The sequence below is a fragment of the Grampus griseus genome (genome assembly GCF_964374135.1).
Source record: "Grampus griseus genome assembly, chromosome: 5".
NCBI lineage: Eukaryota > Metazoa > Chordata > Mammalia > Artiodactyla > Delphinidae > Grampus > Grampus griseus.
This window is the reverse complement of record NC_138998.1, coordinates 97,943,731-98,015,819: the sequence shown is the minus strand read 5'-3', so window position 1 is coordinate 98,015,819 and position 72,089 is coordinate 97,943,731. Positions and strand designations below refer to the sequence as shown.

At 36.7% G+C, this 72,089-nt stretch overlaps 1 protein-coding gene and 1 pseudogene across 2 annotated transcripts; both read left to right on the top strand.

The window, feature by feature from the left end:
- Nucleotides 1-35,846: 35,846 nt before the first annotated feature.
- Nucleotides 35,847-50,361, top strand: LOC309823181 (olfactory receptor 5H19-like; the record flags this gene model as incomplete). The annotated part of the gene is given in 4 exon segments (XM_082655333.1): nt 35,847-36,234; nt 36,237-36,380; nt 49,908-49,997; nt 50,000-50,361. Coding segments are annotated over 4 exon segments (984 nt in total).
- Nucleotides 50,362-57,460: 7,099 nt separating this feature from the next.
- Nucleotides 57,461-58,523, top strand: LOC309823180 (olfactory receptor 5H2-like; annotated as a pseudogene). Its single transcript has one exon. The product of its transcript is annotated as an olfactory receptor 5H2-like (transcript).
- The last annotated feature ends 13,566 nt before the right edge of the window (nt 58,524-72,089 follow it).

Below are 72,089 nucleotides of genomic sequence, written 5' to 3'. Positions count from 1 at the left end.
AGACTTGCTAAATTTAAGATAATTGAAATCGTATCAAATATCTTTTCTGACCACAATGCTATGAGAGTAGATATCAATTACAGGAAAAAATCTGTAAGAAATACAAACACATGGAGGCTAAACAACACACTACTTAATAACCAAGAGATGACTGAAGAAATCAAAGAGGAAATCAAAAAATACCTAGAAACAAATGACAATGAAAACACAATGACCCAAAACCTATGGGATGCAGCAAAAGCAGTTCTAAGAGGGAAGTTTATAGCAATACAATGCTACCTTAAGAAACAAGAAACATCTCAAATAAACAACCTAAGCTTACACGTAAAGCAATTAGAGAAAGAAGAATAAAAAACCCCAGAGGTAGCCGAAGGAAAGAAATCATAAAGATCAGACCAGAAAGAAATGAAGGAAACTATAGCAAAGATCAATAAAACTAAAAACTCGTTCTTTGAGAAGATAAACAAAATTGATAAACCATTAGCCAGACCCATCAAGAAAAAAAAGGACAGGCTTCCCTGGTGATGCAGTGGTTGAGAGTCTGCCCGCCAATGCAGGGGACACGGGTTCGTGCCCCGGTCCGGGAAGATCCCACATGCTGCGGAGCGGCTGGACCTGTGAGCCATGGCCTCTGAGCCTGCGCGTCTGGAGCCTGTGCTCTGCAACGGGAGGGGCCACAACAGTGAGAGGCCCACGTACCACAAAAAGAAGAAAAAGGAGAAGATTCAAATCAATAGAATTAGAAATGAAAAAGGAGAAGTAACAACTGACACTGCAGAAGTACAAAGGATCATGAGAGATTACTACAAGCAACTCTATGCCAATAAAATGGACAACCTGGAAGAAATGGACAAATTCTTAGAAATGCACAAGCTGCCGAGACTGAAGCAGGAAGAAATAGAAAATATGAACAGACCAATCACAAGCACTGAAATTGAAACTGTGATGAAAAATCTTCCAACAAACAAAAGCCCAGGACCAGATGGCTTCACAGGCGAATTCTATGAAACATTTAGAGAAGAGCTAACACCTATCCTTCTCAACCTCTTCCAAAATATAGCAGAGGGAGGAACACTCCCAAATGCATTCTACGAGGCCACCATCACCCTGATACCAAAACCAGACAAGGATGTCACAAAGAAAGAAAACTACAGGCCAATATCACTGATGAACATAGATGCAAAAATCCTCAACAAAATACTGGCAAACAGAATCCAACAGCACATTAAAAGGATCATACACCACGATCAAGTGGGGTTTATCCCAAAATTCAAGGATTCTCTAATATATGTAAATCAATCAATGTGATACACCATATTAACAAGTTGAAGGAGAAAAAGCATCTGATCATCTCAATAGATGCAGAGAAAGCTTTCGACACAATTCAACACCCACTTATGATAAAAACCCTCCAGAAGGTAGTCATAGAGGGAACTTACCTCAACATAATACAGGCCATATATGACAAACACACAGCCAACATCATCCTCAATGGTGAAAAACTGAAACCATATCCACTAAGATGAGGAACAAGACAAGGTTGCCCACTCTCACCACTACTATTCAACATAGTTTTGGAAGTTTTAGCAACAACAATCAGAGAAGAAAAAGAAATAAAAGGAATCCAAATCAGAAAAGAAGAAGTAAAGCTGTCACTGTTTGCAGATGACATGATACTATACATAGAGGATCCTAAAGATGCTACTAGAAAACTACTAGAGCTAATCAATGCATTGGTAAAGTAGCAGGATACAAAATTAATGCACAGAAATCTCTTGCATTCCTATAAACTAGTGAAGAAAAATCTGAAAGTGAAATTAAGAGAACACTCCCATTTACCATTGAAACAAAAAGAATAAAATATCTAGGAATAAAACTACCTAAGGAGACAAAAGACCTGTATGCAGAAAATTATAAGACACTGAAAGAAATTAAAGATGATACAAATAGATGGAGAGATATACCATGTTCTTTTATTGGAAGAATCAAAATTGTGAAAATGACTACTACCCAAAGCAATCTACAGATTCAATGCAATTCCTATCAAACTACCAGTGGATTTTGCACAGAACTAGAAGAAAAAATCTCACAATTTGTATGGAAACACAAAAGATCCCGAGTAGCCAAAGCAATCTTGAGAAAGATAAATGGAGCTGGAGGAATCAGGCTCCCTGACTTCAGACTATACTACAAAGGTACAGTAATCAAGACAGTATGATACTGGCACAAAAACAGAAATATAGATCAATGGAACAAGATAGAAAGCCCAGAGATAAATCCATGCACATATGGTCACCTTATCTTTTATAAAGGAAGCAAGAATATACAGAGGAGAAAATACAGCCTCTTAAATAAGTGGTGCTAGGAAAACTGGACAGCTATATGTAAAAGAATGAAATTAGAACACTTCCTAACATGATACACAAAAATAAACTCAAAATGGATTAAAGACCTAAATGTAAGGATAGATATTATAAAACTCTTAGAGGAAAACATAGGCAGAACACCTCATGACATAAATCACAGCAAGATCCTTTTTGACCCACGTCCTAGAGAAATGGAAATAAAAACAAAAATAAACAAATGGGACCTAATTAAACTTAAATGCTTTTGCACAGCAAAGGAAGCCATAAGCAAGACGAAAAGACAACGCTCAGAATGGGAGAAAATATTTGCAAATGAAGCAACTGACAAAGATTAATCTCCAAAATTTACATGTAGCTCATGCAGCTCAATATGAAAAAAAAACCCAACCCAATCCAAAATTGGGCAGAAGGCCTAAATAGATATTTCTCCAAAGAAGATATACAGATTGCCAACAAACACATGAAAGAATGCTCAACATCATTAAAGAAATGCAAATCAAAACTACAATGAGACATCATCTCACGGTCCAAATGGCCATCATCAAAAATCTACAAACAATAAATGCTGGAGAGGGTGTGGAGAAAAGCAAACCCTCTTGCACTGTTGGTGGGAATGTAAATTGATACAGCCACTATGGAGAACAGTATGGAGGTTCCTTAAAAAACTACAAATAGAACTACCATATGATCCAGCAATCCCACTACTGGGCATATACCCTGAGAAAACCATAATTGAAAAAGCGTCATGTACCACAATGTTCATTGCAGCTCTATTTATAATAGCCTGGACATGGAAGCAACCTAAGTGTCCATCAACAGATGAATGGATAAAGAAGATGTGGTACATATATACAATGGAATATTACTCAGCCATAAAAAGAAACGAAATTAAGTTATTTGTAGTGAGGTGGATGGACCTAGAGTCTGTCATACAGAATGAAGTAAGTCAGAAAGAGGAAAACAAATACCGTATGCTAACACATATATATGGAATCTAATAAATAAAAAAATGGTCATGAAAAACCTAGGGGCAAGACAGGAATAAAGACAGAGACCTACTAGAGAATGGACTTGAAGTTATGGGGAGGGGGAAGGGTAAGCTGGGACAAAGTGAGAGAGTGGTATGGACATATATACACTACCAAATGTAAAATAGATAGCTAGTGGGAAGCAGCCACATAGCACAGGGAGATCAGTTTGGTGGTTTATGACCACCTAGAGGGGTGGGACAGGGAGGGTGGGAGGGAGGGAGTCGCAAGAAGGAAGAGATATGGGGATATATGTATATGTATAATGTATAACTGATTCACTTTGTTATAAAGCAGAAACTAACACACCATTGTAAAGCAGTTATACTCCAATAAAGATGTTAAAAAAAAGAAAGAAGAACATAGGAGAATATGAATGATATATTATTCAATTACAAATAATTTGTGAAAAATATGTGTAGCAGTAGCATAATCATATACATAAAACTTTCAATAAATTATATATAAAAATGTATGTAAAACAAATATATATGTAAATATACCAAGAGAGGTACATGCATTGGTTAAAGGTGAAAGAAAAAATACCCCAAAAGTTAACTGTATTTTCCAGTGATAAGTGAGATTACAGCAATTCGTTTTCTTTTTGCTTTTCTACATTTTCAATTTTTTTCTATATTTAAGCTGTAATTTTTCTACTATTAAACTGAAATTGCTTTTAGAAGAAGAAAGAAGCTATGAAAATAATAGTTGCAAATGAGTATGTTCAAAATGATATGTTGATTAACCTATAATACCCAGTAGATTGATTTATTCTCCAGGGAATCTTTTGGTAGCATTGAGGGAGATTCAATATTATCTCCACAAACAGATTTGAAGATGGGAGGATATAAATACCTTTCCTTCTAAACTGCATTTCTCAAAGAAGATTAATGAGATGAATAATTGTTTTTGACATTTTTCTTCTTGAACTTTAAGAGCTCTTCTTGAAAATTTATATTTTATGGCATCTCTGCATCTTCTTATTGGGATTGGGTGAGAATTCAATGCTTTATTTTATTGTCATTATCCTTTCTACGAAAAGTGATAGAACATATCATTTTAGTACCAAGAGTTTCTCTGGAGCTGTCAAAATATCTGAAAAAAAATTGAAATGACTTAACTACCAAATGGAATAGGCAGCAATCCTGAACTGAACAGTTAAATAAACATTATGTTCAATCCTCTGAACCCTTATGGATACAGGCTATATATTTGTAGAATGAAGATTTGAATTGGTGATATTACATATAGAGTCTGTGTGCTTAACTGTTATACTCTACTAGTTAAATAAATAGCAAAGAGGAGTCATAGACTCATAGACCGTGGGCAGATATGCCTTAGAAAATCCAGTGCACTACAGATGAGAATCTTAGAACAAGGTCATAAAGTGGTTTAGGCATTGTCATTTAGTAATTTAGAGGTGGAATTGAGACTCAAAGCTTCAGAAATTTTGTTACATTTTCTTTGCCAGGATAATGAGTTATGAAACCAATGTATTTAATAGTTTGTGTCTGTAAAGGTGGAATTTATTCTAGCCTTTACTGTACTGTCACGGAATCCAGAAAATTTTCCAACAGTGAAGAATCATAGGGTTATGGAGCTTTTAAAGGTAGTCTATGCCTTTGTCTTCAACCTGGTTCTTCTTTAGATTGTTACTTCTCTGGAGATAGGCAGAAAGAAGGAGTTCACCACATCTGCCCCTAGCCATACCTCATTATTGTATTCTAGGCAGAATGTAAAATGTAGATAATCTGCTACTTTCAGTGATATGACAGCAGTGTGCTTACTCAATGACTACTGCCAATGTTACCAGCCTCTCTTTTTGTACTTTTTAAGTCTAATATTAATCTCAAACAAATTTTCTCTTTTCCTATTCCTTATGAAGTGTGCAGAAGTGCTTTCCTCAACATAGCCTCCCTTTTTAAAGGAAAAAAAAACAAACAAAAGAGAAAAACAAACAACCCCCCCCCCACAAAACCTCTATGTGCATTTCTGTAGAAAATACCCCAATTCTTCTATATATTTACTGTTCAAATATTATTCTTGTCAGAACTGAATTCACAAACCCTATCTTCCTCAAATTTTCTACATTGTTTCCTTCTTTTGAATTACAATGCAGGCACTATGAGAAAATGTTTCAGGCTAGCACAGACTTGGCAGTGAAATCTTCATCTACGTTCTGCAGAGTTGGTGACTAGGATATAGAAATAAAAATTTGTGCTGGAATGACTCCCATGTGGTTGGACATGTCATAAAAGCCAGGGAACTGCGAATCCAAGTCTTATTCCCTTGCATGGTTATATACTTAGATTAGCTGTTTCTAAATGGCTAGATCCTTCTTTAGATAACCGAGGCAGGGATTTGGATGCACAGAACACATTTTATATTCAGAAGTGTATACAATTTGTCACTGATAAAATGCATTGTGATGATGTGGACTTAGGTTTATCCCTCTGGGTTTCCACAGGATCTAGCCTTCTCATTTGCTTCACAGGATTATAAAATTAACAGGTACATTTGTAATTTGGGGCTCTTTTCTGCCTTACCTATCTTCATGTTAGCCATTGCCTACCAACGTGTTTCATCTTTTCTCTTCATTTGATTTGGGTGTAAACAAAATTTTAATTTTTACTATTTAAATTGAATCCAGATATTCAAAACATTAAACACTGGCTATTCTTTCCACTTTGGTGTTTTTGGAATGTTAAATTGCACGCTGACTTTGATAGTCTCACTTGTAATCTCAAAAAGGGCAGCGAAGGGGAGACGAGGGGAAAATGGCGGAAGAGTAAGACGCAGAGATCACCTTCCTCCCCACAGATACACCAGAAATACATCGACACGTGGAACAACTCCTACAGAACACCTACTGAACGTTGGCAGAAGACCTCAGACCTCCCAAAAGGCAAGAAACTCCCCACGTACCTGGGTAGGGCAAAAGAAAAAAGAAAAAACAGAGACAAAAGGATAGGGACAGGACCTGCACCAGTGGGAGGGAGCTGTGAAGGAGGAAAGGTTTCCACACACTAGGAAGCCCCTTCGCGGGCAGAGACTGCGGGTGGCGGAGGGGTAAAGCTTCAGAGCCGCGGAGGAGAGTGCAGCCACAGGGGTGCGGAGGGCAAAGCGGAGAGATTCCCGCACAGAGGATCAGGGCCGACCGGCACTCACCAGCCAGAGAGGATTGTCTGCTCACCCGCCAGGGTGGGCGGGGGCTGGGAGCTAAGGCTTGGGCTTCAGTCGGAGCGCAGGGAGAGGACCGGGAGGGAGTCCGGGGAAAAGTCTGGACCTGCAGAAGAGGCAAGAGACTTTTTCTTCCCTCTTTGTTTCCTGGGGTGCGAGGAGAGGGGAATTAAGAGCGCTGTTTAAAGGCGCGAGGCGCCGCTAACAGCACGGACCCCAGAGACACGCATGAGATGCTAAGACTGCTGCTGCCACCACCAAGAAGCCTGTGTGCGAGCACAGGTCACTATCCACACCCCCCTTCTGGGGAGCCTGTGCAGCCCGCCGCAGCCAGGGTCCCGTGAGCCAAGGACAGCTTCCCCGGGAGAACGCACAGCGCACCTCAGGCTGGTGCAACGTCACTCCGGCCTCCGCCGCCGCAGGCTCGCCCCGCACTCCGTACCCCTTCCTCCCCCCAGCCTGAGTGAGCCAGAGCCCCCGAATCAGCTGCTCCTTTAACCCCGTCCTGTCTGAGTGAAGAACAGACGCCCTCCGGCGACCGGGCGACCTACACGCAGAGGCGGGGCCAAATCCAAAGCTGAGCCCATGGGAGATGTGAAAACAAAGAAGAGAAAGGGAAATCTCTCCCAGCAGCCTCAGAAGCAGCGGATTAAAACTCCACAATCAACTTGATGTACCCTGCATCTGTGGAATACATGAATAGACAATGAATCATCCCAAATTGAGGAGGTGGACTTTGAGAGCAAGATTTATGATTTTTTTCCCCTTTTCCTCTTTTTGTGAGTGTGTATGTGGATGCTTCTGTGTGAGATTTTGTCTGTATAGCTTTGCTTCCACCATTTGTCCTAGGGTTCTGTCCGTTTTTTTGTTTTAATTTATTTTTCTTAATAATTATTTTTTATTTTAATAACTTTATTATATTTTATCTTATTTTATTTTACTTTATCTTCTTTCTTTCTTTTTTTCCTTCCTCCCCACCTTCGTTCCTTCCTTCCTCCCTCCCTCCCTGGTTTCTTTATTTCTTTCTTTCCTTCTTTGTTTCTTTCTTTCTTTTTCTTTCTTTCTTTCTACTTCTACTAATTCTTTCTTTCTACTTTTTCTCCCTTTTATTTTGATCCGTGTGGAGGAAAGGCTCTTGGCGCTGCAGCCAGGAGTCAGTATTATGCCTCTGAGGACGGAGAGCCAACTTCAGGACACTGGTCCACAAGAGACCTCCCAGCTCCACATAATATCAAATGGCGCACATCTCCCAGAGATCTCTATCTCAACACCAGCACACAGCTTCACTCAACGACCAGCAAGCTACAGTGCTGGAAACCCTATGCAAAACAACTAGCAAAACAGGAACACATCCCCACCCATTAGCAGAGAGGCTGCCGAAAATCATAAGTCCACAGACACCCCAAAACACACCACCAGATGTGGACCTGCCCACCAGAAAGACAAGATCCAGCTTCATCCACCAGAACACAGGCACTAGTCCGCTCCACCAGGAAGCCTACCCAACCCACTGAACCAACCTTAGCCACTGGGGACAGACACCAAAAGCAACGGGAACTACGAACCTACAGCCTGTAAAAAGGAGCCCCCAAACACAGTAAGATAAGCAAAATGAGAAGACAGAAAAACACACAGCAGATGAAGGAGCAAGATAAAAACCCACCAGACCTAACAAATGAAGAGGAAATAGGCAGTCTTCCTTAAAAAGAATTCAGAATAATGATAGTAAAGATGATCCAAAATCTTGGAAATAGAATAGACAAAATGCAAGAAACATTTAACAAAGACCTAGAAGAACTAAAGATGAAACAAACAACGATGAACAACGCAATAAATGAAATTAAAAATACTCTAGATGGGATCAATAGCAGAATAACTGAGGCACAAGAACGGATAAGTGACCTGGAAGATAAAATAGTGGAAATAACTACTGCAGAGCAGAATAAAGAAAAAAGAATGAAAAGAACTGAGGACAGTCTCAGAGACTTCTGGGGCAACATTAAATGCACCAACATTCGAATTATAGGGGTTCCAGAAGAAGAAGAGAAAAAGAAAGGGACTGAGAAAATATTTGAAGAGATTATAGTTGAAAACTTCCCTAATATGGGAAAGGAAATAGTTAATCAAGTCCAGGAAGCACACAGAGTCCCATACAGGATAAATCCAAGGAGAAACACGCCAAGACACATATTAATCAAACTGTCAAAAATTAAATACAAAGAAAGCATATGAAAAGCAGCAAGGGAAAAATAACACACAAGGAAATCCCCATAAGGTTAACAGCTGATCTTTCAGCAGAAACTCTGCAAGCCAGAGGGAGTGGCATGACATACTTAAAGTGATGAAGGAGAAAAATCTGCAACCAAGATTACTCTACACAGCAAGGATCTCATTCGGATTTGATGGAGAAATTAAAAGCTTTACAGACAAGCAAAAGCTGAGAGAGTTCAGCACCACCAAACCAGCTTTACAACAAATGCTAAAGGATCTTCTCTAGGCAAGAAACACAAGAGAAGGAAAAGACCTACAATAACGAACCCAAAACAATTTAGAAAATGGGAATAGGAACATACATATCAATAATTACCTTAAATGTAAATGGACTAAATGCTCCCACCAAAAGACACAGATTGGCTGAATGGATACAAAAACAACACCCATATATATGCTGTCTACAAGATAACCACTTCAGACCTAAGGACACATACAGACTGAAAGTGAAGGGATGGAAAAAGATATTCCATGCAAATGGAAATCAAAAGAAAGCTGGAGTAGCAATTCTCATATCAGACAAAATAAACTTTAAAATAAAGACTATTAGAAGAGACAAAGAAGGACACTACATAATGATCAAGGGATCGATCCAAGAAGAAGATATAACAATTGTAAATATTTATGCATTCAACATAGGAGCACCTCAATACATAAGGCAAATACTAACAGCCATAAAAGGGGAAATTGACAGTAACACATTCATAGTAGGGGACTTTAACACCCCACTTACACCAATGGACAGATCATCCAAATGAAAATAAGTAAGGAAACACAAGCTTTAAATGACATATTAAACAAGATGGACTTAATTGATATTTGTAGGACATTCCATCCAAAAACAACAGAATACACATTTTTCTCAAGTGCTCATAGAACATTCTCCAGGATAGATCATATCTTGGGTCACAAATCAAGCCTTGGTAAATTTAAGAAAATTGAAATCATATCAAGTATCTTTTCTGACCATAACGCTATGAGACTAGATATCAATTATAGGAAAAGATGTGTAAAAAATACAAACACATAGAGGCTAAACAATACACTACTTAATAAAGAAGTGATCACTGAAGAAATCAAAGAGGAAATAAAAAAATACCTAGAAACAAATGACAATGGAGACACGACAACCCAAAACCTATGGGATGCAGCAAAAGCAGTTCTAAGAGGGAAGTGTAGAGCAATACAATCCTACCTTAAGAAACAGGAAACACCTTGAATAAACAACCTAAGCTTGCACCTAAAGCAATTAGAGAAAGAAGAACAAAAAAAACCCCAAAGGTAGCAGATGGAAAGAAATCATAAAGATCAGATCTGAAATAAATGAAAAAGAAATGAAGGAAACTATAGCAAAGATCAATAAAACTAAAAGCTGGTTCTTTGAGAGGATAAACAAAATTGATAAACCATTAGTCATACTCAACAAGAAAAAAAGGGAGAAGACTCAAATCAATAGAATTAGAAATTAAAAAGGAGAAGTAACAACTGACACTACAGAAATATAAAAGATCATGAGAGATTACTACAAGCAAGTCTATGCCAATAAAATGGACAACCTGGAAGAAATGGACAAATTCTTAGAAATGCACAAGCTGCCGAGACTGAATCAGGAAGAAATAGAAAATATGAACAGACCAATCACAAGCACTGAAATTGAAACTGTGATGAAAAATCTTCCAACAAACAAAAGCCCAGGACCAGATGGCTTCACAGGCGAATTCTATGAAACATTTAGAGAAGAGCTAACACCTATCCTTCTCAAACTCTTCCAAAATATAGCAGAGGGAGGAACACTCCCAAATGCATTCTACGAGGCCACCATCACCCTGATACCAAAACCAGACAAGGATATCACAAAGAAAGAAAACTACAGGCCAATATCACTGATGAACATAGATGCAAAAATCCTCAACAAAATACTAGCAAACAGAATCCAACAGCACATTAAAAGGATCATACACCATGATCAAGAGGGGTTTATTCCAGGAATGCAAGGATTCTTCAATATACGCAAATCAATCAACGTGATACACCATATTAACAAATTGAAGGAGAAAAACCATGTGATCATCTCAATAGATGCAGAGAAAGCTTTTGACAAAATTCAACACCCATTTATGATAAAAACCCTGCAGAAAGTAGGCATAGAGGGAACTTTCCTCAACATAATAAAGGCCATATATGACAAACCCACAGCCAAAATCATCCTGTATGGTGAAAAACTGAAACCATTTCCACTAAGATCAGGAACAAGACAAGGTTGCCCACTTTCTTCACTCTTATTCAACATAGTTTTGGAAGTTTTAGCCACAGCAGTCAGAGAAGAAAAGAAAATAAAAGGAATCCAAATTGGAAAAGAAGAAGTAAAGTTGTCACTGTATGCAGATGACATGATACTATACATAGAGAATCCTAAAGATGCTACCAGAAAACTACTAGAGCTAATCAATGAATTTGGTAAAGTAGCAGGATATAAAATTAATGCACAGAAATCTCTGGCATTCCTATACAATAATGATGAAAAACCTGAAATTGGAATTAAGAAAACACTCGCATTTACCATTGCAACAAAAAGAATAAAATATCTAGCAATAAACCTACCTAAGAAGACAAAAGACCTGTATGCAGAAAATTATAAGACACTGATGAAAGAAATTAAAAATGATACAAATAGATGGAGAGATATACCATGTTCTTAGATTGGAAGAATCAACATTGTGAAAATGACTCTACTACCCAAAGCAACCTATAGATTCAATGCAATCCCTATCAAACTACCACTGGCATTTTTCACAGAACTAGAACAAAAAATTTCACAATTTGTATGGAAAGACAAAAGACCCCGAATAGCCAAAGCAATCCTGAGAATGAAAAACGGAGCTGGAGGAATCAGGCTTCCCTGACTTCAAACCATACTACAAAGGTACAGTAATCAAGACATTATGGTACTGGCACAAAAACAGAAAGATAGATCAATGGAACAGGATAGAGAGCCCAGAGATAAACCCACGCACATATGGTCACCTTATCTTTGATAAAGGAGGCAGGAATGTAAAGTGGAGAAAGGACAGCCTCTTCAATAAGTGGTGCTGGGAAAACAGGACAGCTACATTTAAAAGTACGAGATTAGAACACTCCCTAACACCATATACAAAAATAAGCTCAGCAAGGATTGCTACAACAAATATATCTACTCAATTCAATGCAAATGAAATTAAAAAAACAGCGTATGTAGTTAAATATTGGGTCTGTTTTATGATATGGCCTAAAAGATAACTAGGCTTAAAATTTTTGGTCTTTGGCCTAAGTGCAGTAGAAAAAAATTTACAAGTTTTAAGTGGAGACGGGAATGGATGGATGTATTAGTTTACTATGGCTGCTATAACTAACACCACAGACTAGATGGCTTAAGCAACAGAAATTTATCTTTCACAGTTCAGAGGCTGGAAGTCCAAGATCAAAGTGTCAACAGAGATTGGTTTCTGCTGAGGCCTCTCCCCTTGGCTTGCCAATGGCTGCCATCTCATTGTCTTCACATGGTCTTTCCCCTGTGTACAGGCATAGCTGATGTTTCTTTGTGTCTTCAAATTTTCCCTTCTTATAAAGACACTGGTCTGATTGGACTAGGACTCACCCTAATGGCCTTATTTTAACTTAATCACTTCTTGACAAGCCCTGTCTCTAAATGGAGTCATATTCTGAGGTACTGGAGGCAAGGACTTCTATTTATGATTTTTTTGGAGACAGAGTTCAGGCCAGGACAGTGGTGGGAATGAATGTGGGTAGTGACATAACAAACTCTACATTTTATCAGATTGGTCTTGGGGCAATGTAGAGAATGAATTGGATGAGTGTATTAGTGGATACAGATGGATTACTTAGGAGGTTTTTTAATAATCCATGCAAAACTTGGTTGTACCTATAGAGAATGTGAGAAGTGGATGAATATGAGAGACTCTAGGAGATGAAATTTACAACTTGACAATCGCTGATGCATGGAATCAGAGGGGGAGTTCAGTGTCAAGGATTTTTCTGTTATATGGTTTGCATAACTGATGGTTTAGTGGTGTTACTTCTCAAGATAGAGAACACTGGAGGGTAAATATACCTGGGGGTGGGATTAAAGAAGATTCTAATTTCAAATTTGGACATGGTGACTTTTAGGTAACTTTGAGAGTTTCAAAGAAACATGTAAAGTAGGGTTTTGGATGATACTATTCATTAAAAGAAAAAAGAGAAAGGAAAACAAATATTTCCTAAAGGCTGTTCATTGATGTTCTGTATAGACCTTCCACAGTAATCCCTGTGGATTATAAATACAGTTGTTAATTGTGACAATTAGTTGTGGTGGTGAACTGATGATTAACTCACAATGCCCAGCAGAATGAATTTAATTTCATCCTACAGGGAATCCTTTGGAAGTGTTGAGGGAATATTTGTCTTTCCTTTGTTTTTTAAAGAACAAGTTTGGAAATAGAAGTAATAAATATTATCACCATTCATTTTTGAGTTACTGATGAAAATCAGTGTGCCAGTAATCACTGCCTCATTTCTGTCTATTCTACCTTACTTCAGGAAAACTATCACTTTCCAATTTCCCTATGTTTTGCAGGAATTGGGTGAGAATTCAGTGATTTCTCCATTTTCCATTACTTAGAGTTTTGCAATTTGTCTTTAGATACCAAAATATCTATGCAAGATATTTATGTAGGAAATTAAAATTCCAGAAAGGCACTGAGATTTTTTTCAACAGTCATCAAAATCTGGACAGATGGGAGAGGATGGCTTACTGTAAAAGGAGACATATTTACCACAAAATTTTGTAAATAATAAACCTTAATAGAAGAATGAAGTAAATGGAAAAACTTAAAGTAACCACAATAAAAATGATTCAATAGCTTTAAGTTTTATTTTATAATACAGAGAGTTTAGAATTGAGACACAGCCATGAGGGTTGTATATACTTTATTTGTAATTTTGCAGAATGAAGATAATCCTGGACTTTAAATTTGGTGGCTGTCTATAACACATAGCTTTTAAAACTTCATGGAATCATGAGGATAAGGGCTGCAGTAAGTAATATAGCCCTTATAATATATAATATAAAATATATAATATATAGCTAGCACTGTCTGCTTTACTCTCATCTGCAGATATTTCTTTCATATTACTCTTAAGGAAAAAACAATTCGCAAAGCTTGCTACTTCTTGGCTTAATTATGCTGAATTAATGAAGCGAAATTAAAAATGTCTATTACTTGGTAATTTGGGTTGCAAAGAAAGCAAGGTCACTTTATTTAGGCCCAAATCTCCACTTTGGAAAGAAAATGACATTTCGTTAACATTCATGTAGTCCATTTTCAGTAAATATACTCCAGTGAATCTTTTTAGGTGTATATATTATAATAGGGATCCCTGTGGGTATGTGTTTAGTAATTTAAATGTATTAAATTTTTTTTTTTTTTAGCTTAATGAAGAGGGAGAATAACAACTCATTATTCTTGCCACTGGTTAAACAAACCTAGTTCTTTTAATGCATTTTCATTCAATGTCTCTATGTACTGTGTGTCAAGGGGTATGGCTATAAAATTATGAAATTTATTTTTTAAATGTTACTTTTATTTTAACTGTTATTATTATAGTAAATGTATTTTTGTTTCCCTTTCAAAGAGCATAGGAAGTTACATTTTCACTGCAAAATATTTGGGAAATTCTATTCTGGATTTTCATTCAGATATAGTTCATAAGTAATAAAAGAAAATCAACCTTATTACTTCATAAAAATATCTGACATTATAGTCATAATACCAGTAAAACCTAAAAATCCCTTAGGAATAAATAAGAAAAGCATTGAAACTATATGAAGAAACTATAAAAATGCCTACTATACTTGGATACCACCTTAAACAATTTCCAAATGCCTTTTGACTATTTCAAAGAATAATGCCTGCTCTCAGTAGTCTATTACTGAGTATTTAAATGGAAAATATCATTAAGAATTAAAGACTGTTAATAGATATTTTCATAGAAAAATTTACAGATCTTTGTTCCTATTTTTAATTAGAGTTTCCAGTGTCAAATACTTCTTGTTTAAAGTAACAATAACATTTTATTTTTTCTGTTTCTATTAATATACTAGTGACCAACCTTTTATATATCTTTCCAGGCATACATATGCATACAGACAGACACACAGGCATAAACACAGACATACACGCATATATATATAACAAAATTATATACAAAAGGGTGTATGATATGTTTTTAGCATAATTTTTTTGTGTGTGTAGGACCAAAATATCTCTTCTCTGCTTTCATTATTCCTGCCACTACATCTACTTCTGCACCAGAAAACCAGTGTTAGCAACTTGGTATATTATTCCACATTTATCCACATTCACATCATCATATTTATTTATATTTATAAACAAAAAATTTTGAAAATTATAAAGATAGGACCACAAAATTTAAACTTCTTTATATTTTGATTCCCTCAATCATACATTGAGAAAATTCTCCCACAGTTAACTGATACAATTCAAATACATTTCTTTTATGTCTGAATAATAATTCACAGTAAGACTGTACCATAATTTATTCAACCATTCTACAGTTGTGAGTGTTCTTTCTGTTTCCAGGCTTTTCCCTCATGAATAATGCCTTATTAAATATCCTTGAACTTTATTCTTGTATATGAGTGATATTATTTATAGAATATATATCCAGGAGTAAGCCTGGTTGATCAAAGTTTATATACATTTCTAATTTGACAGGTAATGTCAGATTCAAAAGGCTGTTACAATTTATATTTTCACCAGTTACATTAGAAAGTGCTTTCTTTTTCACTTTCCTGTCATCAACAGATATTATTTCTCATTTTGCTGTTTTGCTTATCTGACAAGTGAAAATATGCATCAATTTTTAAAATGTTCCTAATTATTAAGGAGGATGAATATTGTTTAATATATTTATTGGTCACATTGACTTGCTCTTCTATAAACATGTCTGTTCATATTTTCTGCCCCCTTTTTTTTTTTTTTTTTTTTGCAGTACGCGGGCCTCTCACTGTTGTGGCCTCTCCCGTTGCGGAGCACAGACTCCGGACGCGCAGGCTCAGCGGCCATGGCTCACGGGCCCAGCAGCTCCGCGGCATGTGGGATCTTCCCAGACCGGGGCACGAACCCGTGTCCCCTGCATCGGCAGGCGGACCCTCAGCCACTGCACCACCAGGGAAGCCCAAGGTTCCATATATATGTGTTAGCATATGGTATTTGTCTTTTTTTTCTGACTTAATTCACTCTGTATGACAGACTCTAGGTCCATCTACCTCACTACAAATACCTCAATTTCATTTCTTTTTATGCTGAGTAATATTCCATTGTATATATGTGCCACATCTTCTTTATCAGTTCATCTGTCGATGGACAATTAAGTTGCTTCCATGTCCTGGCTATTGTAAATAGAGCTTCAATGAATATTGTGGTACATGACTCTTTGAATTATGGTTTTCTCAGGGTATATTCCCAGTAGTGGGATTGCTGGGTCGTATGTTAGTTCTATTTTTAGTTTTTTAAGGAACCTCCATACTGTTCTCCATAGTGGCTGTATCAATTTACATTCCCACCAACAGTGCAAGAGGACTCCCTTTTCTCCACACCCTTACCAGCATTTATTGTTTGTAAATTTTTTGATGATGGCCATTCTGACCGGTGTGAAGTGATACCTCATTGTAGTTTTGATTTGCATTTCTCTAATGATTAGTGATGTTGAGCATCCTTTCATGTGTTTCTTGGCAATCTGTATATCTTCTTTGGAGAAATGTCTATTTAGGTCTTCTGCCCATTTTGGATTGTGTTGTTTGTTTTTTTAATATTGAGCTGCATGAGCTGCTTGCAAATTTTGGAGATTAATCCTTTGTCAGTTGCTTCATTTGCAAATATATTCTCCCATTCTGAGTGTTGTCTTTTAGTCTTCTTTATAGTTTCCTTTGCTGTGCAAAAGCTTTGAAGTTTTATTACGTCCCATTTGTTTATTTTTGTTTTTATTTCCATTTCTCTAAGAGGTGGGTCAAAAAGGATCTTGCTGTGATTTATGTCAAAGAGTGTTCTTCTTATGTTTTCCTCTGAGAGGTTTATAGTGTCTGGCCTTACGTTTAGGTTTTTAATCCATTTTGAGTTTATTTTTGTGTATGGTGTTAGGGAGTATTCTAATTTCATTCTTTTACATGTAGCTGTCCAGTTTTCCCAGCACCACTTATTGAAGAGTCTGTTTTTTCTCCACTGTATATTCTTCCCTCATTTATCAAAGATAAGGTGACCATATGTGCGTGGGTTTATCTCTGGGCTTTCTATCCTGTTCAATTGATCTATATTTCTGCTTTTGTGCCAGTACCATACTGTCTTGATTACTGTAGCTTTGTAGTATAGTCTGTGGTCTGGGAGCTGATTCCTCCAGCTCCTTTTTTCTTTCTCAAGATTGCTTTGGCTATTCTGGGTCTTTTGTGTTTCCATACAAATTGTGAAATTTTTTGTTCTAGTTCTGTGAAAAATGCCAGTGGTAGCTTGATAGGGATTGCATTGAATCTGTAGATTGCTTTGGGTAGTAGAGTCATTTTCACAATGTTGATTCTTCCAATCCAAGAACATGGTATATCTCTCCATCTATTTGTATCATCTTTAATTTCTTTCATCAGTGTCTTATAATTTTCTGCATACAGGTCTTTTGTGTCCTTAGGTAGGTTTATTCCTAGATATTTTATTCTTTCAGAAAACTGAATTTTTAATGAAAAATAGAAAAGGCTTTTTAAAACAAAGGATTTAGAATTTTCAATGTTTGACTCTGTAAATTCCTTCTAAATTGATACAGTAGTTTGTAATTTTGCTGTGGCAGACATTTGCATGTTTCTTTGTTTGAGTTTGGTGTGACTGAGTGAAGATAATTGTCTACAGCTTGCATATCAAAACTCTTGCTGCTTCTCAACTGTTCAGAGACTCAGATGAAGTGACTTCTTGGAGGAGATTGTCCGTAAGGAGGAAAATTTCTTTGTAATAAAGAAAATGTTTAAAAAGCACAGATTATAAGAGACTGGTGGATTTTACTGGAGAATAATGGAAGCTGGAATAAAATAAAAAGTGAACTACTGAACATGGCTCAAATATATGCAAGTACATAGTGCATTTTATCAGGAAAATTATAGGTAATAGTGGTATTCAAGACTTTGCAGATATTAAAAGATTTCAGAATAAATTTCCTCACATATTAGCAGTCTACTGTATTAATCTTTACAATGTTTAATAAGGCAGAAACATAAATTTACATAATTTTCACGCTTCTTATAATCTCTTGTATGTTTACTATTTAAGTAAAAATAATTTATTTCTGCAATTACATGATGCAATACTTCTTAATTCGGGTAAGTGCCAGTATGGAATGGTTCTCATTTCTGAAGTGATTGTAAAAACTTACAATGTAATATTTATTGTTCTTTCATTGACTGCTCTGTACAGAACATGTAGTGACTTTCTCTGTTGGCCATCTCCTAAATTTAAAGGAATTCTAAGGTAGAAAATGTAAAATTAGTTTGAATTTATATCATCATTGGCTACCTATTGCTGTTGCGAAATCCTTAGGTGACGACCTGATACTGCTGATCAGTAAGGAAGAATTAAAAGGAAGAATTACATATACAGAAAACCTGATGTATAGACACAACAGGTATGCAAGGTAGGAGGATGCAAGGCTGAGAACTGAAGCCAGAAATGCAGCTCCACTGCCCTGTCTTAGACTATCTTCAGGGCACAGAGAGTACGTGAATTTAAAATGATTATATAAATGTAATCGGCCATCTAAACAGGCAGTAACAAGAGGAATGAACACATTGAAGCCAAATGAATTTTAAAATTCTACAAATCAAATTAGTTCTGGGAGAAAACTGTCCTTGTTGTATAAGTGGAAGAATTTAATAGGGGCATCTTTGGTGCTGATAGAGATCAAAGTATCGAATGCATCCATGCTTCTGCAAGGTGTCCTGTCCTCTCTTCAACCAGATAGGGAGAAAGGGTTTAGATTTGTGAAAAAGGGCACTGTTATTTCAAAGCACAAGTGCTGTAAAGCCATATAATATTCAAACTCATCAGAAAAATCTCATATATAGAAGAATTCCTTTTTTGAGAGTATTTTTGGAGAGAAATGACCACTGGAGGGAGTCTATTGTGTATTTACACCCTCTAAACTGGTGATTCTAGAATTGGCAAGTTAGGCTCACTCATTCTAAAATATAGCTCATCAAGCCATTTCCTAGAAACAAAGGAAATCTTGGATTCCTAAGCTAAATAATCTGCAGTGGATAGCACTGATACTATAACAACCACAAGAGGCCTATGCTCCTGGCAAACAGTCCCAGATTTCAGGGTAAAGAGAGGATCTTTAAACTTCTAGATAGAGAGACTGGGTTACTAACAAAGTAAAGGTACGTACAGTAATATTTGATTTCCCATTTGTTGCACTGAAAGTACAGAGACAATGGAACAACATTTATAAACTACTGAGAGAAAAATGGGTTCCATGAATAGTGTTATAACAAAGTGTGTACAGAGGAATTTTGAATGGCCATGCAAACTGTGTGCACTGCTTAACTCAGGGGCACTATTCACAACACAATATTGTATTGCTGGCTGCCCTGTGTATTAGACACCATAAGCAATGACCCAATGGATGATGATGATGTGACTGGGAAGAGTATTTGCTTAGATTTTTAAAGACTACAAAACAAATTAAATAACATTCCATCACTATTTTAGGGGAGTTTTGGCAACTATCAGAGGAAACTTTACTCCAATTAAAAGGCCCTAATGTTAAGTGTTACATAGTATAAATTGTATGCCATGACTCACTGTGAAACACTGTTTTCCACTTTTCTAATACTGTAAGAGCAATTTTCTTCGTTTCTTTTGTTATATGTGGACAAACCTAAATTTAAGGTTTTTGAGAATGGGTTGCTTGAGAGGTAGTCTGACTCACTATAATAGCTAGTGTTGAATGACTCATTCAATGTGAGTCACAGATCACACTGTCCATTGATTCCGATATATTCCCTGTTACAGATACTGTTGGTGCCTGCCCATGTCTTTTCTAACTATACATCTTCATCTGAGGGCTTTCTCTGATGGCCAGAGGCATTTAAGGCAGATTGGAGGAACTGGGAAATGACTACTGTTCATAGACTCTCCCCCAGACCATTTATCAACCAATGATTGGCAGGAGTTGGTGAATAAATACCCCAGATCCTTCGCCCTTTGGCTGATATAAATTTGACATTCATGCTCTATACTGGCTCATGGTGTTTCCAAAAATGATTAAGCTTAATTGCCCACAGTTGTAACTTGTTTGGTAAATTACCCTTTATTGGCTGCATTCCCTTTCCTGTCTCACTTCATTACTTTCTCACTCATCAACTATTCACAAATAAATTACTGCACTCAAACAATGTCTCAGTCTGTGGCAGAACACAAACTAAGATACCTACCCCTTTTCCCCTAAGGTAGAATTTAATGTTTTATATAGAAACCAGGCATACATGTACTATACTATTTCGTATGAAGTGATTATTACTTTACAGAAATCTCAATGGTTGGTGGTCCTCTCACTACTTTGGATATGTCCCATCTATCCAGATGTTATTCAGATCTAAGCAGAATCTTAAAGTGGTTCTTCCTTTTACCTCATACCTTTAAGAGTCTGACCCCCACCACATACATATACAATACACTCTACCAAAGTTTATAGTCAATGTCCATTTTAACTTGGTATCTGAAATATACACTTCAGCTAATAAAAAGAATTTTAAGTTTTTATAATTCCGGATATTTCATTTGTCCTTTAAGTACGATTTGCTTCCATTTTTATTGTCCTACACATGAAGACCAGACTTCAGATAAAACTTGTGAGACAAACAAACAACAACAACAAAAAAAAAAAAACAAGAAAGAGACAACCCAATGTCAAAAGGCAAAACAATCAAAAGAACAAGTGTCAGATATGACTCAGAAGTTGGGATTATCAGTCAGGAAATTTAAAATGATCATGAGTAATATGTTAAAGTTTCCATGCATGATCAGATTTAGAGAGAATTTAGAGCTAGACGGATAGAAAGTGTTTTTTAAAAGTCAAGTGAAAATGGTAGAAATAATTTTTTAAAAACATGAGAACAAACATAAAGGATGCCTTTGGTGAGCTCATCAGTAAATTAGACACAGTAGAGGAAACAACAGTGATGTTGAATATAGGTCAATAGATATCAAAATTAAACACAAAGAAAGAAAAGAGTAAAAAAAAAAAACCCAGAATATTCAAGTACTGTGAAGGACTATCAAGTTATCTAACTTATGTGTAACTGGAAACTTAGAGGAAAAGAATGAGAGTTGGGCAGAAGGAATATTTGGAAAACATAATGGTCAAGAATTTTTCAAAGATAATGAAAGTCATCAAACAAAAGAATCAAGAAACATAGAACCTGAGGCAGAATAAACAAAACAAACAGAAACCAAATCATAAGAAAATAAAAACACAAAAACACCTGGACACGTTATATTGAAGTGGCTAAAAACCAAAGAGAGAGAAAAGTTTGAAGGTAGTGAGAGGGGAGGGAAAAGTACACAGCCAGAAGATAACTGAGTAACTGAGTGACATATTTCAAACTGTGGGGGAAAGAGACCTGCCAACTCAGAATTTTACCTTACAAAAAATAACTTCCAAAAATTAATGTGGTCCAGGTCCCCAGCTTGGGGGACTTTCTTCCTCACTGCAAGATACCTAGTTGCTTTTGAATTTTGCCTTTTTACTTCCACAGATGTAGGGGTAGGTGTAGGTGATGGGTCAGGAGGGTTGGAGCTGGGCTGGGTTGACCTTCTCACCTGGCTGGGCTTCCAGCACCCTGCTTCTGTGCCTCCTCCAATATGGTCCAGGAATTGGGCAGGGGTTGGAGAGTAGCTGAAGTTTTTGGGGTACTCAGTGCTATGTGAGTTCTGCAGAGGGATGGCATAATGGGTCCTTTAGGTTGGAATGGGGCTGGATCCTCAAGGCTGCTGGAAACTTCTAGCCTGAAGTCTAGTCTGGGGCCAGGATTGAGAGCAACTCTGAAGGGGTCTCCCCCAAGCCTTGTGCTGTCTTCCTGGTGGCATGAAGCAGGACAATGTGAAGCTGCAGCAAAACCTGGAAGGGTCTCAGGACGTCAGAACTTTACAGGAGCTCCAAAGCAGAAGAGGATCACCCTGTGGGAAGGTATTTAGCCAAAGGAGCAGCTGCTGTTTTGAGACTCTGCAGCTCAGTGTCAGTAATGTGTGTAAGCTGCAGAAATAGGTGGAGGAAGCTGACAACAAGGAGAATCTTCAGGGGAAAGGCAAAGAGGAATCCCTCCTGCAGCAGGCTCAAAAGGGAGAGCAGATAAGCATTGAGAACTAAGTAGCTTGGCATCAACAAGCACATAGTCTGAGTGTGGCTCTGCACCTGGTACCAGAAGGGCAGTCAATCAAGCAGGAACTATTCCCAATGAGAGTATTTTGAGGCTGCTGAGTCTCCTTTCATGGGGTCACCAGTGTGCTTTTCTCTGGCACCAGGGCCCATTTCAGTAGTCTAGACTATGGGGGCTCTCACTTCACTATTCTGTACTCCTTGGTCCCTTTGACCTTTGAGGGTGAAGTGTCCCCTTTTGTCCAGCTCACCACTCTGGGCTTTCTCATGCATTCAAACTGAGGTGCCTGCTTTTCTCTGAGGGGTGGGGGCAGGAGTGGGGGATGAGGAAAGCAGGAGAAACTGGGGAAACAGGACCCTGGGATTTGTGCCAGGGCTTTTGGAGTTAGGTTTTTCATTCAATAAATAGGAAACATTCAATTAATTGGGAATATGAAGAACGGGGGCAGGGAGTTTTGAGAGAAATAGTCGGAAGCAAGGTAAAATTCATTGATGTTCTTGATTTTAAACACAATGTCAGTCATCACTTTGTTTTTAAATAAAGAAGCCTGGGACACAGTGGGGAAAAAAAGTGTAAAATAAAAACTTTTAAGACAAGAACCAAAAAAAAAAAATCATTACCCAAAGTGCTAGAGGAAAAAAAATTATGAAAGGAAGTTCTTCAGGAAGAAGGAATATGATATCAAAGAGAAACTTGGTGCTACACAAACAAACATCTCTGAAAATAGTTAAAAATTAAGGTTCATATAAAAAGGATCTTTCTTTCTTCTTATGAATTAATCTAAGAGGTAACTGAATGCCAAAAGAGTAGCAATATATCATACCTTTACAGATAAAAGTAAAATATATGATAATATAGCAGAAAAGATTGGAGGGAGAAATTACAATTTGTTAGATTATTGCCCTATGAATGTAGTGGTATGATATTATTTGAAGGTAGATGTAATTAATTAAAATAATATATTGCATACCCTAAGAGAATCACCAAAAGATAGACAATATATAAATAATAAGCCAAATGTAGATATAAAATGGAATCATAAAAAAGTTTCTATACTCCAAAAGCAGGCAGGAAAAGAGGAAAGAAGAACAAAGAACAATGGAATGGATAGAAAAATATCCAGCAAAATGACAGATTTTAATCCAATCACATCAATAATTCATTGAATATAAATGGTATAATATACCAAATAAAAGACAGATTGTCAGATTGGATTCAAAAGCAAGATCTAACCACATACTATAATTATATACTGTTGAGAAGAAACACACATCAAATACAAAGACACAGATAAATTAGAAATAAAAGTATGAAAAACAGACATACTATGCCAACACTAATCAGAAGAAAGCTGGAGTGGCTAGCAAACAAAATAGGGATATTACCAGAGATAAAGAGGGACATTGCAAAATGATAAAGGATTCAATTTATCAAAAAGACAAAATAATACTAAGTCTGTAAGCACTGAACAATGGAGCTTTAAAATACTTGAAGCAAAAACTGATAGAATGGGAAGGAGAAAGAGACAAAGAAGAAAGAGACAATTACAGATTAAGACTTCAATACTCCTCTTTCAATAATTGACAGAACAAGTAGAGAGAAAATCAATGAAAGTAGAGAAGACCTAAAGAACATTATCAACCAACTTGATAGTTTTAGAATACTATATCAAACACCAGTAGAATACACATTATTTTTTTATGTGTGCACTGAACATTCACCAAAATAAACTCTATTCTGTGTAATACTTAAAATAATTGAATTAGGGGAGGGCCAAGATCATGGAGTAGAAAGACCCTGAGCTCACCTCTTCTTACGGGCCCACCAAATTTACAACTATTTACAGAACAACCATCAACAAAAAAGACTGGAACTTACCTGAAAGATCTTCTACAGCTAAAGATATAAAGAAGGAATGACAACAAGATGGGTAGGAGTCATGATATAGTCAATTCTCATACCCTCGGACCCACAAATGGGAGAATAATTACAATTGCAGAGGTTTTCCCAAAGGAGTAAGGGGTCTGAGCCCTACATCAGGCTCCCTAGACCAGGGGTTCGTCCTAGAAAGGTGAGACCCCAGAAAGTTTGGCTTTGAAGGTCAGTGGGGCTTATTTTAGGAGTTCCAGAGGGCTGTGGGAAATAGAGACTCAACTTTTAAAGGACACCACAAAATCTCACATGCACTGGGACCCAGGGCAGAAGCAGTAATTTGAAAGGAGTCTGGGTCAGACCCACCTACTGATCTGGAGAATCTCCTGGAGAGGTAGAAGGCAACTTCAGCTCACCTTGGGGACATAGACACTGGCAGAAGCCATTTTGGAGAGCTTGTTCTACCATGTGGACACTGGTGCTGGCATTCACCATTTAGGAATCCTCCTTCTAGCTTATGAGCCTCAGGACCCAGCCCCACCCATGCCCACCAGCCCATAGGCACTAGTACTGGGACATCTCAGGCCAAGCAATTAAAAGGGCAGGGACACCCCCTTTAGGTGGGGCTGCTAATGGCAGCAGCCCCACCCATTAGCAGACAGACTGCCTTAAGACCCTCTGAGCCCAAAACCTAAATAGACAATTTTCCAAAGAAGACATACAGATGGCTAACACGCACATGGAAAGATGTTCAACATCATTAATCATCAGAGAAGTGCAAATCAAAACCACAATAAAATATCACCTCATACTTGCCAGTATGGCTGTCATCAAAAAGAACACATATAACAAATGTTGGCAAGGATGTGGAGAAAAGAGAACCCTCATACACTGTTGGTGGGAATGTAAATTGGTGCAACCACTGTGGAACACAGTATGGAGGTTCCTCAAAAAACTTAAAATAGAACTACCGTGCAATCCAGGAATTTCACTTTTGGGTATATATCTGAAGAAAGTGAAAACATTAATTTGAAAAGGTGTATGCCCCCCAAGGTTTACAGCAACATTATTTACAATTGCCAAGATATGGAAGCAACCCAAATGTCCATCAACAAAGAAGATATGGTTTATATATACAATGGAATACTACTTGGCCATAAGAAAGAATAAAACTTTGCCATTTGTACAAACATGCATGGACTTGGAGGGCATTATGCTAAGTGAAATAAATCAGGCAGAGAAAGACAAATATTGTACGATATCACTTACATTTGGATTCTAAAAAAATTAAACAAACTAGTGAATTTAACAAAACAGAAACAGGCTCCCAGATATAGAGAACAAACTGGTGGTTACTGATGGGGAGAGGGAAGGGGAGAGGGACAATATAGGGGTAGACGATTAAGAGGTACAAACTACTATGAATAAAATAAATAAAGTACAATGATATATTGTACAGCACAGGGAATATTAGCCAATATTTTGTAATAACTATAAATGGAGTATAAGCTTTAAAAGTTGTGAATCACTAGGTTATACACCTGAAACATAATACTGTATATCAACTATACCTCAATTTTTAAAAAAGGAAAAAAAAAAGAAAACAAAAAAATATATAAGGTATTTTGTATAGATACCAAGTCTTTGAATATAATAGCAAAACATACTTTGATAATTTTTCCATTTAAACTTCAATAATGGGCTTTAAATAAAATTTTAAAGATTAAAGAATTAGAATGAAATAATTGAATTAATACAAACTATAAACCCATAACATAATTAAATTAGATATCAATAAGAGAAAGATATCTCTAAAATCTCCATGTATTTGGCAATTAAAAACCATCTTTCTAAATATCCATGGATCAAAGAAATAGTCACAGGGAAAATAAGAATATATTTTAAATTCAATGATAATGAAAATACAAATATTTAAATATGTGGAGTATAGCTAAGAGAATGGTTAAAGAGAAATCTATAGCATTAACTACATACATTAGAAAAGAAGAAAGGACTGAATCAATGTTTTAAGCTTCCACATTAACATACTATAAAAGAAGAGCAAATTAAACCCAAAGCAAGCAGAAATAAATAATAAATATAAGAGCAGAAATCAATTATATTGAAACAAAAGTCATAGAGAAAATCAATAAAATGAAAGGCTGGTTATTTGAAAAGATCAATAAAATTGATAAGCTTCTAGCCAGACCAAGAAAAAAAAGGAAAAAAACTTAAATTACTAAATGACAGAAAATGCAAACATCAGAAGAGAAAGAGGAACATTATTACAGAGGCTATAATGTTTAAAGGACAGCAAAGAAATATCTTGAACAGTTTTATGTCTGAAAATTTGTCAATCTAGATGAAGTGAGCAAATTCCCTAGAAAAAATATAAGATATCAAAGCTTATTTAAGAATAACTAGGTAATCTGAATACTCATATGCTTTTTTAAAATTTGGATTTTTAGTTAAAAGTTTTTAAACCAAAAAAGTCCAAGTCCATATATTTTATATAAAACAGATAAGCAGAAATAGCTAAATTATCTTCTAGGAGTTTTGGGGAAAAGTACCTAAACATTCTTTTTGACGTTCTAGAGAAAGATATAAGTGCAAGGAAAAGAAAGCAAAGTAAAATGTATTGCTACCTGAGTCTTGGTCAAAATAAGACAGAATATTGTGGCCTAGACTAGAGGTCCAAGGAATTTTTCACTGTTAAGCCTAATCTGAACCTTGATTTCTAGCTCTGAAAGAGATGGAGCCAAAGGTGTACAAGTTAAGCCTTGGTGCACAAATCTGGCCTGCACTGGCCAGACCAAAGCCTGGTGGCCAGTTTGGAAAAGAAAAAGTGAAGTGGAGCTGGCTGTGTTTGGAAGGAAAAGTCCAGGGTGAGCTTATTTCTCCAGTCAGGAAGAAGAGATAATGGAGAAAAGGGAACCCTCCTATAGTGTTGGTGGGAATGTAAATTGGTACAGCCACTATGGAGAACAGTGTGGAGGTTCCTTAAAAAACTAAAAATAGAGCTACCATACGACCCAGCAATCCTGCTCCTGGGCATATATATGGAGAAAACCATAATTCGAAAAGATATATGCAACCCAATGTTCATTGTAGCACTGTTTACAATAGCCAAGACATGGAAGCAACCAAAATGTCCATCGACTGAGGAATGGATAAAGAAGATGTGGTACATATATACAATGGAATTTTACTCTGCCATGAAAAAGAATGAAATTCTGCCAGTTGCAGCAACATGGATGGACCTGGAGATTATCATACTAAGTGAAGTAAGTCAGACTGAGAAAGACAAATATCATATAATATCACTTATATGTGGAATCTAAAAAAAAATGATACAAATGAACTTATTTACAAAAGAGAAACAGACTTGCAGACTTAGAGAGTGAACTCATGGTTACAGTGGGGAAGGGTGGGAGGAGGGATAGATTGGGAGTTTGAGATTGACATGTACACACTACTATTTTTAAAATAGATAACCAACAAGGACCTACTGTATAGTACAGGGAACTCTGCTTAATATTCTGTAATAATCTAAATGGGAAAAGAATTCAAAAAAGAAGAGATACATGTACATAACCATTTTTTGTACATACATAATGGAATCACTTTGCTGTACACCTGAAACTAACATAACATTGTTAATCAACTATGCTCCAATATAAAATAAAGATTTTAAAAATAAAGTGAGATGTTACTAGGGATGTAATGTACAACATGATAAATATAATGAACACTGTTATATGTTATATATGAAAGTTGTTAAGAGAGTAAATCTAAGAGTTCCAATCATAAGGAACAAGTTTTTTCTATTTAACTTTTATCTATATGAGATGGTGGAATGTTCACTAAACTTATTGTAGTAATCATTTCATGATGTATTAAGTCAAATCGTTACGCTGTACACCTTAAACTTATACAGTGCTCTATGTCAATTATATCTCAATAAAACTGGAAGAAAAAGAAATGTGAAAGAAAAAAGAAAAAAGAAGAGGTGACTGGCCTGTTTCAAGGGAGCATGCCTGGGGACTATTTAGCATTCTGTTAAAAGAAGAGACAAGCTATGGTAAATCAAAGCCACAGTCTGACTTTTAGATGCCCCTTAAGCCCACCCATGTGGTCCCACCAGAATCTTGTTACTTCACACAACACATTAATATCTCCTTACTTTGGGAGAAGGAAAAAGGGAAGTGCAAAAGCGATCAGAGTAGGAACTTGAACTCCTTTCTCACTCTTATCACTCCAAATATAGTAATCAGGAATAGCAGGTTGCAAAACTGTATGTATTTGCATAATTTCTTTATCAGAAAACATGCATGTTTGTATAATATATGATAGAAAAATTTAAAAGATTCATATTAAAATATTAGTAGTATATATTTCTAGATGATTATAAAATATTTTTATTACTTAGCAGTATTTTCAAATATTTCTGTAATGGACAGTTTTATTTGTGAAATAAAATAATTTTAGAGTGAATGGAAGATATTGACAAAGATTCTGTCATTGATCAAACTCTACTCAGGTTCCTTTGAGCTCTCTTTCAACCAGGCCTGATTTTTGGACTTCCATATTCGTCCCTGAATTGTCCAGTTTTATCAAAATTCTTGCTAAGTCTGACCAGTACCCCTACCCTTGGTATCTGATCATCCTTGATACATAATTAGGTTCCTTATCCTCCACCATACCCCAGGTGATGTCTGATCACCCTAGACTGCCTTCAGCAATACTATGAGGTGGGTTTAGCCAGAATCCCCTTACTTCTGTTGTTTCTTCTTGGTAATTTTCCATCCACTGCCCCCCTCCCTGCTCCTTGGCTATAAATACCCACTTGCTTATGTTATATTCAGAGTTGAGCTCAACATCTCTCCCCCACTGAAGTGGTCCCTACACCTAGTAAAATAGCCTACGCTTGAATAAAGTCTTCCTTACCATCTTCAGCAAGTGTCACTGAATGATTTTTTCCTTAATAGCATCCAGATTGGATGAAAAGAAATAAATGTATTTTAAACAGATAATATAATAATCTATGCAGAAAAATCAAATGGAATCCACAAAAAGCTACTACAACTAACAGATGAGTTTAGCAAGTTTCCAGAATACAAGATCAATATTCAAAAATCAACTGCACTTCTGTATAGTGGTAATAAACACTCAGAAATTGAAGTTTAAAATACTGTGTACAATTATAATAAGCATATGAAAACTCAGTTTTAAATCTGGCAAAAAATGTGCAAGACCTATAAATGGAAAAAGAGCAAAAGCTTTTCTGAGGAAAATTAAAGAATACCTAAATAAATGGAAAGATGGGTTAGAGGATTCAATATTGAAAAAATATCAATTCTCCCCAAATGCATTTATACATTTAATAAAATTCCAATCAAAATACCAGCAGGATTTCTTGTAGATATTGACAAGCTGATTCTAATACTCACATGGGAATGCAAAGAATATAGAATAGCCAAGACAAGTTTGAAAAAGGAGCAAAGTTAGAGATCTAACACTATCTGATTCTAAGATTTAACATAGAACTTTATTATCAAGATAGTGTGGAATTGTTGTAAAGATAGACAAGCAGATGAGTAGACTAGAATATAGTCCAGAAATAAACTATAAATATATGGATAGCTGATTTTGAACAAAGCTGAGAAGGTAATTCAGTGAAGAAAGGAGAGTCTTTTCAACAAATGATGCTGGAACATCTGGATACCTATATGAAGAAAAATGAACTATAATCCAAATCCTATACAAAAATTAACTCAAGATGGATCATAAACCTAAATAAACAACCAAGAAATATGACATCAAAAGCACAACCTATAAAAGAAAAAATATTGATAAATTAACTTCATTAAATAAAGAATTAAATTAAATATATTGCTGTTAAAAATTGCTAAAATGAAATGACAAACCATAGAATTTCAGGAAACATGTTTAAATCATATATCTGATAAAACACTCATATGTAGGATATGTGAAGAACTCTCAAAGCTCAAATATTAGAAAACAAATTTTAACTACTGAAACAGTTAAAAATGGGCTAAAAAATTTGAAGAGACACTTCACTAAAGATGGCCTACAGATGTCAAATAAGGGCAGAAAGATTCTTAATCATCATTAGCCATCAGGGAAATGCAAATTAAAACCTCAATGAGATACCACAACCCACCTGTTAAAATAACTGAAATTGAAAGGACAATCCACTCCAGAAGCAGCAATACAGACCTTTGTATCATAGATAGGCAACACAATAAATTAGAAGATAATTACACAAAATTGAAGGGGGCAGTAAATTTACATCAAATTTTCTTTATGTTAAAAGTTCCCTCGGCACATTCTAGTTACCTCTGCACATCCTACTGCTTACTCAGCCCTTCTGCAGAGTTTTCGCAGTGAATCCTCTTTAATCTATGTTATTTTTTCTCCACTTTTTTGCCTTTCATTAGCAAAATTCTAAGGAAGCAGGAAAAGGATTAATGCATCTATCAAACAATATGCCCTTTTTCCCTGGTATGTTGCCAGACACATTTCAATTGGAAGTTATTTTTTTAAAACTTTTTAGATATAAAATCAAAATGTCACAAGTAAGTAAATTAAGGTTTATTTTATGAATGTTCATGGATAATTTTCTCTGTTAATGCACAAAAAGCAAATCTGAACACATTACCACCATGTTCAAAATCATGTTAATAATTTTTCTTTAAGTTGGGGTAAAGAACAAAGTCCCTGACCTGGCCTCCAAAGTCCTGTGTTATCTAAATATGCTGGCCTCTCCGACCCCATAGGGCTCCTCCCTGCTTCTCTTTTTGCAAGCCACATTTACCATGCTGTGCTTCTCCAGTTACCTAGGTTCTCTGATAATCTGATAGTCCCTCCAATGATGAAGGCCCTGTGGATGGGACCTGTCCACAGGCAACAATCACTTTGTTAGAGTTGAAGACCCCTGGGCCCCACACAGACATACTGAAACAAAATCTGCCTTTTAACAAGATTTCCAGGAGGTTCACAGGCAATAAAGTTTGAGGAGCACTGATCTAGATCACCTCTCACTGTGATCTTTTTTTTCCTTTGCTCCTCCCTAGATCTTTGCTTAGTAAGATTTCTCATCAGATTTCAGCTTAAAGTTGGGAGTTAGGTGTGAGTCTGGAAGGTGAGCTACAGTTTGCACGAGGAGGACAACTTTACTTGGGGTTCACTCCTGAAGGGAGTCTAGAACTTTGACCTCATTAAAATCATGTATGATTAGCTCAGACAATGGGATACTAAGCAGAGCATCAGAATTTATAGATAAATTGAAGTTTTCATAAACATATCAGATGTGTCATCTGTGGTGAAAAGTAATGGCATAAAGTGTGGTTTCTACTGTTAAAACTGGAACTATCTACAATGATTGATGTTTATAATTTCAGAGCCTATGATGCCCCATGGGACAACCTGCCTTTCTCATACATGTCCAAGTCCACAGTGCCCAGTAAATGCTTAGCTTTGCCCTAAAGGGAATCCTTGCAGGGGGTATCAAGGCAATTTTAGTTCTTCAGTCCTCCTTCTTCTGGCAAAAGTACACAGTTGTATAATTGTTTGACCCTTCTGTTCAAAGCAAATTAATATAAACTATAATTTCCTGAGCTTGGGAAGTCTCCAAAATGAATCAGTGTGCAAAGAATTGCTACCTATGTTATTGTCATTTCTGTGCTGTTGTAAAGAAAGCCTAATGTATTGACAGGATATTCACAATTTCTCATAAGATATGGGTAAGAGAGAAATGATTTGTATAATATTCATTATTCTTTATATAAAAATTAAAATACTGTTTATAATAATTTTAGATTGGGTTCATAAGATGTCAAAATAGCCACGTAGAAATGAAAAAAAGTGAATTAATTGTGTATTTTACTTTTGTGATTAAAATTTAGACATGTAAAATAGCTGTAAGACAGAATTGTTCCCTTTAATTTAATGATGTTTTATTATTTTGTTAACCTAACTATAAAGATTTATAAGGTAAATTCTGGTGAACCAGAAAGTTAAATAATTTTAAATTGGGTTTAATGTTTCAGGTCATATGATTCTTATATGAGAAATCATTTAGAGCTTTCTGACAAAAAGACCCACTCTGATTAGTTAACTGATTAAAACTTTTAAGGTAAATCACTTAAATATTAATTCCTATATTCCTTCACATACTTATGAGAAAAATTTTATTGAATATTTTGTATATATAGCATAGAAATATATACATGCATTGGAATATAAATGAAAAAAGTATATAAATCATATATATATATATGTTAGGAAATATATAGACAATGTTTCTCCACTATGTTTTCCAGCATTTATGAATTAATAAGTACCCACACACAAAATAAATTTGAGAACTTTCAATTACTTAGTGATTGGGATTGAAGAGAAGGAAGGAAATTTCATATAAAAATCTACTTAATAACTGAAATTCTTGATGTTCATTATTTATATCACCTATATTCAAGATCCGGTTTGGGATCAGTTTTTGATTCTCCCCGCAAAACTAAAAAGCCCACAATTGGTGGAGAGTAAAGTGCTCTCAAGTTAAATGAGCAGGATTTCTAGATAAGGTAAGTTCTAATTACTCTAATAACAGAGAGAAAGTAATTTTAAATATGGAAAGAACTTTCTGTCAGTGCCAATATATTTATTAACAACACACAATTTGTAAGATACAATTTAAAATAGAAGTCTCTTTTTCATACACAAATTCTAGAGGAAAACAAACTTTGCATAAAAAAAAGATTCAGGACAGACAACCTTGGGGAACACCAGAGTTAAAACAAACACTCACCCCCAAGTCTCTGAGCCTTTCCCTTTACAGGTTTCCCCTGCTATCTGAAAGTAGAACATTCCTATGAAACCTTTTAAAAGCTGAAATGGCATAAAGAGAAGAAGCTATTACCTTAAGACACATCTTCCTAACAGACGGACAAAATAAATCAAGATAAAGCACAGATACAGACTCAGTTCAAAGATATGATGGCTTGATGCTGCTAATGATAAATGTAGTTCCCAGGGAAGGAGCTTGGTGGGGCCATTCTGGCTGCTGGGGGGTGTGTGTCGTCTCTATAGCTGCTTGCTGCAAAAGAAATGCTGAACACTGTTTTTGTCTTTTATTGGTAATAGCAAAAATCCTTTTCGGATCTCTTTTGGTTAGTGAAAACAATTATTAATATAGTTCTTTCATAAAAGAGAAGTGGTGGTAAAGCAAACTTTTGAAAAGCGGGGCATACCTATATTTCCTCTTCAGCTTTTCTTGGACACTTGCTCTCTCAGATACTTCCTTCTCAGCTCTACTTTGGCTTGTCTTTCCTATACTTATCCATCTATGTCTCTTGATATTTTCCATCTGTTATCTCCCCGCTGTTTTCTTTTCACCAACACACATTATCTTCCCACTTTTCCTGTTCCCTTTCTCCTCTCAACTCCTTACTCTCCTCTCTTTTGAAAACTTTCATTAAAATATTCTAGAGGGAAAAAAAAACCCCATATGTGTCTAGGAGAAGTAGGAAAATGTCAATGGTTCTCCACCTTTCGTGGAGTACTCCAAATCCTTCCACCCACTTGTTTCCCTTTCACTTCTCATTAGTCTCTGGCCTTAACTCAATCACAAAATGCAAACTGCTCTCACTAAAGCCACTAAAAATCCCTTAATTTCCACACTCAGTGAAATCTGATCACCCTTTGTCCTACTAGACCATTTATTTTGGCATTTGACACATCATTCTCTTCGTTCATTTTGAATATCTTTTCTCTAAGTTCATAACACTCAGCTTTCTAGTCTCCTTCCTGCTTCTCAGCTCAGTATCCTTTTCTGGTCTCACCCTAGTCTTTCTCTGTTGTGAACCAGGCCTCTTGGTTGCCACAGGAAATGAGTTAATTGAATGGAAATAGCTCTAACATAGAAATGCATGAGACAATGGAGAAATCAGGTGAAAAAATGATCAGGAAGAGAAGGAAGCAAAGGAGCTAATCAACAGCCCAAATCATGACCCAACACCAGCTCAATGAGACCTGCTGCCACTGATGTTGAGGTTGGAATGCCAGCTCACACTCACAGTGCCATGGTTGTGGATGCAGGATGCGTTTGCTGGAGTCTTGATATTGCTGTCTTTGCAACCAGTATTCTCTTTTGTCCCGGTACATTTTTTTTCTCTCTCTCTTCTTATTCCAAATGTAGGTTTTGTGGATTTGATTTGACAAATCTAGGTCAAGTTCCCTCACTCTATGTGCAAGGGGAATGGGAAAGTCAGTTTCTAGTTTTTTGGCTTCTTTTTTTTTTAATTAATTTTTTATTGGAGTATAGTTGGTTTACAATGTTGTGTTAGTTTCTGCTGTACAGAAAAGTGAATCAGTTATAAATATACATATATCCACTCTTTTTAGATTCTATTCCCATATAGGTCATTATGGCTATCATCTTTTGGCTTCTTGAATGGGTGATACCCTCTACCAGCCACCACGACTACGTGGGAGAAAAGGGGATCAGATGTTGGCTATCTAATATATGCTGTGTATCCACTGTGTAACCTCTTTAATATAAGTTCCTCAAGTTTCTTTCTGTGCCCTTCTTCTTCTTATGCACATTCTTCAATGGATAGGTTATCAATAAATATGCCTTCAGCTACCCCCAAAACTCCTAAGACATTATTTCTATTAAGCTATTTGTAGACTCATATTACTAAGTACATCTCATCTTGATGTTCAGAGGATGCTCTCTCCACAAACTGGCCACTGCAGCTGAGATCTTGATTTCAACTTTTGCTGTCCATCTAGCCAGTCACCAAGTGACTCTTCTCTCCTTCACTGACCATCCCTTTCACATCTAATGTCACAAGGTCCTAGTGTCTCTGCATTTTGAATTCTTTTGCATCTATCTCTCTGTCTTCCTCATGACAACCAAAGTTATATCACCAACGGACTAGGCACTACACATGCATTTGTGGAGCATTTTTTTAAAGTACAGATCCCTAGAACTGAATCTTGACCCACTGAATTAATTTCTACAGTAATGTCTCACAATGTATATTCTGCATAAAAAGCTCCACAATCAATTCTGATGTGTAATCTGGTTAGAAAACCATTGGACAATAAATAGCAATATCTCCTGAATAGTATCCCTGACTCCAGCTTTCCCTCCATGACACCTATTTTCTGTGCTGACAAAAAATTAATTTAAAATACTTTCTGAGGCCTCTCCCTGTCTTGAAATTTTTCAGTATATACATATTACCTGAGGCAAAGAGTTCATGATCCTTCACGTAGCATTCATTTTATAATCCAGATCCCTTAAACATCTATTCCCTTGACTAATAATCCATGTCCCAGACTCAGAATTTCCCTACCACACTCTATCAGGTCCCCACAAATTTAGCAAATGGTTAGAATGTCTCTTTTATATAAATCTATTAATTTCTGCACATTATTTGAACTGAAATTATCATATTGAGTGGCATTTCTTTAAATCCCCCAGTTTATATAGTGATATTTTATGAAATTAAAAGGGCATTCTGATAGGAGTATGATTTCGACTCCACTTTACAAGTTTTCAATTCATAAATCCATAGTGAATGTTATTTTTATATTTATTGCATTTTATTTCAGGGGACATCCAGTGAAGATATGGAAAAGGAAAATGCAACATTGCTGACAGAGTTTGTTCTCTCAGGATTTTCATATCAACAGGAGTGGCAAATCCCCTGGTTCCTGGTATTCCTGGTGATATACCTCAACACCATTGTGGGGAACCTTGGTCTTATTGCTCTCATCTGGAATGACTCTCAACTTCACACCCACATGTACTTATTCCTTGGGAGTTTGGCTTTTGTGGATACTTCAGTATCATCCATAGTGACCCCCAAGATGCTGGTCAACTTCTCCGCCAAGAGTAAGATGATATTTCTCTGTGAATGCATGGTACAATTTTTTCCCTTTACAGTCAGTGAGACCACGGAATGTTTTCTCTTGGCAAGTATGGCATATGATCGCTATGTGGCCATATGCAACCCTTTATTTATCCAGTGATTATGACCAATAGACTATGTATGCGACTGTTCGTCTCATCATTTGTAGGTGGTGTCCTACATGCCTTTATTCATATAGGATTTTTATTCAGATTAACCTTCTGTAATTACAACATGATATATAACTTTTACTGTGAGAGTCCACCTGCCGATGCAGGGGACACGGGTTCGTGCCCCGGTCCGGGAAGATCCCACATGCCGCGGAGCGGCTGGGCCTGTGAGCCATGGCCACTGAGCCTGTGCTCCGCAACGGGAGAGGCCACAACAGTGAGAGGCCCGCGTACAGCAAAAAAAAAAAAAAAAAAAAAAAAAAAGAAAGAAGCTTGTAAGATAAAGAGATCAGTAGTATGTAAAAGTTATTCAAATGTGTTGTTGACAACAAGGGGCTTTAAATGCATATTATCAAAGCTCAAATAATGTTAAGATGATATGATGCCATAGTTCCCAGTGGGTAGCTGAGAAATACTTGAAAATGAGCAAGAATTTGGCTGTTTCATGCTCCAAAAGTCCTTGAAAGGTTGCTCTCCTCACATGCCATACTATTTAAGTATAATAAGCAATCCATTTTCAGAGCCATTTTGCCTTTCCTCTCCTGACACTTAAATTCCATACACATTCCATATCACTCAGGTCCTAACCCTCAAAACTACCGACCTCTGTTATTTACCCCTTCCATCCTGCTGATATTTTTTCCTTTCCAAACATACCTGCAGGATTAACCTTTATAAACTGGACTCTGATTACATGATATCTTTCTTCAATAACTTTTAATAGATTGTCATTGCTACCAGATTTTTCACATATATGGGAAATGTATCTAGAGCTGTATACATACATATGCATTATGATTATTTCTTCATTTATGTTAAGATTATATGGTATATAAATACAAGTAAATATATACGCATATATATCTATATATACAGACTTCTTCCTTTCTTCCTCCCTCCCTCCCTCCCTCCTTCCTCCTTCCTTCCTTCCTTTCTTCTTTCTTTTTTTTCTGTTCTTTCTTTCTTTCCTTCCTTCTTTCTTTTTCTCTTTCTTTCTTTCTTTCTTTCTTTTCTTTCTCTCTTTCTTTCTTCTTTTCTTTCTTTCTTCTCTCTTTTTTTCTTCATATTTCACCCTGCACATGTTCATCCCAGCATTCAAATAAAACCTTGCTTTAACTCTGAAGGCTCTTTCTCCACAATTCTCCTGTGGACTCTACACTATACCCAAACTGAGTTACTGAAAGCTTTCTGGACAAACCTCTCTCTCTCAGGTTCATGCTTTTGCTCACACAGGTCTCTCCACAGAGAATCCTCCCCACCCAACTTCTCTATCTTCATTTAAAATTGAAAAGGTATCATTTTCTCAACGACTCTCTCAAATTTTACAACTTCTGCGATGTTTTTCCAGTGTACCTCAAAGATAATAGGAATGCTCACTCATCTCAAATGTTTAGCAGTTTATTTATTCTTCTTGGTCACACTTGGCCTCGTATAATAATATTTTTGGCCTACAAACTCTTTTAAATTACAATTTAGAAATCCTTCTGTCTTTTGTAGTAGATAGCACAGTGGCTTACTCACATGAGCTCCTAAATAAGTATTCACAAAATATTTATAAACTTAAAATGATCTGACAGCTCACATACATAGAATACAGTAAGAGTGCATCACTCTTTTTCAACCCGGCAATGAGCCCAGGGAAATTACTGGACCTGGCATGGCTGCTGCATGCCAGCTCACCTTCTTAAATTTCTTTCATGACAATTGAAAATATTATCAGTAGGATTGGTTCCTGGGATAGAGTATGACAAAATATCAGGGAGAAGCTTAATCAGAGGTTTGGTTTAAAGATGCAAGACATATAATTATTTAAAACAAAAATCATTACTCTATATTCCTGGAAGTGCGAGTCACAAGATTAGACCAGGTCATCTGCCTTCTTTTTACTCCTCTGAGACATCCCCCTATGTCCCAAAAAGGGAATGCATTCATCACATTCCAGTTGCTTTTACTGTTTCTCCCTAAAGAGTCTTTTTTTTTTTTTTTAAGGAAACTCCATACTGCTCTCCATAGTGGCTGTATCAATTTACATTCCCACCAACATTGCAGGAGGGTTCCTTTTTTTCTGCACCCTCTCCAGCATTTATTATTTGTAGACATTTTGATGACGGCCATTCTGACTGGTATGAGGTGATACCTCATTGTAGTTTTGATTTGCATTTCTCTAATAATTGGCGATGCTGAGCATATTTTCATGTGCCTTTTGGCCATTTCTTTGGAGAAATGTCTATTTAGGTCTGCTGCCCATTTTTTGATTGTGTTGTTTGTTTGTTTGATATTTTGCTATATGAGCTGTTTGTATATTTTGGAGATTAAACCCTTGTCAGTCTCATTGTTTGCAAACATTTTCTCCCATACTGTAGGTTGTCTTTTTGGTTTGTTTATAGTTTCCTTTGCTGTGCAAAAGCTTTTAAGTTTAATTAGGTCCCATATGTTTATTTGTTATTTCAATTCCTCTAGGAGGTGGATCCAAAAAAATATTGCTGTGATTTATGTCAAATAGTGTTCTGCCTATGTTTTCCTTTAGGAGTTTTATAGTAACTGGTTTTACATTCAGGTCTTTAATCTATTTTGAGTTTATTTTTGTGTATGGTGTTAGAGAATATTCTAATTTAATTGTTTTACATGTAGTTGACCAGTTTTCCCTGCGCCACTTATTGAAGAGACTGTCTTTTCTCCATCGTATATTATTGCTTCCTTTGTCATAGATTAATTGACCATAGGTGTGTGGATTTATTTCTGGGCTTTTTATCCTGTTTCATTAAAATAGAGCTACCATACGATCCTGCAATCCCACTCCTGGGCATATATCTGGAGAAAACCATGACTTAAAATGATACATGCACCCCAATGTTCATTGCAGCAATAGCCAAGACATGGAAGCAACTTAAATGTCCATCAATGGATGAATGGATAAAGAAGATGTGGTATAATATATGCGGTGGAATATTACTCAGCCGTACAAAAGAATGAAATAATGCCATTTGCAGAACGTGCATGAACCTAGAGATTACCATACTAAGTGAAGTAAGCCAGACAGAGAAACACAAATATCATATGATATCGCTTATATGTGGAATCTTTTAAAAAATGATACAAATGAACTTATATACAAAAGGCCCAAAGACATAGAGAATAAACTTATGGTTACCAAAGGGGAAGGTGGTGGAGGGATAAGTTAGGAGTTTGGGATCAACATATACACACTATTATGTATAACATAGATAACCAACAGGGGCCTACTGTATAGCACAGAGAACTTTACTCAATATTTTGTAATAACATATAGGGGAAAAGAATCTGAAAAAGAATAGATACATATATATGTATAACTGAATCACTTTACTGTACATCTGAAACTAACATGACATTGTAAATCACCTATGCTTCAATTTAAAAAAATTAAAAATAATAAAAAAGAATCATTGTTATTGCATATGTACATAGTTCAATGATTTTTATTACTGTATAAGGTTTCCATTGTTTAGATGGATTCCTTCAATTATTTAGCGTTTTGCTTCTTCATACATTGTAATGACCCAAAGACTAACTGAAAGTATAGGCAGCGGTATGTATTTCTTCTGCCATCATTAGCACTGTTTCCTACAGAATTTTTCTTTGAGTGAGAAGTCTGGTGTCAAGCTATGAGTATATGAGAGGGTGTATAACCCATCACATCTTAATTTAGGTTGCTGAGTACAGAATAGACAGTTGGAGGCCTCTCAGAAGTGCAGACTTCCTTGAAGCCTTCTCTTGTAGATGTCTAGTCTACAGATTCCTCTGCTCTGTATTGATCTTCAGTACAATCTCAACTACTTTATGCCTTCCAGAAATTACCAAAATCCCTACTCAAATGATGGATCCCATTCACTTCTGTTATAGATTTATTCATTTGTACATTTTTTTGTCATTTCAATGGTATGTTGGTAAAGAGGTAAAAGATACACCTGTGAAAAATCCACATTTTTGGACAAGATATTCTGCTGATTCCTTTAAAAAGAAACTATGAAATTAAATCTGTATTGTTTAATGGTTATTTAGATTTAAAGGATGATATAATTTTGCTAAGTTCATCCAGTTGTCTGGACACTGCTGATGCTAGATTAGATCATTTGTTGGAAATACAAATAATATACTTGAGATATTCTTTATTATGAAGTTGTATTCATTTTCTTAACCTGGAGATTGAAAAGAATATATAATAAATTATCTCTCTTTATGTATATGTGCATATGTTTTTTTCTCTTTGCCTTCCAATACCTTCTACTAAGTAAGACTTCTACTGTTCAGGAGATTGTTGATAATTTTATCCTAGACTGTGTTCAAAGAAATAACATAACTAGGATTGGGCAAAAACAAACAAATATAAATCAAAATTAGAACTGTATAACTAAAGTCTGTTTTGTTGACTAATTTTGGCATGTAGTCTTAGCACATGTAGTATTAGGAAAGTGTCAAAACCTCTCTGGTATAGGCTTTCATTTTAGCTCTTTTTGTTGGTCTTTTAAAACTAAGGTTTGAAAAATTTAGTGGGCATCAGAATCACCTGGAGAGCTTATGAAAACACAGACTGATGGGCATTATCATTAGAGTTTCTAATTCAGTCATGCTAATGCTGTTGTTTTGGGACTATACATAGCAAACTACTGTTGTGAACTGAATGTTGATTTCCCTCCAAATTCATACATTGAAGCACTAATCCCCTAATGTGGTGGTATTTGGAATGAGGACTTTAGGAGGTAATTAGGGTAGGAATAGATCATAAGGGTCAGGTTTTCATGATGGTATTAGTGCCCTTATAAGAAGAGAAAGAGGCAAGAGAACTAACTCCTCCCCACCACCCCCAGGAATACTCAACCTGCAAAGGCCAAGTGAGAAGGCTGCTGCCTACTGGCCAGGAAGCAATCTCTCACCATGTACAATAAATATCTGCTGGCCCCTTGTTCTTGAACGTCCCATCTTCCAGAATGTAAGAAATAAATGTTGGTGGTATAAGCAACACAGTCTATGATATTCTGTTACAGTAGCCTGAGCTAAGATAATCACTGCTTTAAAGTAATCAGTGAAGCAAAATTGTTATAGTATTAGGATATTTTGATATCAGATGAAACAGAGTTTCCATATACTCTATTCCCTACTTAAACAGCACTCTGAAAATATTTTGACAGTTTGCACCCTCTATTTATACTTTCCTTTCAGTTTTGGACAGAAAGATGCAAATAGGGCATCTATTTCAAAGGATGAATTATTGTGGATTTTTAAATAATTTTTTCTCGGGAACCATGATTGATAGTGATGATAGCCAGTAAAAACCACATTGTCTAATTTCAGTATGGTTAATGGGAGGGTTCTCTGTCCCTTTTGAAAAATTAATTACCAAGCCAGATCAGCATTTAGATCACCCCTTTCAAGTACAACTTCATATACACAATATTCCTTATGCTGCAGTACGTGACGTTTACCTCTTCTGAAAAGGTACCTTCATAGTGAGACTTATTTAGAGCCATAGCTAACAGTTACATCATGATATTTCCCTCACTTTGCAAGATAAAACAAGATGTTCACTAAACATACAGTGAGTTTTGGTTATAGTCATGGTTGTACAGAGTAACAGAACCAGGAGAATCTATCTCTCTATCTCACTACCTCCCTATATATCTATCTATCATCTATTTATCTATCTATCTATCTATATTTATACCAAGACATTTATTATAAGATATTGGCTGACATGATATGGAGTCTGAGAGGTTCCATGATTTTCCCTCTGCAAGCTGGAGAGTGAGGACAGTAGTGTCCTACTTCAAAGGTCTCAGGCAGTAGGGCCAATTATATAGATTCCTTTCTGAGTATGAAGTCCTGAGAATCAGATCATCAAGGGCAGGAGAATATCAATGCTAACCAGTCAAACAGAAAGTGAATTCCACCTTCCTCTGCCTCTTTGTTCCATCCAAGCCCACACCAGACTGGCTAATGCCCAGCTACACTGCGGAGAGTCATCAGCTTTACTGAGTCCACCAATTCCACACTAATTTGGAACTTCCTCACAGAAACACCCCCAAATAATGTTTAATTAGATATCTAGACAGTTCACGGACCAGTTGACACATAAAATTAACCATTACAGGTTCACCTTTTGTCAACTTAGCACCCATACACATATCTTAAAACTATTCTATTTCTAAATAATGATAATAGCAAGGTCACCGAACATGATACAACTATGCTATGTACAATCAAAAATGTATTACTTCTTCCCCGGAGTGGAGGTAAAATCTTTGAGTGATGTTTACTATTGATTCTCCTTGATATCTGGTAATACAAATACTAAGATGTCAAATGAACAACACTCAATTATTATACTATAAAGTCAGCACATCTTATGTCTCATGATAAGGGAATAAGAGTGGAAAGAAAACAAAGCTGTTTGCTATACACACCCACAAATGTTTTCATATCAAACTAAGAAGGAAATCTCTTGGCAAATTACACCTCATATCTGTAACTGGACATGTGATTGGTGCTGGTATTTTAACTAACTTCTTTCACTACCCATTCTGCATTCTCTTCGCCTCCAGCAAACACCTCACTCAGGTGGTCATTGTTCTTCACCTTGTGGAATAAGCCAAAGGTTCACTCCTGAAGAGTCTGGGCCATTAGAACTACTATGTGGTTTGGCCTGTTAAAGTTTTCCATTGATCTTAACCATCGGAATGATAATGCTAAGAGATAGCCTAAGGTATCTTCTGTATTCCAGACATACTCTTCCTTACCCTCTTTGTGGAATAGTCCAGTTTCCTCTTGGTAGTTGCCATCAATCACCTCAGCCAGCACAGTAACTCACTTCTTTGTCTCATGAGTCAAAGGAACATAAAGCCAAAGGGACCAAGGGGCAGTCTACTTTCAGCTCAACGGAAGCATTGTTGTGTGTCCTGGTGGAAGCAGGACTGCCCACTGTAAGGTTTTCCCTTCACTACTGTCCTTCCTAAATGTCACAGAGAGGAGTTGTCATGCAACAGCTGTCCACTTTATGATGGTGCCTGCATACCATGCAGAACCATCTGTAAATCAGGCCCCAGTCTTCTCTTCTCTGTCAACTCATCATAGAGAATTCCCTATAGGACCACAGGTCCAGGCTGGGAGACAGAAGCCATTGCAGCAGGAGTAGAGGCCAATAGCATTTGAACCACTTCTTCATGTAATTTACTTGTGCCTTCAGGACCTGTTCCTGCCTTGATCAAGTGTCTACTACTTCTATTCGATGAAGGAATGCTGCTGTGCACACTGAACTTTATGGTTAGTGGGTCAAATAACATCCAGTGTGTCAAGGGCAGCTCTGGTATCATGGCAAATTGGTGGCCCATTGTTAAACGTTCATGTTTTACCAAGGCTCACTAGCAGTCCAACAGCTGTTTCTCTAAAGTACAGTCATTATCCACAGAGGATGGCAGTGCTTTGCTCAGAATTCTAAAGGCCTGCACTGTGATCAACCTCTAGAGGCTTATTAAAGGCTCCAAGCATCTGTCACTGCCATTTCAGGCTCCACTGGATCTGCTGGATATGGTTCAAGGAGCAGAACAGCTTGCACAGAAGCCAAGACATGTTGCAAAACCTTCTTTTGCTCTGAGACCCACTCAAAACTAGCCGCTGGTAAATGGGCTGGAGTAACACACCCAAATAATGCTAATACTGCTCCAAAATCCACACGGGCACATTATGTGTTGTGCCTCTCTTTTGGTTTCAGGAAGGGTCAGGTATAACAACTTATCCTTCACCTTAGAAGGGTTTTCTTGACATGCCCTATATCACTGGACACCTAGAAATTTCACTGAAGTAGAAGGCCCCTGAAATTTTGTCAGATTTGTTTTCCACCTCTGTCCTACAAATGGCTAACTAATAAATATTATTGCTTGCTCACTAAGACCAATCAGCACAATGTCATCCATGTAACAGACTAGTGTGATATAATATTTACAAATCATATGTGTGATAAAAGGCTTGTTTCCAGGATATATGAAGCACTCTCAAAATTCATAATAAAAAACAACTAAACCAACTAAAAATGGGTAAAATACTTGAACACTTTACCAAAAGAGATATACAGATGTCAAAGAAGGATGCAAAAAAATGCTTTATAAAATTAGTTACTAGGGAAATGCAAATGAAAGTGCTATGAGATATTACCTATTAAAATGACCAAAATTGAAAAGACTACCCAGAGTGGAAGCAGTAATACAGGCCTTTGCGCTCAGAGAGAGGCAACCAAATAAGTTAGGAGATAATTATACAAAATTGAAGAGGGCAGTAAATTTTAGTCAAGTGTTGGTTATGTTGAAGCTACCTCTGCACATCATACTCCCCACTCCACTCTTCTGTGCACTTTTCACAGGACTCTTCTCTTCTATGTTATTTTCTCCTCTACTTTGGCTTTCATCAGCAAAATTGTAAGGAAGCGGATTAATTGATCAATCAATCTACTAAAATGATGCTGTTTGCTTTTCCCCATCTAGTCATCCAAGTCCCAAATGGAGGCTAAGCATTTTCTTTTGTTACTCAGATATCATACCAAAATACCACAAATAAGTAAGTTAAGTTTTATTTTTCTGAATAAATGTATACTGATAACTTTCTCTGTTAATGCAAAAAAGGCAAATCTGATCATCATGGTACCACCATTTCTAAACCCCTCAATAGCTTTCCTTTAAATTAAGGTATAGAACAAAGTCCCTGATCTGGCCTCCAAGGCCCTGTGTTACCCCCATATGCTGGCCTCCCTGACCCATCTGGCTCCTCCCTGCATCCCTCTTTGCAAGCCAGCTACATTTACCATGCTGTGCTTCTCCAATTATCTAGGCTCTCTGATAATCTAGGCTCTCCATGATAAAGACCCTGTGGATGGCACCTGTTCACAGGCATCACCTCTTGGAAATGAAGACGCTCAGGCCCCACCACTGATCTACTGAAACAGGATTCGCTTTTTAACAAGATCTCCAGGAGACTCACAGGCATTAAAGTTTGAGAAGCACTGCTATAGGTTGTCTCCCACTGTGGTCCTTTGTTTTGTTTTTCCTTTACTCCTTCCCCAGACGTTTGCTTGGTAAGATTTCTCACCAGATTTCAGCTTAAAGTTGGGAGTTAGGTATGGGTCTGGAACGTGAGCTACAGTTTGCATGAGGAGGACAAATTGACTTGGGGTTGGGTCTTGACAGGAATCTAGAAATTAGGCCTCATTAAAATCATGTGTGATTAGCTCAGATAAGACCATACTGATCAAAGCACTCAGAGCATCAACACTTATTGATAAACTGGAGTTTGCAAAAACATGTCAGAAGTGTCCTCTGTGGTTGAAAATAGTGCCATAAAGTGTAATTTCTATTGTTAAAACCAGAACTGTCTGCAATGACTGACGTTTATGGTTTCAGAGACTGTGGTGCCCCATGCAGCAACCTGGATTTCTTGTACCTGTCCAAACCCACAATGCCCAGAAGAACAGCTTAGCTTTGTCCAAAAGGTAATCCATGGGTGCTATCAGGGGAATTTAAGTTCTTCACTCCTTCCTCTTCCGGCAAAAGCACACAGTTATACAATTGGTTAACTCTTGTGTTCAACACAAATTTATATAAACTTATGTAAACAACATTTTCCTGAGCTTGGATAATGAAGCCTCCAAAGTGAATCAGTGTGCAAAGAATTGTCACCTGTGTTATTGTCATTGCAGTGCCTTTATATTAGTTTCTACTTCAGAAAGCCAAACACTGAAAGGAGCTCAACAATTTCTAACAGATATAGGTAAGAGAGAATGCTTTTTGTAATATTCATTATTTTTTCATAGAAAGTTAAAATACTGTTAAATTTGTAATAATTTTGATTTGATTTACAAGATACCAAAATAGCCAGTTGAAAATGGAAAACAAATAGTGAATAATCTGCATGCTTTATTATTGTGAGTAAAATCTGGATAAGCAAAATAGCTCTAAGAACACATTGTACTCTTTAAATATTTAATCCTCTGGTTAGCATACTTACAATGACTCTATAGGATAAGTTTTGGTGAATTAGAACTTTAAACAAATGAACAGTAGTTTAAGGATTTAGGTCAATGTTTTCTACATAAGAAATCTTTCTGATAATTGCATTCAAAATATTTATTTGATTTAATTAACCATATTCTCTGATTAAATTTTAAGTTAAATCACTTAAATAATAACCTCTCTATTCTTTCACCTACTTCTGACAATAATTTCGTTATACATACATGTACATATACATATATATATACAGAAAAATGAAGAAAATGTTTCTCCAGTGCTTTTCTCAGGTTTATGACTTAATAAGTACCCACACATCAAATTGAGAATTTTTAAAATGTTTAGTGATTTGAGATTGCATGGAAGGATGTTCACTCAAAATAAATATACATTTAACAACTGCAGTTATTGGCACTGGTTATTTACATTGCCTGTATTAAGTCCCAGTCTTTGAATCAATTTTATTCCACTAATAAAACTTGTGGAGAAGCAAATGCTTTAATCGCAAACCAGGAGGATTTCTAAAGAAAGTCAGCTCTAATCATAGTAATAACAAAGATAAAGCATCTTTTATATATGAAAAGAACTTTGAGGCCATGCTAGTATATTTATGAGCAAAAAATAAAATTAAAATGAAAGTTTTTAACACACCATTGTAAAGCAATTATACTCCAATAAAGATGTTTAAAAAAAATTCTTAATTAAAAAACCTAAAAAAAATGAAAGTTTCTAATTAATACACAAATTCCATAGGAAAATAAACTTGGAGTTTTTAATAAAAGAAAAAGAAAGGTGACCCTGTGTTGACAACTTTTGTTGAAGCCAGAGTTGACAGATATTTATCCTCCAAACGCTGAGACTTTCCCCTTATTTCATCTTCAGCCTTTCTCTGATACTCCCTCTCTCTATTTGCTTGTCTTTCCTAACACTTATTCATCTATGTTCGTTTGTCTCTTCCAGTTTTTTGTTGTTCCTTGTCACCCACACAAATTTTCCATTCCACTTCTCTATGCACTCTCATCTCAATGACCTCTTCTCTCTCTTTTGAAAACTTTCATGACATCGTTCTATAAGGAAAAATATCGCATCTGTCTATGGGCGGTGGTAAACAAATGTCAACTGTTGTCCACAACTTATATACTTTATTTCATTCTCCTCACTGCTGTGCCATTTGCTTCCTTTTCATTTCTCATTATTCTCCGACCTCAACTCTATCCCAAAATGGAAATTGCTCTCACTAAAAACTCTCTTAATTCCTACACACAATGATCTCTATTCACTCCTTATCCTACCAGAGCAATTATTTCATTTTAGGCACTGTATTTTCCTTTGTCCTTCTTGAGTATTTTCCTCTCTTTAAGTTCCCAACACTCAGCTTTCCAGTTCCCTCCTGATTCTCTGACACTCTGCTCTGTAGCTTTTTCTGGTCTTTCCTTTTCTCCTTTTGTGTGAGCCAGAGCTCTTGGCTGCAAGATGAAATGAGTTAATTGAATGAAAATTGGCTTGGACATAGAAATGTTAGGGAAGTTGGGGAAATCCACTAGAGAAATTGGCAGGACACAAAGAAAGAAGTCAGACAGTCAACAGCCAAAATCATGTCCCATCTCTAGCTCAATAAGACCTGTTGTCATTGCTGCTGAACTTGAATGCCACAATTCACACTCTCAATGCCATTGCTATGGGTACAGGATTTTCTGGGGTCATGATATTGTTTCCTTGGTTGACTTTATAACCAAAATTCTCTTTGTTCACATTTGACCTCTTTCTCCCCTCTCCATATCCCAAATAGAGTGTAAATGAGTTTTTTGGGGCTAACCCTATATCAAGCCCCCTCATTCTAGGTACCAGGGGGATGGGAAAGATAGTTTCCAGAAACTTTGGCTTCTAGAGAGGTTGAGAGCTTTAGTCTGCCACCAAGACTCATTTAGTAGAAAAGAGGATCAGATGTGAACCATCTAATAAATGATGTACATCCATTTTTAATCTCTTTAATGTAACTTCTTCAAGTTTATTTTCATTCCTTCCTCTTTTTTTTTTTACCTTATGCACACTGTCCAATGTATAAGCCATATATAAGTATGTTTTCAGCCACCTCAATGATACCCAAGTCATTATTTCTATTAAGCACTTGTAGAATCATACTGCTAAGTTTATCTCACCTGGATGTTCAGAGGATGCTCCTTGCAAAAACTAGCTACTGCATCTTCAATCTCAATTTTTAATGACTACCTATCCAGTCATTAAAGAGAGTGACTCTCTCTCCTTTACTAATTACTCCTTCACATTTAATCTGTCACCAAGTCTTAGTGACTCTACATTCTAATTTATTTTGATCTCTTTGTCTCCCTCATCATTCTAATCATATCACACATGAACCAAGAACCTCACATACATTTTAATCAACTGGGAGCATTTAAAAATGCATATTACTTGACCACATTCATGATCTACTAAATCAATTTCTACAGTAGTACCTCAGACCCAATGTTTTGCATGGAAAACTACCCCAAACAATTCGGATGTGTAATCTGGTTTGGGAATTACAGGACAAGTGTTATAACTTCCTGAAGAGTATTCATGACACAAGATTCTGCTTCCTGCAGACTATTTCTACAACCAAATATTTAATTTCAAAACTAACTGATGATGACACTCCACATCTTAAAAGTTTTCAGTGCTTGCCTATTCCTTGAAGAATAAAATTGAAGATCATTCACATGGCATTCAATTCGTTTGATAATCCAGGCCTTTCTAAGATTTTTTTGATGTGCATCCATGTCAAACACACAGAATTTCCCTACCTCATTCAATAGCTTCCCCATAAATTTGCTCATGTTCAGAATTTCTTTCTTTTCTTCTAAATCTGTTTATTCCTATACATATTTTGAACTGAAATAATCACATTTTTCCAATATAGCAATTTCCTGAAATACTTTTCATGTATTAAAGAGTAAATAAAATAAATGGCATTGAGTCTAGTGTATGGTTTCATTTATATTAGCTTAACCAAATCTTCTTTTTAAACTTCTGATAAATGTTACTTTACATTTACTGCATTGTATTTTAGAGGCCATCTAAGGATATGGAAACGGAAAATGCAACAGAGCTGACAAGAGTTTGCTCTCACAGGACTTACATACCAACCAGAGTGGCAAATCCTCTTGTCCCTGCTGTTCTTAATGCTACACCTCATCACCATGTGGGAAACCGTGGTCTGATTGCTCTCATCTGTAATGACCCTCACCTTCACATTCCCATGTACTTATTCCTTGGGAGCTTGGCTTTTGCAGATACTTGGTTATCACCCACAGTGGCCCCCAAGATGCTGGTCAACTTCTTTGCCAAGAGCAAAATGATCTCTCTCTTTGATTGCAAGATACAATTTTTTTCCCTTGCAATCTGTAACCATGGAATGTTTTTTGCTGACCACAATGGCGTATGATCGCTATGTGGCCACATGCAAACCATTACACTATCCAGTGATTATGACGACTAGGCTATGCATCTGGCTATTAGTTTTGTCATTTATAGGTGGCCTTTTCCATGCCATATTCAGATTAACTTTTTGCAATTCCATCACAGTACATCACTTTTACTGTGACATTATACCATTATTTAAGATTTCCTGTACTGATCCTTCCATTAACTTTCTGATGATTTTTATTTTCTCTGATCAATACAGTTGTTCACTATTTTCATTGTTCTTATGTCTTACACACTTATTCTCTTTACAGTCTTAAACAAGAAGTCTGCAGAAGGCATAAGGAAGGCCTTCTCCACCTGTGGAGCCCAACTCCTATGTGTCTCTTTATACTATGGGCCTCTTCTCTTCATGTATGTGTGCCCTGGATCCACACAAGCAGATGATCAAGATATGATGGACTCTTTATTTTACACTGTCATAATTCCTTTGTTAAATCCAATTATCTACAGCCTGAGAAATAAGAAAGTCATAGATTCACTGACAAAAATGTTAAAGAGAAATGCTAATAGGTGTTCTTTTTTCATTAAAAGAACACATACTTGTACAGGTTAGATGTTGCTACGTGTTGACTAGTGTTCAAAGTTTTTTGCATTTATAATTGTCCTACTATTTTAATGACTTAAGATGTTAGTGCCTAACAAATTCCTTAAAGTATTTGCATATCTTATTCAAAAATATGTAAGGAGGGGGTGGAGGCAAGATGGCGGACTAGGAGGCTGCGGAATTTGCGTCCACATTCCCTGTCGACTAGGGCACCTACCAGGCACTGGTAGGGTACCATGGACACCTAGGGTACGGGAGGAACCCCCAGCGACTGGGTAGGACATGGAGCATGGAGGGAGTAAAGGGGGAGGAGAAGTGGAGGCGGGACGGGACTGGCACTCCTGAGGGGTAGCTGGGGGAGGAGAAGGGATTCCCACGCCCGAAGGGGGAAATTGCGGGACCATTGGGAGGTCAGAGGATCAAAAGGGAGCATAGCCAGGTTTCCCCTGCCCACCTGGGGCCCCAGGAACCTGCTGAGATCCTGGGCCTGATCCTCTGCCCACCGAGGCCCCCTCCAGCCGCGCAGGTCCTGAAGGAGTGGGGGGAGGGAAGAGGCAGCAAGAGTAAAGGATGGACCTACAGGCCGGCACCTCTGAGGGGCGGCTGGGGGAGGGGAGGAGTTTCTACACCCAGCAGGATCCATCCATGGTTAGGGGTCCAGAGGGGATGGGGGAGACCCTGTGGGAGACCCTGAGAGGGTAACAGAGGAATGGAAAGGAACGTGGCCAGCACTTTCCCTGTCCACTTAGGCACTGGGGAGCCTGTTGGGCTCTCAGGCCTAATCCTCTGCCCTCGGAGCTTCCCTCTTACCGCAGAGAGCCCAAGCCCTGTCCCTACACCCCCACCCAGGGCCCTACCTCTATACTCAGAGACCCCCTCCAATGTGCTGGGCCTAAACCCCACCCACACACCCTCACCCAGGGCCCTACCTCCAAACTCCAGAACCCCACACTCCACTCATGCTGCCTTTCCCCTTCCACGCAGGTCCTAAGCAAGAGGCCCTGCACCTCGCTTTAACATCGCCCTGCCTAGGCCCCGCCCCAAAGGCCTTTTCTGGCTGTGTGCGTCCTGAGCCTAAGTCCTGCCTAGGCCCCACCCCTGCCTAAGTTCCACCCCCGCCTAAACTCCACACCCCCTATAGCCAAGGACTTTTTTTTTTTTCTTCTTCTTTTAGGTTGGGGTTCTGTTTTACCTTGTTGTTGTTGACACATTTATATTTTTATTTTTTCTAATAAATCTTTTATTTTTCAAAATTTATTTTATTCTTTATACTTTGTTATTGTTCTGCTCCTTTTGGCTTGTTCCCCCCTTCTTTTTTTTTTTTTCTTTTTTCTGTTGTGGTTTTGTTTTACCTTGTTGCAGTTGTTTCAATTATATTTTTATTTTTCATAATATATTTTTTACCTTTCTAATTTTATTTTTTATTCTTTGTTATTGTACTGCTCCTTTTTTTCTTTTTTTTTTTTTTTCCCACTGAGCCACGAGGCTTGTGGGATCTTGGTTCCCAGGCTGGAGGTTGGGCCTCCAAACAAACAAAAAGCAAAAGCCCAAACAAAATTTGTCCTCAGAAATTATATTAAGATTTAAAGAGTTTTCTCTTCTAAATGTTAGAAAAACTAAAGTATAAAAGCAAGCTTTTAATCTACTCTGATATACTTCAGAAAATTTTACACAATTTTCTTAGAATCAGAAAAATTGTAGATGAGTCCCTTCAGATTAGGAATACCACTAACCTGGACTGATTCCAATTATGAGTACTGATATATGCATAGCATTAACAAAAACCTGGAGATGCTGATCAAGCATATTGAGATATAAAATGTTAAAAATTCTACATTTATAAACAAAAACACTTATTGATCCTTACAATTATGAAAGAAAAAAATAATTTACTGAGAACCTACTATCTGCTAGGCACTAAGCTAGAACTCATATATATTATCTACTAAAGAGTTAGACATGATTTTTCACGATTTTCCTCAGTAAAAAATTTCATACTTTGAAATATCAAGGAAAGGATTTATTACCAAAAGACCAAATCTAGAAATAATAAGCAGATTAACTGATGTATGTGATTCTCTGATTATTTGCCTTTTGGCCTCAATCCATTTTCCAACTTCCTCTCCTGTGTTTTGTTTTATAATTAGGGACCACTGTAAACTCTATTTCCCAGACTCCCTCCCTTTCAAATGTCTTCTGGCTAGATTTGGACAATGATGAGCACTGTAACTAAAGAGTGGGGGGAAACCCACAATATTTCTGCCCTGTTCCACTGCTGTAGGGAGTGTCTCCAGCACAAGCTGCATCTTATCACTGAGTCCACCTCCTGCAGGGAAACTGCTCATGCGGGTCAAATCATGGGTTCTGTTAACTAACCACTCATCCTCATGGGAGCTTCCTACCATTAGTAATCTCTGGGCTGCCTTACTATTCCCTGTTTGACTTTTTGATTTTACAACACTTTCAAACCATTTGCTAAATTAAATTTCCTCTTCTTAACTAGTGGGTAAGGTCTTTGTTTTCATGAATTGTTCCTCTTACAATGACTACATAAAATTTAAAAACTTTTATATAATAATAAAATAGAAGAGTTAACAGCCACATAAAAATACAAGAAAAGATATTTAAGACATTTATGAGGGAAAGAAAAAGTTTAATACCTTTAATATATAAGGAACTCTTACAATTCATTAAAACATGCAAACATCTGAATGGAAGGAAGGGCCACTGAACATTCAACTGAAGAATTAAAAATATCCAATAAGTTTAAGAAATATATTTAACTTATTTCAATTTAAATAAATGAAATTTAAAATTTTTGTTTTATTTATTTTACTACTATGGGGTGAGGGGAAAGAAGAGCTACCAGTTTGGAAAACATTTAAAAGGATAATGATAGCCAATTTGTGGGAATATAATGGAGCAGTTGTACTGCTAAGATTGATAGTCTTTATGAGGACAGTAAACAAAATAGATTAGATTGGGGGTGGCCACAACTGGGGAATAATCTTGATCATGGGACTTAGAGGTCATCCGGGCCCAGGGTAGAGCCTGGGTGGGACAGTGGTGGCCATTGATGGCACTTACTAAAGTGGCACCTCAGAAGCCACCCAGATCTCTTAGCAGAGCCATGGACACCTACACAGGCAGCACACTGAACCTCTGTGCATGTGACCCACTCATTTTAACACTCTCCTCTGCTGGGGCAAAGGTTCTAGCACAGGGAGAGGGAAAAAGACACACTTAAAGGGAACAGGGCCCCCTCAAAGCCCAATCCTCATGGCTTCTAAAAAAATAAATAATAAAACATAAATAAACAATTTACCAGATAAAAAATTCAAACATTGGTAGGAAAAATGTGAACTGAATTGGGGAAAATAATTGATCTAAACACTGAACAATTTGACAAGGGACTAGAATGCAAAAACGACCCAGTCAAAAATGAATAATTTAATAGCTGAAATAAAAAACACACTAGAAGAAATGAATAGCAGACCAACTGATACAGAAGAATGCATAAGTGATTTGGAAGACAGAATAATGAAAATCAACCAAACAGAACAATAGGAAGAAAAACAAGTTTAAAAAATAAAAGCACTCTGGAATACCATGAAGTGTTTCTACATTCACATTATAGGGGTTCCAGAAGGAGAAAATAGAGAAAATGGTGGAAAAAATGTATTTGAGGAAACTGTAGTTGAAAATTTCCCAAACCTGAAGAAGGAATAGATATCCAGGTACATGAAGCACAGTGGGTCCCAAAGAAGATGAACCCAAATAGACCCATACCAAGACATGTCCTAACAAAAGTTAAAGAGAGAACTCTAAGGCAGCAACAAAAAGGAGAGCCATATTCAAATGAATCCCCATAAGACTATCAGTTGATTTCTTTGCAGAAACTTTGCAGGCCAGAAGAGAGTAGCATAATGTATTCAAAATCCTGAAAGGGAAAAACTTGAAACCTAGGATACTCTACCCCTCAAGATTATGATTTAGAATAGAATGAGAGATAAAGAAATTCTCAAACAAGCAAAAACTAAAGAAATTCATCAATACTCAAATGGTGAAGGGTCTTCTCCGAATGGAAAAGAAATAAGAATCTGTAAGAAAGGGAAAAAATCTCACTAGGAAAGGCAAATATATAGTAAGGAGGGAGGACCAATCAATTAAATAAGCCAGTGTGCAGATTAAAAGACAAAAAATTGTAAAAGCAACTTTAACTACAGTAAATAGTCAAGGGATAAGCATGAAGATATAAAATATGACATCAAATACACAAAATGTTAGGTAGAGGAGTAAAAATGTAGATCTTTTAGACTGTGTTTGAGTGTAAACAACTACCAGTTTAAAGCAAGTAGACATACAGGTCAACATTTAGGAATCCCATGGTAGCCACAAATCAAAAATGTACAATAGATTCACACACACACACACACACACACACACACACACACACAAAGAATGCAAGCATAATCTTAAAGAAAATAATAAAACCACAAAGGAAGAAAAAAGAAGAAAGAATGAACAGAGAAGAACTACAAAAACAACCAGAAAACAAGTAATAAAATGTCAATAATTACTGTAAATGACAATGGACCAAATGCTCCAATCAAAAGACAAAGAATGGCTCATTGGACCCTTCAATAGGCTGCTTTCAAGAGACTGCTTTCAGGGATAAAGACAAACAGACTGAAAAGGAAGAGTTGGAAAAAGATATTTCATATAAACAGAAATGACCAGTAAGTGGGGGTTAGCAATATTCACATCAGACAAAATAGACTTTAAAACAAAGGCTATAATGAAAGACAGAGAAGGGCATTATATTATGATCAAAGTATTAATACAAGAAGATATTATACTCATTAACATATATGCACCCAATACAAGAGCACCTAAATATATCAAACAAATACTAGCAGACATAAAGGGAGAAATTGAAAATAATACAATAATAGTAGGGTACTTTAACAGCCCACTTACATCAATGGACAGATCATCCAGACAGAAAAGCCATAAGGCAACAGTGGTCTTAAATGACATGTAAGCCAAGTAGAACTTAATAGATATATACAGGACACTACAGCTAAAAATAGCAGAATATACTTTCTTTTCAAGTGCATATGGAATGTTCCCCAGGACAGACTACAGGCTAGGCCACAAAACAAGTCTCAACAAAATTAAGAGAATAGAAATTATATAAAGCATTTTTTCCAACCACAACATTATGAAACTAGAAGTCAATTACAAGAAGAAAAATGAGAAAAGAACAAACAAGTGGGGATGACAGAACATGCTACTAAAAAACCAATGGGTCAATGATGAAATCAAAGCAGAAATCAGAAAGTACCTTGAGACAAATGAAAATGGAAGCACAACACTCCAAAATCTATATGATTCAGCGAAAGCATTTCTAAGAGGAGGCTTTATAGCCATTCAGGCCATTCTCAATAACAAACAAACAAACAAAAAGCAAATAAACAACCTAACCTACCAACTAAAAGATTTAGAAAAAGAAGAACAAAGCCCAAAGTTAGCAGAAGGAAGGAAATAATAAAGGTCAGAGAGGAAATAAACAAAACAGAGATCAAAATGACAATAGAAAAGATCAAAGAAATCTAGAACTGGTTCTTTGATATGATAAAAAATTGATAAACCATTAACCAGGCTAACCAATAAGAAAAGAAAGGACCCAAATAAATAAAATAAGAAATGAAAGCGGAGAAATAACAGCTGATAACACAGAGATCCAAAAAATCTTAAGAGAATACTACAAATGGTCATGTGCCAACACATTGGACAACCTAGAAAAAATGGGCAAATTTCTTGAAATATACACCCTGCCAAAACTGAATCAAGAAGAAACAAGCAATTTGAACAGACTGGTCACCAGTAGTGAAATAGAATCTGTAATTTTTAAAAGTCCCTTCAAACAAAATACAGGACCAATGGTCCTGCATCTTCTTGATTCAGTTTTGGCAGGGTGTATATTTCAAGAAATTTGCCCCCCTGCCAAAACTGAATCAAGTAGAAACAGGCAATTTAAAGATGTAGACATAGAGAATGGACTTGAGGACACGGGGTGGGAGGGGGAAGCTGGGGTGAAGGGAGGGTAGCATTGATATATATACACTACCGAATGTAAAATAGCTAGTGGGAAGCAGCAGCATAGCACAGGGAGATCAGCTTAGTGCTTTGTGACCACCTAGAGGGGTGGGATAGGGAGGATGGGAGGGAAGCTCAAGAGGGAGGGGATATGGGGACATATGTATGCATATGGCTTATTCACTATGGCGTACAACAGAAACTAACAGTATTGTGAAGCAATTATACTCCAATAAAGATCTATTAAAAAAAAAAAAGTACAGGACCAGACAGCTTCACTGGGGAATTGTACTAAACATATAAAGAAGAGGTAATACCTAAACTTCTCAACCCATTTCAAAAACTGAAGTGGAGGGAACACTCCCAAATTCATCCTATGAGGCCACCACTATCCTGATACCAAAACCAGACAAAGACACTAAAGAAAGAAAATAATAAGCCAATATCTTTGATGAAGATAGATGCAAAAATCCTCAACAAAATATTAGCAAACCATATCCAACAAATATAAAAAGGATCATATACCATGATCAAGTTGGGTTTATTCCAGGGATGAAAAGATGGTTCAGTATTCACAAATAATGTGATACACCATATTAATAAAAGGAATGATAAAAATCATATGATCATCTCAATAGATGCAGAAAAAGCACTTGCCAAGATTCAACATCTATTCATGATAAAAACTCTCCTCAAAGTGGGTATAAAGGGAACATATCTCAACATAATAAAGTCCATAAATTTAGCACATATTTAGAATGTCTTTCATTTTTCTAAGTCTGTCCATTGATTCACATTTTTTGAATTTAAATGATTGCATTTATTTCCATCCCCCCCGCAAAGAAAAGATCCCATCTATTAAGGAGGTATAATAAACAAAATTAAGAGGAAATTCTGAAGTGCATGTTTCATTTCAACTCTCTTCCTCCATAGTTTCACTTTATAATTTCTTACTGACTATTCCTTTCATTTACTCCATGTATTTCAGACACTGCCCAGTGAGGATATGGAAAAAGAAAATGCAATGTTACTGATAGAGTTTATTTTCATAGGACTTACATATCAACAAAAATGGCAAATCCCCTTGTTACTGGTATTCTTGGTGATATATCTCATCACTGTCATGGGGCACCTTGGTCTGATTGCTCTTTTATGTAATGACCTTCATCTTCACATCCCCATATACTTATTCCTTGGGAATTTGGCTTTTGTAGATGCCTGGATATCATCCACAGTGACCTCCTCCTGGCCCCAGCCAGATGTTGGTGAATTTCTTTGCCAAGAGCAAAATGATATCTCTCACTGAATGGAAGATACAATTTTTTCCCTTTGTAATCAGTGTAACCACAAAATGGGTTTTGTTGGTAACAATGGCATATGATCGCTGTGTGACCATATGCAAACCGTTACATTATCTAGTAATTCTAACCAATAGACTAAGCATCCAGCTGTTGGTTTTGTCATTTTTAGGTGCCCTTGTTCATGCCATACTTCATAATGTTTTTAAATTCAGATTAACGTTCTATAATTCTATCATAATACAGGACATATACTGTGACATTGTACCATTGTTTAAAATTTCCTGTACTGACCCTTCCATTAATTTTCTGATTGTATTTATTTTCTCTGGGTCAATACAGTTGTGCATAATTCTGACTGTTCTTGTCCCTTATAAAGTTGCTCTCTTTACAATATTAAAAAAGAAGTCTGTACAAGGCATAAGGAAAGCCTTCTACACAAGTGGAGCCCATCTCTTAACTATCTCTTTATACTATGACCCTCTATTCTCCATGTATGTGCTCCCTGGATCTGCAGAAGCAGATGCCCAAGATACAGTGGACTCTCTATTTTGAACTGTCATAATTCCTTTGTTAAATCCAGTGATCTATAGTCTGGGAAATAAGAAAATCATAGGTTCTCTGGCAAAAATGCTAAAGAAAATGCTTAGATCTCATACTAATATCTGTTCTCCATTCATTAAAAGTCACATAAGTGTGCAGATTAGACATGTGTTGATTAGTGTTCAAAGTTTTTGCACTTACAATTGCCCTAGAGATTTTACAACTTAAGGTAGGAGTACTAATAAATATATTAAAATATGTGCATATATTAGTCAAAAGTATAAAAACCATAGAAAAATTTAATCAAGTGTTCAAGTCAAATTAATTAAAGAGGAAAACAAATTAATATATTTTACACATATGTTCTCAATGTGGCTCCATAAATGCATGATGCACTATAACAGCACAATTGCTCTGAAAAAAAACTGAATATGATTTTTTGATAGTAAAACAGCTGTGCAGCCTGGAAGCTCATATCATGTTTACCTCCACAGTGGAGGCAGGTTTGTGTTTAAGGAAACAGAGGCCAATTACAGGAATTTTGCTAGCCACCAAAAGGACTTTCATTACATTCTATTTGGGACATGGTGAAATTTATTTCTTGTGGGGACTTAATTCTCATATTACACAGAGAAATCAGCAGAAATGAGAAGGCAATAAGAAAAAATGAGAAAGGAATTAAATAAGTGAAAGAACAAATTGTAAGAGGATGCTTTTAGCTAAGTGTGTGTCTATAAATAATGAGAAGAGGGAAGCTGCCTCTCACTGTCTATGATGCCTTGAAAGGCACTGTCCGGTTTTCTTGTATGTTGTATGGTAATCTGAAAAGCTTTACTAATTCAGAAAGCTAAGAGATGAGATTTCAGATTTAATTGGGATGGGCATAGAGAAGAAAAGAGAAATGATAGAATAGGAAGGAAATGGATTAATCCTTCCTACAATTTAAAAATAAAGAAACTGATAAGAAAAAAAAGAAGTAACATGTAAAGGTTATTAGAATATATTGTTGAGTAAAAGAGGCTTCATATGCGTATTACCAAAGTTCAAATAGTTTTAAGATGATATGATATTGGTGAGTCCAGTGAGTAGCTAGAAAAGACATAAAAATGAACAAGAGTTGTTCCCCCAAAGTCCCCCAAATCATGGGGGCATGATTTGTGCCCGCCAAAGTCCTTAAATGTTAGCTTTTGTCTCACTCCATACTCTATGAATAATAAGTGATTCATCTTCAGGTCCATCCCTGACCTTCCAATCTCACCACTGATTCCATACACATTCCTACCGACACGACTGAGGCCCTCACCCTAAAATTACTCATATTTGTCATTTGCAATAGTCTTGTTACTTCCTTTATACTATGTTGATATTCTCTTACTTCCCAAACATTAGTGTCAGATTATTCTTCATAAACAAAACTCTGATTAAATAATATTCCTCTTCAATTAATTTTAGTGGATTGCCATTGCTACCAGATTGTGTGTATATATGGTACATGTATGCAGAACTTCATATATGAATAGACATGTTTAATTTTCAGATCTATGTATAGATAACATGATATATAAACACACCTACATCTAAATATATTACCTTGCATTTGCTTATGCTGGCATTATTTGAGGACTTTCCCCCCAGATTTGATTTAATTCTGAAATCTCTGCCTCCACAATTTTCCTAATGGACCATATGTTATACCCAAAATGAATTACTGACAGCCTCTGCACAAACTTTCCTCTCAGGTACATGGTTTTGTTCATACAGGTCTGTCCACTGAGAATGCTCTCTACAGGTACATCTGTCTTTGTTTACAATTGAAATGGTCCTTTCTTCAAAGTCTACCTTAAATGCTACAGTTTCCATGATGCATTTCCAGATTACCTCAGAGAGAATAGGAATGCTTCCTCGTTAGAAACACTGAGTAGTTTATTTGTTCTTTTAGACCACAAATGACCTTGTGTAATACTTATTTTTGGCCTACAGACTTACAAGTCTGATTATTCTTCCATCTTTTGTGGTACTTAGCACAGCTGTTTACACACATGAGGTCCTAAATAAGTATTTATGAAATATACAAACAATTGAAATAAATATGACTTCAAAAATACTTCAGATGAAGTAAGAGTGCATCCCTTATTTTCAATCTTGTAATGAGTTCAGGGAGATCACTTTGCCTGGGATGGCTACTGCATGTCAGTTCACCACCCTGTTTCTTTTAAGATAATCACAAGTATCATACACATAAAGTGAATTAATCTTATTCTTTTTATCATGAGGATTAGCTCCTGGGATATATCAGGAGAAGCCCTTTAGTTAGATCTTTGGATTAAAGTATTTCTAACAATGTCATTATTACATATTTCAGGAGGTGGGTACAAGATTAGACCAGGTCAACTTCCAGGAGAGATACATTGATTTCACTAGAAAAAATTAGTTGTCAGGCTGGATCAAATTTTGGACCACCATTCTCAAAGAAGTTTCATATACAAGTTATTCCTTGTGCTATAAAAATATGATGATACCTTGTTTGAGAAGGTACCTTCTAAGTCAGCTTCATTTGGGGGTTACAGTTAACAACTGCATCATGATATTTCCATTTATTTTTCAATATAAAGAATGTGGTTCACTAAATATTCAGTGTTTGTATTAGTCAGTATTGTCCAGGATAGTACCAATAGGAAATCTATATCTATATCTATCTCCACAATACATATACACACATACATACACATACATATAGACAGATATAGAGATCAACCTATATCACTCTCTATATAAATCTACATCTTCATGTACTTCCATATCCATATCTACACCTATATCTAAAGACTTGTACTATTAGATGTGACTCACCTTATTATGGAGGCTTAGGAGACCCATGATTTGCTATCTGCAAGGTAGAGATCCAGGAAAGCTGACGGTAGTTTTAGGCTTGAAATTGGAGAGCCAATGGTATATATTCCACTACATGTATGAAACCCTGAGAAACAAGAGCATGGAGGGCAAAATAAGATTCATGTTCCTGATCAATCAGCCTTCCTCTGCCTTTCTGTTCCATTCAAGCCCATAATGGATGAGATGACACCCACCCACAAAGGGTGCTGCAATCAACTTTACTTAGTCCACTAGTTCAGTACTAATCTGTTCTAGAAACACCCTCACAGACACACAAAAAAATAATGTTAACTGGATATCTGGGCATCCCTAGGCCATGTCAACTTGACACAAAAAATTAACCATCACAAGTCCACCTGTTGTCAACTTGGCTACCACACATAATTTCTTAAACTACATTTAAACTTCAAACAGAGACAATAGGTTACCTGGGCCAACATGGCAGAGTACAAAAACCCTGAGCTCACCTCTTCTTACAGACACATCAAAATTACATCTATTTACAGAACATGATAAGAAAGACCAGAATCTACCAGAAAATATCTACAACTAAAGATATAAAGAAGGAACCACATAGAGATAGGTAACAGGGGCAGAGTTGTGGTATAATCAAGACCTATACCCCTATATAGATTGCTATATATAAACCTCATGGTAACCACAAACCAAGAATCATAATAGATACAACACACAAAAATAGAAAGGAATCCAAACATAACACTAAAAACAGTATTCAAATCATAAGGGAAGAAAACAAAAGAAGAAAGGAACAAAAATGAAGTACAAAAACAACCCTGAAACAATTAACAAAATAGCAGTAAGTACATACTATCAAGAATTACTTTAAATGTAAAAGGACCAAATGCTCTAATCCAAAGATGTAGAATGGCTGAAGGGATACAAAAACAACACCCATATTTATCCTGCCTACAAGACACTCCCATCAGATCTAAAGACACACAGTGACTGAAAAAGTATAAAAAAGTTATTCCATGCAAATGGAAATCAAAATAAATTTAGGGTAGCAATACTTATATCAGACAAAATAGACTTTAAAACAAGGACTGTAATAGGAGACAAAGAAGTACATAACATAATGATCAAGGGATCAATCCAAGAAGATACAACAATTGTAAATATGTATGCACCCAACACAGGAGCACCTCAATACATAAAGCAAATATTGGTGAACATAAAGGGAGATATTGATAATAACACAATAATAGTAGGGGACATTGACACTCCACTTACATCAATGGATGGATCATCCAGACAGAAAATCAGTAAGGAAACACTGGCCTTAAAGGACACATTAGATTGAATGAACTTAATAGATATGTATATAGAACATTCCATCCCATAACAGAAGAAAACACATTGTTTCAAGTACACTTAGAACATTCTCCAGGATACATCACACATGGTAGGGCACAAAACAAGCCTCAGGAAATTTAAGAAAGTTGAAATCATATGAAGCATTCTGACCACAATGCTATGAGACTAGAAATCAATAATGAGAAAAAAATCCCCCAGAAAACACAAACATGTGGAAGCTAAACAACATGCTACTAAACAATCAATGGATCAATGATGAAATCAAAGAAGAAATTTTAAAAAACAGGAAAAAATGAAAATGAAAACACAGTGATCCAAAATCTACGGGACGCATCAAAAGCAGTTATTAGAGGAAAGTTTATGGCAAAACAAGCTTACCTCAGGAAGTAAGAAAAATCTCAGATAAACAACCCATCCTTACACCTAAAGGAACTAGAAAAAAGGAACAAACAAAAACCAAAGTTACTAGAAGGAATGAAATCATACAGATCAGAGCAGAAATAAATGAAACAGAGACTAAAAGAAAAAAATAGAAAAGATCAACGAAACTAAAAACTGGTTCTTTGAAAAGATAAACAAAACTGTTAAACCTTTAGCTAGACTCATCAAGAGAAAAAAAGAGAGGGCCTGAATCAATGAACCAGAAATGAAAAAGAAGAAGTGAAAATCAACACCACAGAATTACAAAAGATCATAAGAGATTATTATGAACAACTATATGCCAATAAAATGGACAACCTAGAAGAATATGATAAAAGCCTAGAAATGTACAATCTCCCAAGACAGAACCAGGAAGAAACAGAAAATATGAACAGACCAATTGCCAGTACAGAAATTGAATCAGTTAAAAAAAAAAAAAAAAGAAACTCCCAACAAACAAAAGTCCAGGACCAGAGAGCTTCACAGGTGAATTCTACCAAACATTTAGAGAAGAGTTAACACCCATTCTTCTCAAATTATTCTAAAAAATTACAGAGGAAGGAAAGTTTCCAAACTCATTTTACATTGCCAGGATTACCGTGATATCAAAACCAGAAAAATATATCACACACAAAAAAATTACAGTTCAATATCAATGATGAACATAGAGGCAGAAAAATTTTCAAATAAATATTAGCAAACCAAATTCAACAATACATTAAAAGAGTCATACACCATGATCAAGTGGGATTTATCCCAAGTATGCAAGGATGGTTCAAATTCTGCAACTCAATCAATGTGATACACCACAGCAAAAAAATTGAAGAATAAAAATCATATGATCATCTCAATACATTCAGAAAAAACCTTCTGAAAAAAATTTAACATCAATTTATGAAAAATACTCTCCAGAAAGTGGGTATAGAGGTTACATACCTCAATATAATAAAAGCCATAAATGCTAAGCCCACAGCTTACATCATACTCAATGGTGAAAAGCTAAAAGCATCTCCACTAAGATCAGGAACAAGAGATACTATGCTCTATTGCCTGGAGGGAGGAGAATCAAAAAATCTATGAAAATATGTTAACACCACATTAGCAATTAATAAATAGTTGGTAGAGATATTTTGAGACTATAAACTATCTTGTTTCTCCTTTAAGTTTTGCATCACTGGATCTTGCCTGTAGCAATTATTACTTTTTACTTTCATAGCAATTTTCTATTTCCCTGATGTTTTCTACATGTATTAACTGGAAAATATAACTTATAAATAGATATAAAACCCTTGGCTTACACTCTTTTCCTTGAATTTATTGACAATAGTGATCCACTATTATCTATTTTTTTAACATCTTTATTAGAGTATAATTGCTTTACAATGGTGTGTCAGTTTCTGCTATAGAACAAAGTGAATCAGTTATATATATACATATGTCCCTGTATCTCTTCCCTCTTGCATCTCCCTTCCTCTTACATCTCCCTCCCGCCCACCCTCCCTATCCCACCCCTCTAGGTGGTCATAAAGCACCGAGCTGATTTCCCTGTGCTATGCGGCTGCTTCCCACTAGCTATCTATTTTATGTTTGGTAGTATATATATGTCCATGCCACTCTCTCACTTTGTCCCAGCTTAACCTTCCCCCTCTCCATATCCTCAAGTCCATTCTCTAGCAGGTCTGCATCTTTATTCCCATCTTGTCCCTAGGTTCTTCTGACCATTTTCTTTCATTTTTTTTTTTTTTTAGATTCCATATATATGTGTTAGCATACGGTATTTGTTTTTCTCTTTCTGACTTACTTCACTCTGTATGACAGTCTCTAGCTCCGTCCACCTCACTACAAAAACTCAGTTAAGTTACTTTTTATGATTGAGTAATATTCCATTGTATATATGTGCCACATCTTCTTTATCCATTCATCTGTTGATGGACACTTAGGTTGATTCTATGCCCTGGCTACTGTAAATAGAGCTGCAATGAACAGTTTGGTACATGACTCTTTTTGAATTATGGTTTTCTCAGGGTATATGCCCAGTAGTGGGATGGCTGGGTCGCATGGTAGTTCTATTTTTAGTTTTTTAAGGAAACTCCATACTGTTCGTCATAGTGGCTGTATCAATTTACATTCCCACCAACAGTGCAACAAGGTTCCCTTTTCTCCACCCTCTTCAACACTTATTGTTTGTAGATTTTTTGATGATGGCCATTCTGACCGGTGTGAGATGATATCTCATTGTAGTTTTTTTTTTTTTTCTTTGCGGTACGGGGGCCCTTCACTGTTGTGGCCTCTCCTGTTGCAGAACACAGGCTCCAGACGCGCAGGCACAGCGGCCATGGCTCATGGGCCCAGCCACTCTGTGGCATGTGGGATCTTCCCATACCAGGGCAGGAACCCGTGTCCCCTGCATCAGCAGGCAGACTCTCAACCACTGCGCCACCAGGGAAGCCCTCATTGTAGTTTTGATTTGCATTTCTCTAATGAGTAATGATGTTGAGCATTCTTTCATGTGTTTGTTGACAATCTGTATATCTTCTTTGGAGAAATGTCTATTTAGGTCTTCTGCCCATTTTTCGATTGGGTTGTTTGTTTTTTTGATATTGAGCCACATGAGTTGCTTGTATGTTTTCGAGATTAATCCTTTGTCAGTTGCATCATTTGCAAATATTTCCTCCCATTCTGAGGGTTGTCTTCATCTTCTTTATGGTTTCCTTTGCTGTGCAAAAGCTTTGAAGTTTCATTAGGTCCCATTTATTTTTGTTTTTATTTCCATTTCACTAGAAGGTGGGTCAAAAAGGATCTTGCTGCGATTTATTTCATAGAGGGTTCTGCCTATGTTTTCCTCTAAGAGTTTCATGGTGTCTGGCCTTATGTTTAGATCGTTAATCCATTTTGAGTTTATTTCTGTGTATGGTGTTAGAGAGTGTGTTCTAATTTCATTCTTTTACATGTAGCTGTCCAGTTTTCCCAGCACCACTTATTGAAGAGGCTGTGTTTTCTCCATTGTATATTCTTGCCTCCTTTATAAAACATAAGATGACCATATGTGTGTGGGTCTATCTCTGGGTTTTCTATCCTGTTCAATTGATCTATATTTCTGTTTCTGTGGCAGTACCATACTGTCTTGATTACTGTACCTTTGTAGTATAGTCTGAAGTCAGGGAGCCTGATTCATGCAGCTCGGGTTTTCTTTCTCAAGATTGCTTTGGCAATTCTGGGTCTTTTGTGTTTCCACATAAATTGTGAAATTCTTTGTTATAGTTCTGCAAAACATGCCAGTGGTAGTTTGATAGGGATTGCATTGAATTTGCAGGTTGCTTTGGGTAGTAGAGTCATTTTCACAATGTTGATTCTTCCAATCCAAGAACATGGTATATCTCTCCATCTATTTGTATCATCTTTAATTTCTTTCATCAGTGTCTTATAATTTTCTGCATACAGGTCTTTTGTTTCCTTAGGTAGGTTCATTCCTAGATATTTTATTCTTTTTGTTGCAATGGTAAATGGGAGTGTTTTCTTAATTTCACTTTCAGATTTTTCATCATTAGTGTATAGGAATGCAAGAGTTTTCGGTGCATTAATTTTGTATCCAGCTACTTTACCAAATTCATTGATTAGCTCTAGTAGTTTTCTGATGGAATCTTTAGGATTCTCTATGTATAGTATCATGTCATCTGCAAACAGTGACAACTTTACTTCTTCTTTTCCAATTTGTATTCCTTTTATTAATTTTTCTTCTCTGATTGCTGTGGCTAGGACTTCCAAAACTATGTTAAATAATAATGGTGAGAGTGGACATCCTGTATTGTTACTGATCTTAGTGGAGATGGTTTCAGTTTTTCACCATTGAGGATGATGTTTGCTGTGGGTTTGTCATATATGGCCTTTATTATGTTGAGGAAAGTTCCCTCTATGCCTACTTTCTGGAAGGTTTTTATCATAAATGGGTGTTGAATTTTGTTGAAAGATTTCTCTGCATGTATTGAGATAATCATATGGTTTTTCTCCTTCAATTTGTTAATATGGTGTATCACATTGATTGATTTGTGTATATTGAAGAATCCTTGCATTCCTGGGATAAACCCCACTTGCTCATAAAGTATGATCGTTTTAATGTGCTGTTGGATGCTGTTTGCTAATATTTTGTTGAGAATTTTTGCATCTATGTTCATCAGTGATATTGGCCTGTAGTTTTCTTTCTTTGTGACATTCTTGTCTGGTTTTGGTATCAGAGTGATGGTGGCCTTGTAGAATGAGTTTGGGAGTGTTCCACCCTCTGTTATAGTTTGGAAGAGTTTGAGAAGGATAGGTGTTAGCTCTTCTCTAAATGTTTGATAGAATTCGCCTGTGAAGCCATCTGGTCCTGGGCTTTTGCTTGTCGGAAGATTTTTCATCACAGTTTCAATTTCAGTGATTGTGATTGGTCTGTTCATATTTTCTATTTCTTCCTGGTTCAGTCTCAGAACGTTGTGCATTTCTAAGAATGTGTCCATTTCTTCCAGGTTGTCCTTTTTATTGGCATATAGTTACTTTTAGTTATCTCTCATGATCTTTTGTATTTCGGCAGTGTCAGTTGTTACTTCTCCTTTTTCATTTCTAATTCTATTGATTTGAGTCTTCTCCCTTTTTTTCTTGATGAGTCTGGCTAATGGTTTATCAATTTTGTTTATCTTCTCAAAGAACCAGCTTCTAGTTTTATTCATCTTTGCTCTCATTTCCTTCATTTCTTTTTCATTTATTTCTGATCTGATCTTTATGATTTCTTTCCTTCTGCTAACTTTCAGGGTTTTTGTTCTTCTTTCTCTAATTGCTTTAGGTGTCAGCTTAGGTTGTTTGAGATGTTTCTTGTTTCTTAAGTTAGGATTGTATAGCTATAAACTTCCCTCTTAGAACTGCTTTTGCTGCATCCCATAGTTTTTCAGTCATTGTGTTTTCATTGTCATTTGTTTCTAGGTATTTTTTGATTTCCTCTTTGATTTCTTCAGTGATCTCTTGGTTATTAAGTAGTGTGTTCTTTAGCCTCCAAGTGTTTGTATGTCTTACATATTTTTTCCTGTCATTTATATCTAGTCTCATAGCATTGTGGTCAGAAAAGATACTTGATACAATTTCAATTTACTTAAATTTACCAAGGCTTGATTTGTGACCCAAGATATGATCTATCCTGGAGCATGTTCCATGAGCACATGAGAAGAAAGTGTATTCTGTTGTTTTTGGATGGAATGTCCTGTAAATATCAATTAAGTCCATCTTGTTTAATGTATCATTTAAAGCTTGTGTTTCCTTATTTATTTTCATTTTGGATGAAATGTCCGTTGGTGAAAGTGGAGTGTTAAAGTCCCCTACTATGATTGTGTTACTGTTGATTTCCCCTTTTATGGCTGTTAGTATTTGCCTTATGGATTGGTGTGCTCCTATTTTGGGTGCATAAATATTTACTATTGTTATATTTTCTTCTTGGATTGATCCCTTGATCATTATATAGTGTTCTTTGTCTCTTGTAATAGTCTTTGTTTTAAAGTCTCTGTTGTCTGATATGAGAATTGCTACTCCAGCTTTCTTTTGATTTCCCTTTGCATGGAATATCTTTTTCCATCCCCTCACTTTCAGTCTGTATGTGTCCCTAGGTCTGAAGTGGGTGTCTTGTAGATAGCATATATACGGGTCTTGTTTTTGTATCCATTCAGCCAGTCTATGTCTTTTGGTTGGAGCATTTAATCCATTTACATTTAAGGTAATTATCGATATGTATGTTCTTATTCCCATTTTCTTAATTGTTTTGGGTATATTATTGTAGGTCTTTTCCTTCTCTTGTGTTTCCTGCCTAGAGAAGTTCCTTTAGCATTTGTTGTAAAGCTGGCTTGGTGGTGCTGAATTCTCTTAGCTTTTGCTTGTCTGTAAAGCTTTTATTTTCTCCGTCAAATCTGAATGAGATCCTGGCTGGATAGAGTAATCTTGGTTGTAGGATTTTCTCTTTCATCACTTTAAATATGTCCTGCCACTCCCTTCTGGCTTGCAGAGTTTCTGCTGAAAGATCAGCTGTTAACCTTATGGGGATTCCCTTGTATGTTATTTGTTGCTTTTCCTTTGTTGCTTTTAATATTTTTTCTTTGTATCTAATTTTTGATAGTTTGATTAATATGTGTCTTTGTGTGTTTCTCCTTGGATTTATCCTGTATGGGACTCTCTGCATTTCCTGGACTTGATTAACTATTTCCTTTCCCATATTAGGGAAGTTTTCTACTATAATCTCTTCAAATATTTCCTCAGTCCCTTTCTTTTTCTCTTCTTCTTCTGGAACCCCTATAATTCAAATGTTGGTGCATTTAATGTTGTCCCAGAGGTCTCTGAGACTGTCCTCAATTCTTTTCATTCTTTATTCTGCTGTGCAGTAGTTATTTCCACTATTTTATCTTCCAGGTCACTTACCCGTTCTTCTGCCTCAGTTATTCTGCTATTGATCCCTTCTAGAGAATTTTTAATTTCATTTATTGTGTTGTTCATCTCTGTTTGTTTGCTCTTTAGTTCTTGTATGATACGTTTCTTGTATTTTCTTCATTCTATTTCCAAGATTTTGGATCACCTTTTCTATCATTATTCTGAATTCTTTTTCAGGTAGACTGCCTATTTCCTCTTCATTTGTTAGGACTGTTGGGTTTTTACCTCCTCCTTCCTCTGCTGTGTTTTCTCTGTCTTCTCATTTTGCTTAACTTACTGTGTTTGGGGTCTACTTTTCACAGGCTGCAGGTTCGTAGTTTCCGTTGTTTTTGGTGTCTGTCCCCAGTGGCTAAAGTTGGTTCAGTGGGTTGTGTAGGCTTCCTGGTGGAGGGGACTAGTGCCTGGTTCTGGTGGATGAGTCTGGATCTTGTCTTTCTGGTGGGCAGGTCCACGTCTCATGGTGTGTTTGGCGGTTCTGTGGTCTTGTTATGATTTTAGGCAGCCTCTGTGCTAATGGATGGGATTGTGCTCCTGTCTTGGTAGTTATTTGGCATAGCGTGTCCTGCACTGTAGCTTGCTGATCGTTGAGTGGAGCTGGGTCTTGGCATTGAGATGGAGATCTCTGGGATATTTTCGCCGTTTGATATTACGTGGAGCTGGGAGGTCTCTTGTGGACCAGTGTCCTGAACTTGGCTCTCCCACCTCAGTGGCACAGCCCTGACGCCTGGCTGGAGCACCAAGAGCCTGTCCTCCACACGGCTCAGAATAAAAGGGAGAATAAAAAGAAAGAATGAAGAAGAGAAGATAAAATAAAGTAAAATAAAGTTATTATGTGCTGGATTGGGCGATTGGGATTGACATATATACACTGATGTGTATAAAATTGATGACTAATAAGAACCTGCAGTATAAAAAAACTAACAAACCAAAGAAACACAACTAATACTAAACTTTCTTTGGGTTATTTGAATGGAAATATGTTAATATAAATATTTCAGACATTACATGAAATTTCCAAAAATCTTATGTTCTGGTATAATGTTATAAGTCATAACTCTAGTTATTACTTTAAAATGTATATCTCAGAAATAATTAAATTTCCTTGTCAACTGCATTATTATGAACTTTCATCAAATCTTTAACCGTGGTCATTTTAAAGTCTTTTGTTATGTACAGACAGTTCTGGGTGTACTTTGATGCTTTTGCAAAAATGTTCCTATAAATGGGTTTCATCTTCAAGAAATTCATGGAAAACTCTCTGACAAGTACAGGTTTCCGGTAACTGACTATGCTGCTGAACTGAATGAATAAGCATTTTCAGAACTCTAATGGAAAACTGATGAATTCATGAAAGTGCTAACAAAAGATCAAGATGAAAAAAAAATTAATTACATGGGAGTGAGTGAACTGATGAGGATGGTTATAATTTTTGTGGCTTTCTGTTTGAATAAAAAAAAACCACAAGGACTCAAAGGCAAAAAATATACAAATCAATTTTCACTGCAAAGTAAAGGAGCTGTTACAGTGGAGGATTACTGGACTGAATGTCAATATTATGAAATAGTATGAGTTTTTTTCATGTTTGGTAATTGTAACCATTGTTGCTTTTGTTGTGGTTATCCAAAAAAAAAGAAAAGGAATGTTAGATTTAAAAAAAATTAAGAAAAAAAAATTTTTTAAGTAATAAAAAAAACAAAGGACACACAGAACCCTAGGACAAATGGTAAAAGCAAAGCTATACAGACAAAATCACACACAGAAACATACACACTCACAAAAAGAGAAAAAGGGGAAAAAATATATATATCATTGCTCCCAAAGTCCACCTCCTCAATTTGGGATGATTCGTCGTCTATTTAGGTATTCCACAGATGCGGGGTACATCAAGTTGATTGTGGAGACTTAATCCGCTGCTCCTGAGGCTGCTGGGAGAGATTTTCCTTTCTCTTGTTTGTTCGCACAGCTCCCGGGGTTCAGCTTTGGATTTGGACCTGCCAATGCGTGTAGGTCGCCTGAGGGCGACTGCTCTTCACTCAGACACGACGGGGTTACAGGAGCAGCTGATTCGGGGGCTCTGGCTCACTCAGGCCGGGGGGAGGGAGGGGTACGGATGTGCGGCGAGCCTGCGGCGGCAGAGGCCGGTGTGACGTTGCACCAGCCTGAGGCGCGCCGTGCATTCTCTCGGGGAAGTTGTCCCTGGATCCCGGGACCCTGGCAGTGGTGGACTGCACAGGCTCCCGGGAGGGGAGGTGTGAATAGTGACCTGTGCTCGCACACAGGCTTCTTGGTGGCTGCAGCAGCAGCCTTAGCGTCCCATGCCTATCTCTGGGGTCCGCGCTGATAGCCGCAGCTCACGCCCGTTTCTGGAGCTCCTTTAAGCAGCGCTCTTAATCCCCTCTCCTCAGGTACCAGGAAACAAAGAGGCAAGAAAGTCTCTTGTCTCTTTGGCAGCTCCAGACCTTTTCCCAGACTCCCTCCCGGCTAGCTGTGGCGCACTAACCCCTTCAGGCTGTGTTCACGCCGCCAACCCCAGTCCTCTCCCTGCGATCCGACCTCCGAAGCCCAAGCCTCAGCTCCCAGCCCCCACCCGCCCCGGGCGGGTGAGCAGACAAGCCTCTCGGGCTGGTGAGTGCCACTAGGCCCTGATCCTCTGTGCGGGAATCTCCCCGCTTTGCCCTCCGCACCCCTGTGGCTGCGCTCTCCGTGGCT